The 72,089-nt window shown below is 46.2% G+C and overlaps 1 protein-coding gene across 3 annotated transcripts; it reads right to left on the bottom strand.

The window, feature by feature from the left end:
• Positions 1 to 37,301: 37,301 nt before the first annotated feature.
• Positions 37,302 to 48,017, bottom strand: C1QL2 (complement C1q like 2). 3 transcript variants are annotated; one of them, XM_074967214.1, is made up of 4 exons: positions 47,914 to 48,017; positions 42,452 to 42,869; positions 41,321 to 42,093; positions 37,302 to 37,972 (listed from the first exon to the last, which is right to left on the bottom strand). In XM_074967214.1, exons 3-4 carry the CDS (start codon positions 41,972 to 41,974, stop codon positions 37,793 to 37,795), a joined length of 834 nt encoding a protein of 277 aa, XP_074823315.1. In that variant the 5' UTR covers positions 41,975 to 42,093; positions 42,452 to 42,869; positions 47,914 to 48,017; the 3' UTR covers positions 37,302 to 37,792. The 3 variants fall into 3 exon arrangements, with proteins under 3 accessions (XP_074823315.1, XP_074823316.1, XP_074823313.1); XM_074967215.1 differs by having other exon boundaries at positions 42,452 to 42,866; XM_074967212.1 differs by lacking the exon at positions 47,914 to 48,017 and having other exon boundaries at positions 42,452 to 43,355.
• Between the last annotated feature and the right edge of the window lie 24,072 nt (positions 48,018 to 72,089).

Here is a 72,089-nt window from a genome sequence, read left to right as displayed (position 1 = left end):
GAGCATTTGCACCCACACACCAGGTAGTTAGACATATTATCTAATTTGTTTACTTTATTCTGAAGTATAAAATTTCCCTTTTTCTACATTCTAGACACACCTACAATTCGTGGTCTATTGAAACTGTGTTCAAAATTGTAAACGATCACTCTAAATTTCAGAGGGTTTTCCTGGTCCTGCTTGCAGGCTAGAGGGCTCTGTAGGGAAGCATGAGAGCTGAGCCTAGCAGCAGTCAGTCAGCAGAGCATCAGTCTCTAAATTAAGGTGGGGTGAGTTGTGCTTCCCTGTTTAAGGGAGCAGCCTGCTTTGTCTCCCTCTGATTTGGGGTTCTGGTGTGTTATCATTCTGAATTCTAAGAATAAAAGTAGTACTACACTGCAACCTTCCAGCAAGAGTATTTGATATTTTTATCTAAGTTTTGTGTGCGTGTGTGTATGCGTGCTGTGAACATAACACAATTCACAACACACACAGCCAGCTTCTGTCTGGCCCTTAAGTGAGTTCATGGTGCAGAGGAGTGGACAATAATCTGTTTATTCTCCACAGAATTTATCATGTAACAACCCCTAGCTCCAAGTCCATTTATAATGAAGGATTGATAATTACTACAGCCCTGACCCTAGAATGGACTCTATGCATAGCCCACACACATAGCCCATTTGTTATGTGTAGATGCTGTGAACATACCTTATATAAAAACATAAATATTCTTGCTGGATGACTGCTACATAAATCTACTTTATTTCTTAATATTAAGGATGATAACAAACAAGAACCCGAAAGCTGGCTGCCCCCTAAGGCACACAACTCACCCCACTGTGCTTTTAAATTGGCTCTTTCCAGGCTCACTGTCTGCTGACTCACTCAGATGACCCAGATCACCTGCCCTCCCCCAGAGCCACTAGCCTACAAGTAGGACCAGGAAACCCTCACACCTAAATAGATAGCTGGTCATTTTTAACCAGTTTCCAATATACCACAGCACTGCCTTCAAGGGGGGGTCAGCACGGGCACAGGAGTCTGCCTGTGCAGAGTCAACTGCAGGATCGGGCCCTATGCAAGAACTGGTACAACAAAATGGGACAGATTCTCATTCACACTACGGCCCCTTTCCACCAAACTGGCAGTGGGACCTGATGTGGGTGTAAATGTACTATGCCCTCACTCAACTGTCCATTTATTCTGCCAAAGTGGGGTAAAGACACCTTAGTGTAAATGGGAATTTGGCCCAATCTGTAGTCTGCAAAGTAAAATTTGACCAGATTTTTAAAAAAATCCTTTTTAATACAAGACAGTGAATTCTCTTACGACTGTTCTGGCCTTTCCCAAGTTCCCATATTTACTTTCTTAACAAGTACCTCAGTTAAGCCTTTCTACTCCAGAAGAATATTTGGCCAAATGATAGGTCTGGATAACAAACTGTTCATAGAATGAATTCCCATATCCCTTAAGTATTCTTGTATTTGTTAACTACATGTAAGAGGAGGATGATAAAAGCTTTAAAACATCGCTAACAATAACATTTTTAGAATGGCATGTGACAAACAGCGTATTTAGGAGGTTACTTATCATTTTCCTGTGGCTTTCCAATGTATTTTAATAATATTGCGTTTCTTTGTGTTCAGTGGAGTCAGATCCTGCAGGTAATGTACCTCTGTTAATTGCTTCTTTGTGAATTCAATAGTTTGATCAAAAATTTTACCCATTTAATGCATGGGTGGCTACAACTATACCACAAAGGGCCTGGCTGTGCCCTTCCCAGTCATAGCCGGGAGTAGCGGTGAATAAGCCACATAACTTTAGCAGGCGCTGTGGTTAAAGGAGAGGGAAACAGGAGGGAGATAAATGGAGATAATGAGAATTGTGGGACCCTCCAGTCGAAGAAAAGATTAAAGAAATTGGTGCCCCCTTGGGCAGTTCTCCTACTTCCTCTAAAAATATGTAATGGGGCCGAGGCCTTGAGAATAGCCCTCCTCAGGGTGTTTGGTCACTTCTGCTTCCAGTTTCAGCTGGCAGCCCAAAGGGCGGAGTCCTGTGGAAATGAAATCTGAAGGTTTAAAATCTGCCTGTGCTATGTGGATGCCCAGTGGGAAATGAGCATTAAATCCCTGAGCCGACTTTGAAAAATCACAGCTGAACCGTATTTATTTTGAAGTTCACTGAACTTTATCCAGCTTCGGAGAAGGTGAGCTGCGGGCACTGGGTTACTTAAGCCAACCCACTTTGTTCATCTCCAATCCTGGCAGCACCTGGCTTTGAAGCACCAGCTGTTGCAGAAATGTCAAGGCGGTTGTTCTGAGCGCTCCTGGACTGGAGAGCAGTCAAAACATTTCCCAAACACCTTGATGATGCTAACTAATTTTTCGATAGCATGCATGAAGTACCCACTGTGCTGAGATGTACAGTGCCACAGGATTTAAATATCAGAGTCTGTGCTTTTAAAATGAAAGAAAAAGCCCATTCAAATGTGGAATGAGTTCTTCTTCAAAGTCATGCCAGTCTGTCTATTATTCAAGACAAATTACTTTGACAGTACTATCTACTCTTGACATCTGAGTTGTCTCTATAACCTATTATATATTAGTACAGGCATAAAATATTGTGCAGACAGTATGGTTAGTCTAAAGGAGTAAATCTAACTGCTTTGAAATGGTCTATTAGGGGATGAACTCTCAGTTTAGCTGCCGGCAGAGAATTAATCCAGTGCTTTTCTTAGTTCTTAAACTGCAGTCTTTTCCTCTCTTCCTCTCCTCCCCTGCCCCTCCCAGCTAAATGCTCTTTTGTTCTGGCACATGTAAAATTTCAGTCATCTTCATAAGGAAAGGGGCAAATTAACAGCAATTGGGAGGAAAATGCAATTAAGAAATTAGGAAACATGAGTTAAAGGACAAGCATATTGAGTACCTCATTCATTGTAGAAATATATATAGGGGATACAAATTTGGAGTCAATCCTGCAAACAATTGCACAAATACTTAGGTTTATACACTCACTCCATCAAATGGAGCTTCTATCCATTGCTCAGGGTGCTACTTAATATATTTATAAAATACAATTATCCAGACAGACTCCTCTGGGAAGGCCCCTTTGCATGGTCATTAACATCCATCAGAACCCAGCCTCTGAAAAACAGATGGAAGAGCTTAACAGTCGCTCACCGGAGTTTCCCCAGTTCCTCAGAATGCTGGTGAGAAAATGGGCCTTGCAGTCTTCACTGCGAGAAAGAATTGTCTAGTAGATCGAGCACTAGATGGGGATGCAGGAGACCCAGGTTCAATTCCCAGCTCAGCTCCAAAATTCCTGTGTGACATCGGGCAAGTCACTTAATCTTCTCTGTGCCTCATTTCTCCATCTATGCAACATGGATAATAATTGCCAACATTACAGGAGTGTGGGGAGGATGAAATCCATTAATGACGGTGAGATGCTCAAAGACCAGGGACATATAAGTACAGCGCTAAATGAAAATTATTCACAAGCAGGGGCAGAAATGAGGTCCAAAGCTGAGGCAATGCCCTGCCATCTGCTCTCTCTCCTTTATATGAGTGGGGCTTGTGGTGTTCCCAACGGTGATGCAAACGTGTCAAGCCAGGCTGTTAAAAATCAGGGCACAAACCCCAAACTTGTTATAAATTCTAAACTTAGGTTTCACCAACCAACCACACCAAGTGCAAACTCGTCAGGCACTTTAACAGCCTTAAAACGGAATCACAGACAGTCCCCTTGGGTACTCCAGTCTGTCTTGCCCCACAAGTGAGCATATCTCTGCAACAGATGGCCCCTTACACCAAGAATCACAGCTATATTCAGGTTACTCGTAATCCCCAAGGACCAGATTTACCCCAGCTTGATTGCATTTTAGGTCTCACACCAAAGACTGTGCTTGTAGCCAATCCAATGGTAAACTGTCCAAAGATTTATTAAATAGAAAAAGGAAATTAGGAGGTTAATTAGGAAATTACAAGGTTAAATCAAGCAAACATAGACACGTGAATGAGTTTGTCTTGGGTTTCAACAGGTAACATAGGCATCTATAATTAGTGAGCCCCATTTGTCCCTAGGGCTAACCCAGGCTAAGCAGCCGGGGTCTCTTGCTTATACCTAGAAATACCCTGTCTTCCAGAGTCCAAGCTGCATAGAGATCATTAGTTCTTTTGGTCTGGGGTTTTTATCCCCCTCCTGCCCTGGGCTCTGAGCTGCAAACTCAGCCGACGGGAGGGAAACACTTGCATGTCTCAGCTTCACTGGATGGAGAGCAAAACAACAAGAAGAGTCTTTAGTCCTGTAGTTGACAATTCCTCCGTCCAGATGTAGGGACTCTCCAGTTGTGAGATCTACTCCTAGCCTGTCTGGTATTGATGGATCTCTTTTGGGAAGGGCATCACAATTTCTGTAGAACAGCAGCTCTTCACACTAATTAATGTCCCTCTCTTGTATGGTGATTCCTACAGTCACAGTGGCTCACAATACAACGGCTCAAATATTGCTCTACAATATGGAACACAAATATTACGAGTACGATTAACGCAGGCAGCAAGTGACAAGCATTTGGTAGAGTCCAAACACTAAACTCTTGCTTATAATGCTAATACCTGTTCTATCAATATTAACCCACAAATGAGCCAGACGGAGTCCAACTATGTATCTGTCTGTGTCCATCTGGGACATGGGGACCTTGGCATGTGCTGGCACTTGGCCATCCAACATCACAGACCTATTCAGGTGTGTAAAGTTAAGCATGTGCAGAAATGTTTACCTGATTAGTTTTCACATTACTGTTCAAGATTCCATCTAGGAAACGAACTGACCATAGCAGGTGTTTTACAAGGAGATATTGAGCATTCAGGTATCACGTCCATACAGCTTGTCTCTGTGCGAAAGCACCTCCTACATTGTTCCCAGAGGTCCCAGAGTCAATGTTCAGTTAAACACCCCAAAATCTGAGTGGTTTTGAACCAACTCAAATTTCCTCAACACACGGAGCTGGAAGGCTTACTAGAAAGGGCTTTCACATCTTTCCAGTTCTGGATAAAACCTCACAGCACAGAAAAGTGTCCAAGAAAAATGTCAATTCAATTTTTTCATGCTTTACAAAGCAATAATTAGTTCCAGGTGTGGTGGTTATGCATGAATTGGTTCACTCCTCCATAACAGAGAGTTTAGCGTGACTAAGGACCTCACACTGCCAAGTGCTGAGAACCTTCAACTCCCATTGAACTCTATGGCGAATCCGGGTATGCAGCATAATACAGGTGCAGGCCCATAATCCCCTCTTGCTGGTGCAGGTGAAAGAAAGGGCATGAAACCTGTTGTAGAGGAGCACGAGAAAGGAAGGATGGCCTAGTGGTTCATGCACTTGGACTCAGGTGATCTGGATTCAGTGCCTGTCCCTGCTTCAGCCTTCCTGTGTGATCATGGGCAAGTCACTTATCTCGCTGTGCTTCTGTTCCCCATTTGTAGGAAGAGGGCCATACATGTCCTCTGTCTGGCTTGTCTATTAAGACTGTATGGTCATCAGGGCAGAGACTTTCTCATATTATGTGTGTGTATAGTGCCTAGCACAATGGGGCTCCACTCACAGCAAGAACCTTTCAACAGTACTGAAATACTAATACGCAGTTGATCTCTGCAGTCAGCTGTGGAAAATCCTTCCAAAATCTCTTCTGCTTGTGTGTAGAAATATTACAAGCCGGTGTTCATTTTACAGAGGCTTTGCTTTGGGTTATATTTTAATCTTTAGCTATGGAACTCACGCTAGCTCATGCTTTGAGACTACCCTCTTTTTCTCATCACCATCAAGTACCTTGGTGGCCCCCATGCAATTCATTTGGCTTCTCCCTATGTGTGGCTCATCTCTTTAGCTCCTGGATTTTCATTGCTTTGCTCACACGTTTACCATTTGTCTAGCCAGGACAGTCATTTTCTTTTAATTGGGGCACCCTGGCAGATGGCCCATCAGCCCAGTTAATTGACTGTCCCAATTAAGAGGCTATTTAAAAAAAAAGTCTGAAAAGATTTAATATAAATTATCTTACTGAGTAAAAGTACAAGAATAAAGGTGAGATCCACTGCATTTCATCTTTATTTCTCGTCTAACCTTTATTTTGAGGCTTCGTCTACTGCACATGATAAAATATATTGGCAGCTTCTATATTAGGGGATCAAAAATGAGAGCTTCACACCTATTTACTTAGATTATAAACTCTCTGAGGCAGGAAAAATCTTTTTTGTTCTGTGAGCATACAGCACCTAGCACAATGGAGCCCTGGCCTTGACTAAGAGCTCCCAGGTGCTACAGTAATATGATTAGACACCAGATTAAGCATCTGATTAAACACCACTCAATGGCTTGCCACAGGCCACATCTGTCACAAGGCAGCAGACTTTTTGCCAATGTTATCATGATTAAGCAGCAGCCTTTGCTGTTCATTATGGAGATGTCCTGTCTATATAGATTTCCCCACTAAACACAACTGTTTACATGGAGTATTTCAAATGGGAGTCAAGTCAGCAAGTTTAGATGCCGCAATGAGGCTGGTGCAGGATTATCAAAGAGGGGAATGGGAGGTAACACACGTTCACATGGAATTGGGGTGCTCAAGACCCATTGGGGTGAACAGTGCCGAGCGTGTGGAAGGAGATTGGGATGTCACTGTGACCCTGATCTGACCACTGAAGTCAGTTGAAAGACTTCCGTTAGTTTCAATAGCCTTTAGATCAGATCTGTAAGATAGGCATGCAGAAATGTTGCAAGCATGATGGCTGAGCTAGTCAGTCCAATTATGGGGACCAAAGTGGGAAAGTGAAGGCAGGGTGAGTGTCTCAGGCCCAGATCCTCAAAGGTATTTAGGCACCCAACTCCCATTGAAACCTAAATATCTTTGAGGAGCTGGTCATTAGTGCTGCCAACTCTCGTGATTATTTTTTCTGCCAGTCTCACACTACTTGTTGTTTTAATAAAGCCTCAGCGCCTGGTGTCAAGTGAATGTGTGAGAATCTCAGCTTTCTCTTTTTTTTTTTTTTTTGTTACATTTAGCCCTCCGCAGTGCAAAGATGGCTTGAAAATGTGACTCCACAAGGCTCTCCTAACCAAGAAGGCAAACAAAAAGAACTCAACACTTCTCCTTTTTTAAAATTTCATGATTTTTTTTTAAGCCACTCTCACAACTTTTTTCAGCAACCTGACTGATGACTTCTGAATGTGTGACGTTGGCAACAGGCTTGATTTTCCTGCGCATAATGAATCAATAATCATATCCAACGGCGCTCCCAGCAAGAGCCACCTAAAATGAAAAGAGCTAAAACGCTGCTAGTGACAGAGACTGCAGAACCAAAGGGGTTTGGGTAGGGTTGGATTCTCCACTTCAGTTGCTTTCTGCCAACCTTCCTTCTTCATGTAGTTTGTTGTTTAGAGACATTGTCCACAATATGCAAAATGTTCTACTGTCCACTCCAAGCAGCAGACCAGTGGGATTTCCACTAATTAGTGAGCAAGCGTTGCCAGCAGCATGAAGGAGAGAAGGGAATTCTGGTGTGTCTTAGACAGAGAATTTAATTTTGTCTTCTCAATAGCTTGGAAATGGCCTTGGATCTGTTATCTGGCATCAAGTCCCTTGTAAATCAAGCGATGCATTGGAAAGCCCCCTCTCTCCTGTAACTCTAAGTGCACCAAAGAAACTGCACACATTTTTCCTAGAAAGTAGCACAAAGCCAGGTCCTGCCCTTAGAATCTGCATGCAGATAAGTCCCCACCACCCAGGATCTCTCCTCCACTCCAGATCAAGGAGTCAGCTGCCTCTGTTGCGGTGTCCTCTGCTTTGTAGGGTCCCACAGAGGATGCTTTGTGAGGCTGGAAGCTGGAGGGGAGGGGTCCCACAGGAGCAGGCTGAGCGAACACACATTGGCCCTTCTCTGCCCCAGCAAAGATTCCCCGAGCAAGCAATACAGCCTGGAGCGCTATTATCTCTCCAATGTCCTCATACTGCAAGGAGGGAATGGTGTTCAAAGGGAGTCCCTGGTTATGAAGCCCCATCAAGCTGCTAGTAAGCAGGGGCAGAGAGCTAGTGCAAAGACCCAGCTGGTCTCTGGCCTCCAGCAGATCCCCTAGGATCAATGGGGTTTGAGATTAGGTGCTGCAGAAGGGGGCAGCCTGGATCTTATGGAAAGGATTGAATATTTCCCATGGTGATTTCCCCCCCTGACAGACTCATTCAAACAGTTCAGGGGTAGGTGACCAGATGTCCCAATTTTATACGGACAGTCCCAATTTTTGGGACTTTTTCTTATATAGGCTCCTATTACCCCCCCACACACACACACACACCTCCTATCCTGATTTTTCACATTTGCTGTCTGGTCACCCTAGGGGTAGGAAGGATCCTCTCGATATATTCCTGAACTCTGGATCACATAGTTATGGTTTGTGAACCCTAGATGACACACAAACTAGGCTATGTGAAAAATCAGGTCTGCCCCCTGCTGGTGGCATCAGAATTCTCCAAATGAGAGGTGGCGTCTCCAAACAGCAGCCATGAGATCCCAAATCCTGATGTCACTGACACTGATGTAAATCCACAGAAACTGCCCTGAGTCAGGGGAATTACTCTGGATTTACAACACTGCAACTGAGACCCAGATCTGAAAGAGCCTCTTAAAGAAAACAACCACAGAGTCAAGAAACCAACCAGAATCAGCCTTCTAGTGAGTACTCTTAGGCAGGCAGGGCCTGAAGTCCATGGCTGCCTCTGACAAGGAGACTTTCTGCAAGTGTGTGCAGAGCAACTTTCTCCTAGCCAGAAAGAAAGTGTTTGCAAGAACCACCAGAGTGCTAATCAAGCTCTGAGTCAGCAATCTCTTTCTTTTCCCTGGCTGTCTCTGCTCCATGCAGCTTGAAATGGGATAATGGAAAATACAGATGGCAAGACCTCTGATAGGACATCTAGTGCAGAAACAGTCGTCAATGGCCACGCTAGGAACGTGGGAGGGAATCATGACTCACACTGCTGACTGCCTTCGTTTATTAGTAGAACATAAGGGCTCCAGCCAGGAATCAGGCCATATTGTGCTCGGTGTCATGCTCACCCATGGAGTCAGATATTCAGAAGAGCTCAGGGCCAGTTTTTCAAAGGATCAATACCCAGAACTGGGGCCAGACTTTCAGATGTGCTCAGCTCACATTTAGGCCCCCTAAATAAGAACCCTGGAGACTGATTTTCAAAAGCCTGCAGGATCCAGCAGCTCTTACTGTGACAGTCAGAGCACCGAACAGGCTGCGTTCTTCCGGCCTCAGCGGTGTGTGCTGAGCGTCTTTGGAAATGGAGATTGCTTGCTGGACCCCTTCCCACCATCACCCCGGCCCCTGTTACCGCATGATGCTGTGGTGTGGTGTCGGACTCCCGCCTCGCTTCCTGTAGAATTAACTTTCTTCATTACAACCCGTTCTTGCCATGATGGTCTTTCTTTGGGTAAGTAGCTGTTTGTCAGCCACCAGCCTACCCCTAACAGTGTACTTTATTTTGTTTTTCATCCCACTTGATTAGTCCTGAAGATAAGTGATAACAGATTAAAGGAGCTTCCTAGACCAATCAATCAGCCGTGGAGCTGGAGTCTTAACACTGCTCAGTGATGCCCCCAGGTTCCCACACCCATAGTGATGATTACTACCGGGTCTCCTGGGATTGCGTTTAGACCATGGCTCAGCCATTTGTTTTCTTTTTTAAAGAAAGGCAAAAAAATCTCCTAATTAAATTTCTGGCTATCAGGCTCCAGAGCAGCATTATTCCTTGCTTTCACCATTAAAGAATAACAAATAATTACTCATATACATTAAGACAGGCAGACTCTTGTTAGAACCAAATACAGGAGAGCCTCAGAGCTACGAACATCTCAGGAATGGAGGTTGTTCGTAACTCTGAAATGTTTGTAACTCTGAACAAAAAGTTATGGTTGTTGTTTCAGAAGTTTACAACTGAACATTGACTTAAAGCAGCTTTGAAACTTTACCATGCAGAAGGAAACTGCTGCTTTTAACCATCTTAATTGAAAAGAAACAAGCACAGAAAACATTTCCTTACTTTGTCAAATATCATTTTTAACTTTCCCTTTATTTTTTTAGTAGTTTGTGTTTAAACAAATACAGCACAGTATTGTGTTGGATTTTGTGTGTATGTGTGTGTTTGTTTTTGTTTGTTTTTTGTCTCTGCTGCTGCTGCTGCCTGATTGCATACTTCTGGTTGCAAATGAGGATTGTGGTTGACTGATCTGTGCATAACTCTGAGGTTCTACTGCAGTAGAATCAGGACTCCTAGTAATGTTTCTGACACAGACTTGCTGGGTGACTGGGCAAATTAACCTCTCTGGGCATCTTTTAAATCAGCAAAATAATGCTTGCCTTGTGGGAGCATTGTGTAGCTCAGTGAGGGTTAGATTCGTCCTAGATTTTAAGTAGGGGCACAAGACGGGGAGAGGACTCAAGCCAGTGATAAATCCTGGCTTTGAGGTACCTATGGAAATCTGATGGTTAAGTATGTTGTGTTTCCGTCAGGTGGACAAAGAGAAAAAGAGTCCACTACTACTGCCAGCTGAAGGAGTTTCTCCTTTGGCTGAGGTGGTAGAGTACTGTGCTTCTGGGACTTGATTCTGCTTTCAGTGAAGTCAATAACAGAACTATCATTACCCTCAGCAGTACAAGAGCCGATTCTTGGTGCGGAGTTCCCCAGCAACCGGTGTGTGTATGTATGTATATGTGTATACAGATATAAATAAAATATAGTGTATATACAATATAGGAGTTTAGGTATTATGATGATGGCTGTGGTATAACTGCCTAGATAAAGATATATTGACTGTTATGACAAGGCACCAAGTCAAGAACTTCTACCAAAACTCTTGGTAGTTAAATGGTGCAGCTTATGCTTTGTATTGTACCATTCAGTTAAATCTATTATCTCCTAACACTAAATGAAATGGTGAAGATTTATGTGACGCTCAAGCAACTCAGAGTAAATTTTTGCCAGGCTAAGGCTGAGCTTTTCAAGTGGCCCAAGGGAAAATCTCAGTCTAAATATCTGAGGAGCGTGGGTGAAATCCTGGTCCCATTGAAGTCAGTTGTGGTTTTGCCATTGTCGTCGGGCCAGCCAGGCTTTCACCTACTCTGTGTTTGATGTTTGACTAGAATTCCAGAAGGGAAAGTTAAATTAAAACCTCCATCACTCAAGCAGAGCCGAGCAATACTTTACAGCAAGTGTTTATGCCTGGGTTTTATTATATGTAAGTATCTATGTCTGAATGCATGTGTTAACATAATATGGATTTGTAGCATTTGAAATTTTTGTGCATTAAAGCAACAGAGAAAGGCAACAACAATTTACTCAGCTCTTGCAGATGACAAACTGAATAAATTAGTTCTTCACTTTAGGGAGGAAAGATAGTCTTGGGGCTAAGGCTACTGCCCTGCCACCTGTAAAACTTTCCTTCGATTCCTGGTTCTTGTGTGACCTTGGACAAGTCAAGGCCTGATCCAATGTCCACTGGAGTCTTTCTGCTGGGCTCTTCATCTTTCTGTTCCTCATCTCTACAATGGGGATAATAACAATTCCTTCCTCTTACCCTTGGCCTGTATTTATTGATTGAAACCATAAGCTCTTCTGGCAAGGGGCTGTCTCTTACTATGTGTTTGTACAGTGCCATAATAATTCACTTTGTTTGAGCTGCTTGTTGCTTAAGGCAATGTTCTTTTTGCCTTGTGTTACACTTCCGTGTCAATCCCGGTTCATGTTGATGGCTAGAACCCGCTACCCTGTTACCCACATGTAAGCGCTGCCGACTGAGCCACGCTGACATAACGTCTGAGTTATTGATGCAACTTTCCTAAGGAATGTTCTCCGGTCTAATCACTTTCTTAAACTACACAAACACAATCTCTGCACCTTGATCAATTATTTAAGAGAAAATGATGCATTGAATTAGAAACTAAATATCATTTAATATGCTTCAGGAATTCTAATTAAGAGATATTTCTGTATTGCTAATGAAAACTTCAACTTTGCTGTGTTTTTAAATCTCACTTGAATGTAGATAAGCCAATATCTATATGCTTTCTTTTAATGTCTGGAATTATTTTGCCATTTTAATGTAATCAGTCTTTCTATTTTGCAGAAGTTGTCCTTGTCGGTTATTTGTTTTCTTTCTGTTGTGCAAATTACTCCCTTTCCAAGGTTGTTTGTTTAGTGTCAAGAGGTTACTAAACAAACAGAGCACAATCCTTAAACTAATCAACTCGAAGTGACAATAGAGATCAGGAATAATTCAATATTTAAGAGGTTACTTTTAAAATTGATCTGGAAATATAATGTGTTAGTGTGTTTGTCCCCTATTAAACTGAGAAAGTTACAGGCAGCTATAGAAGGACCGGATGCCTAAACAGTACTGTACTGGGAATCATTTTGTACTGGAAGGGTTGACCTCAGCCACACTGCTTTTGATTTCCATATTAATGCATTTACTCTTCCAACTGAAAGGACTCGAATAAAAACAAACGGCAAGCTTATAAATAGAAGAAGTCGCCTCACGAATCATCAGCCACTGCTCTGGTCCACAGTATTTATCACTCAGCTTCTGGCCCGGTGTCCTTACACACAGTATCATGGTCATGATCTTGACCTCATATTTTTACATTCTCTCTCTTATCTCCCGCGTCCTTCCTCCAGTTGTCTATTTCAAACAAAAATGACAACTCTCCACTAAAGAGACTTTCCGGGTTACTTGCTGGTAAAGTGCTAGCCCTCTAAATAGGAAAGATATGTCAGTGAAGGGCCTAGCATACTTCTGGTACTCCAAAATATTTAATAATTAGCATATTTGGGCCTGATCCTGCATCCTCTGGACTCAGTGACCGAATACCCACTGCTCTCAATGAGCATAGAATCAATTGGTATAGCAAGCCTGTAAGCCATTTTATGGACTGTATGCCCTATTCTCCCCTGCAGCGGAGTGCCAAACTGGGTCCAGTGGAGAGGGGGTATCAGTGAGCCAATCACAGCTTCCTAATTATATGCCAGCCTGGGGCTAAGGGGGGCTGCTCTCTCTTATGTCACTTGCCTAAGGTCCCTAAAGGACCTTATGCCTCTGGAGGATCAGTGTAGCAGAGCCACGCTCCTCCAAAGCACCCCATGTGCTGTTATGGTGGGGATGGCTGGCATAGGGGCTGCCTCTGCTTGGTTTGCACCAGCAGTGTTCCCCTTTCCAAGGGGATTTCTCACTAGCCATTTACAACCTGAATCCAGCCCCTCTGTGGTCAGGCTAGAGAATCTCACCATCTGTCTTTGTATTAGAACAGCCTGCGAGCAGGTATAAATTTTCAGATGGAAAACCAGGTGACAAATTCGGTTCTGAGTTACACTGGCGGAGAACCTCCTCTGAAATCAGTGGCGTTACTCTAGATTTACACTGGCATACCCGAGAGTAGACATTGGCCCCAGAAACTCAGACCCGTCAGGTCTCTTTCCTCTGGACCCCCATTTTGCATTAAGATTTTTCTATCGTACAAAGAAGGAGGCTGGGATTTTCAAAGACGCTCAGTGTTAGCTTACCTCTGCTCCCATTGAATCCAGTAGGCGTGTTACCATTGATTTCTGCCAGGGCAGAGTCAAGACACTACTGAGCACCTATGAAAATCCTTCCCTGAATGTTCTGCTGAGTGCGTGTTGCAATGAGATAATTTCAGTCTCGTTCCTCCACCTTATCCGAGTTATTGCGCTGGGTGGGCGAGGGAGGGTCTCTTGTCACACAACCATATGTCCCTCCCAAGAGTCTCTCTCCCCTCCAGTAGAAACGATCCTTGACACAGGAAGAAATTCTGAGAGGAAAGTAAGGGCTATGTGTGCAGTATTGCCAATGCCAAGAGTTCAAATATCATGCGTCAGCTCTCCAGAATTCATGAGCTCGACTTAAAAAGCCTGAGCTTTCCAGCCTTTTTTCCAGCTTTTCTCCATCGCCGTGAGAGCTAAAAACGTACTTTTCTTTCATAAAAAATGAAAGCTGAAAATTTCACAAGCTCAGGACCTGAAGCTTTCAGAAAAACATCGACTAGCACAAGACTCTTGGTAGAATCACCCAAGTTGGCAACACCCTGGTTCTCAGGCAGCGTACAACCAACAGGACCCAGGGCCTCCGTTTCATCAATAGTTTGACATCTCAGCTTCATAGCTTAAGGTACTAGAAACATTTGACCGAATTCTAGTTCTGTGGAGAAGAAATAACCGTGCTGCATCATCGCATTTATAGAGAGACTGTATTCAAAATGTGTATGCACATTGTGTGTGTGACAAACATACAAATTAGCCTGCGCTCTGACTGAATCATCTGCCACAGGATGGGCCATGATATTCTTGTGAGAATTACAGGCATTAGCCATTGTTCCTTTGCCTTACTCTACTAATAACAGTCCCCTCACATCTTGATAAGCAGCTTAATCAGCCTAGCACTCTTGATCCAGAAGGAGCACGGACAGCTGGGGTTTCTGATCTGAAAGATGGCTTGTAGAAAAGCTGACATGTTGAATTAATGTAAACTCTTCCTCCAATCATCAGTCTGGGAAAAGATCCTGCAGCCAAACTAGTTATACCATGGGCATGCATCACATAACATGTTGAGTTCGTTCTGGCTTTTGGTTTCTCCCTCATGCTGTGGTGCTAATTGTTTTGAAAGTGTCAGCAGGATTGTCACTCTGCTTTTGTGGATATTGAAACTGGGGTAAATTAATTGAAACAGAGCAGCTGATAACAATTCAGTGGCTGTGTTTTCAAATTGCCACTTCTTGTGCTGCCGCACCTCACAGTTGTACTTCTTTATCACACAGTTATGTGACAAACTGTGTCACTGAGTCTTATACCCTGTGGCTTTGTTTTTAAAACTTCTTATTTCATTATAAATACTCGCCGGTAAATGGACACCCAATATATTGCCTTTGCAACTCCGAGGCCAGGATGCAACGGTGTCTATTGTTAGCACCGTTCCCTCTAAGCTGTGTACATGTGCGCGCACCCACAGATCCTAAACCCCGCGCTCACGGTGAAACACCGCGCGCACAAAAAGTTGCACAGAAGCACAACAATTTGCACAGAAGAAATTTTTTGCGCACACGGCCTGTCAAAAATTAGAGGGAACATTGATTGTTAGGTTGCTCTGTTTCGTGTAGCCCAACAAAACTGGCGAAGATCTCTCCAGAGGAAGAGTTGTTAGCTCAGTGCTAGCTGTGAAAATAGATGAGACTTCCTCATGGCCCTCCTCAAGGCTTATTGACCCCAATTCTGGGGCTGAGGCCCATTCACACCAAGCTGGCAGCACAAAGGGGCTAGAATTAGCCCCTCGGAATACACCCTGTTCAGTGAGCCTCACCGACGGACATGGAGCTGGTGTAAAGGTTCTGTCCGCCCCTGGTATAGCAAGCCTGGCTGGAGTGCACTGCACTATAGCTATTCTCTGCTTCCCACAGCTGATGGAAAGCTAGAGGCCACTCTAAATTGCACTTGAATAGCCTTTAAAAGGCAGAGCAGCGAATTAAAGCATCTGTTCCCCCCTGCCCACACACACCCCCAGTTCGTTCCCCAAGCACAGGAATGGAGTAACTGAGAATCAGGCCCCCGGAGCTTAAGTAAAGTCCTGTGCAGGCTCCCCGGACAATGGGGTTAGTACTCAGTGCTGTAAATGCACACAGTGATTTGCAAGCATGTAAAAAGGAGTCAAATCCTGCCTCCCTTGTCCCCAAGCTGCCCCGTTCACTTCAGTGGGCTTACCCAGGTGTAACTAAGGGCAGAATTTGAGCCACGATTCTTTTCCCCAACAAGCTCGCAGTCAAGGCTGCGCTGCTTATATTTTTACAAGACATCTCCTCAAAGACTCTCTCCTTTTAAACTGTGACAAACTCCATGTACCCTGGGTGCTTGTACCTGCAGAGAAGAAGTGGGAGGGCCTGGGGAATCTGGTCCTTTGTAGCACACAGCCATAACCAAGGAGAAAAGCAGCACCATGGAGCAAACACATTTCTGCTAAGTGAATCTGAGGGGATTATCTCTGCTCTGCTCCTGAAAAATGTAACGGTACATTGACAGCCTCGCACAGTGTTTAGCTTGCATAGTGGGAAAGGGGCAGGAGGCTGCAGTAGGCTCCAGGGGTAGCCGGAGTAGAGCAGGATGACAAGAGACCCTCCCTCACCCAGCTGTTTTGGCTGAAAAAGGCAGCTCTTGGTTGACCGCAACATTTTGGTGAATTCATGTGGAATTCACCAAATTGTTTTTGTTGGGGGGGGGGTGGAATTTCAGAAAAAATCAAAATGTTTCGTTTTGATGTTTTGGAAACAACATTTTGACTTTTCAATTCGAAATGACATCTTCTTCTTCTTCCAAAATTGACATCACTTTTATTTTTCACCATTAAAACCAATTCCAAAACTGAATGAAAAGTTTGGGTTTGGGTTGAATAAAATGGTTCATTCAACCCAAATCAAAATGTTTATTCCACGTTTCAGTCTGAAAACTTTGCCATTTGGGTCGGCCCACCATGAATTTTCCAAAATTATTTTGTCAGGACAGCAGTGAACTGATAAATCCAGTTAATCGCACAACTCAATAAAAGGAGGTCAGACTAGATTATCATAATCTGGTCTTAATCTATGAATTTATTAACTTTCCATTTGGTGCGTTCTGAACCATTCCAAAAGAAAAATAAAATAAAGAAATCACTTGAATTATTTTGATTTGCGATTAAGGAGAGTAAGAAAGAATCTGCCCATAAATCTCCATTGGCGAGATAATGAACGAAATGTGCAATTCACTTTGTAGCAGTCAACTTGAATTTACTCACAGCACTGCCCCACAGTGGACAGACTGGGAAACTCTTGGCATTTAATGGTGCAGTACATAGACAACACAACCCTAACCTTTCTTCTATACTAAGGGTTTGTCCACATGGGACAGTATAAACTAAGGTGTGAACTTAAACTAATTTAGCTATAGTGGTGTATAACCCCCTGTGTGGACACTCTTATTCTGGTGTAAAAGTGCCTTTTTCAGTTTAGCTTATGTTGCTTGGGAAGCATTTAAGTTAAACCACAAAAAGCCACTTTTATATGAAAATAAGAGTATCCTCATGGGATTTCATATTGTTTTAACTATAAGGGTACCATTTTAACTGGCAAAGCTTTCCTGTGTAGACAAGCTTTTTTGTACACAGCATGGGAAGGAGGAAAGCAGGAAGAAAGAGCCAGAAGTTTAAGATGACAGTGAGCTTGAGAGATCGGACAACAGCATCGTTATCACAATGGGAGTTTCTTAAAAGTGGAAATTAAATAACCACTGAAGAGTAATCCATGAAGCAGAAAGAGGCTTGCATTTTCTTTTTTACACCTTTGTTGTTTGCTATTGTTGTTTTTTACACAAAGTAAAAAACATGCATCAAGAAATCACGTTCAACCCCAACTGGAGAGCAGGACATTGCAAAGAGAACAAACTGCTATCTGATGCTCATCCTTTGTCACAAAGCTGAAATAAACAACAGTATTTCTTAAATATTAATACTGTTTGTATTTTCTAATCTTTCAGAAATTATTAGGGGAGTGAATCTATATAGACATACACACCCCCAAACTGTTTTGAAGAAGAAGTTAGATAGTACATATGTGTCACCATTAAAATATTCACAAAGGCTGTTGCAAGTAGTTAATTTTAACACAGCATTTGTAGTATTTACCGCACCGATGTATGTAGGGCACTCAGCCTGTGAAAGGTTGAGAGAAGCGGAAGCTCTGTCTGCCCATAGCTCAAGTAAACTGAGGTCATGTCTATACAAGGCAAATTGACCAGCATAGCTATTTAAGTGTAGCTATTCCAGAATAGTTATTCTGATATTTGGGAATAACTCCTCTGTGTGGGCTCTCTATTCGGGAATGAAGTCACTTTTAGTCTGGAATAGAACGTCCACACAGGGGTAGCTATTGTGGAATAGCAATGCTCTGGAATAGCAATGCCAGCCAATTTCCCCATGTAGACAGCCCCCGAGAGCACAGGGCAATTTCCTTGTCAATGTTCCCCTGCTCTAACATGGAGGGACAAATTATAGGGATTAAGGTTAGTTCAGTTTCCTGGCCAGTTTGGTCCCTGGTGTCCCTGCTGAGCCTTCCAACAAAGGTGCCGTTTATGGCTGTGTCTCTTGTGGTGTGGATATCTGTCCATAAAACCTGAGGCCACCAACAATAACATCGGCCTCTTCTAATGGTTTTTCAGTCACTGTGGACCCAGGTTAAACCCAAACTGTTGTCCTCAAAGCGAAGGGCTCCGTATCCAAATACCAGCCCCCTGAAGGCTGATACTGTGATATTTCTGGAGCAGCAATTGTTGTTGTTAATGATTTAAAAACACATCTCACTTGCATAGTGCATGTTTGTATTGTCTCCAACAAAACAAAAAGAAGCTACAGCCCAGCGAGGTTAAGTGAATTGCCCCAAGGCACAGAGCTGAAAAGTGGCAAAATCAGGTCTGCTGGCTCCCAGCCCCTCCTCTAATCACTAGACCACACTGCCTGGCAGCGGAGAGATCGCTTAATAAAATTACTTCTTAAGTAACAACACCAGTCAAATCACATTATAATCGCATTAAAGCCACAATAGTGACAGCAAAGGCACAGTTAATCACCTGCGGGCTTCCCCACGCTACTGACATCAGGAGCCATCCAGCCAGTTATAAATCTAGTCAGCATTTAAAACCGAGACCTCGGGAACAGTATGTTTTCCCTTGTCTCCGTGGGCAAGGACAACACACTACAAGTACCAAGGGTACAACTGTCAGTACAACAGAATGAACTGTCAGGCCGGACTCCAGTTATGGCCAGCGCTTTGATCGTAAAACCTGTTTGATTGAGAAATGAAATGCTGAGGCTGCGTGTCCTTTACAGGGGGTGTTTTTCAGGTTTAAACTAAAGTGACTCAACAGGAACTTGGCGCAAAGGGCAGATGCAGAGTGAGTTGCCCTTTCTATATGGGACCAGTGGATCGTCCCCTCTATTTGTTTTGGATCATCTAGTCAGTCCCCTCTGTAGATTCTTTATCTTCCAGCACACTCAGAAGTCTAATGTCCCTGACTGTGATGGGGTTCTCCAGCTGTTTACTTCCAATAGAAAACATAAGCTCTTTGGGGGCAGAGACTGTCTCTTTGCAATATGTTTGGGCAACCCCTAGTGCAAGGAGGCCTTGGACTATGACTGGGCCTTCTATGTGCTACCGCAATACCAATAATAATTGTCTCTCCCTGTCATGGCTAGCTGATAGTGTAACAGCTCAAGGAAGAGTTAATAGCTGAAGCGTGTAAGGTGTTATGCCATGAACTGGCCCAGCAATCCCAGTAAAGAACTGTATGTTGCTCTTACTGACAAAGCAACCTCCATGCTGCTCCCGCAACAGAGGCATTATCTGAATGAAACTTCCCTATGTGGGGTGGGGGAGGTTCTGTGGTTCAGTTGCTGGAGAATGTGACAAAGTTCAGTCTGATCAAGAACTTTGAGAGTCAGGAATCTCCTGTTTAAAAATATGAAGTTCTGGTAACATCACTGTTTGGAAGGTCCACAGTTTTCTACTCAAACAAGGCTTTGATTCAGCAATACACTTAAGTATAAGCTCAACTTTAAGTGTGTGAATAGTCCCTTTGAAATCAATGGCTCTAATTGTGTACTTGAATTCTTTGCCGGTTGAAGGCCATAAGCCTACTCCAGCTGAAGTCAAGGACAAAACTGCCAATGACAGCAAAATCCAGGCCTTTCCAGGCAAAATCCTCAACTAACTTATAAAAGGTTACTTAACTACATTCTCCCCTTCAGCTTTTTTTGGCTCCTGGCACACAAGTTTGTTTTCTCTGTTAGTCAGCTGATGACACATACCACTAAACCCCTCTGCTAAATGTGCACGTCTCGTTTGAAACTGCCTGGAGGTGTTTAATTAGGGCTCAGTTCTAGCACACACTGCCACAGCTTCCACATCTTATTTTTTAAAAAAATATATCCCCGCTCTGTAAGCATTTAGTGTGACATCAGTGCTCATTTCCCGGATGGCAGCTGGATTAACACAGTGACTCTTCAGCTCCAGCTGCTGTGCTTTGCGAGAGATGTTCTGGCCGACACCTACCTTCCTGTTGTAATTATTGGGTTTACACATTTGCCCCAATCGCAAGTTCAGCGGTGGGAAACCGCCTGGAACATTTTGTAATCGCATATGATGATGGTCATGAAAAACGGTACAAAAGGAAGACAGGAAAACGAGATTAGTCCAAACAAAAAGGTCTTCTTCTATAATTCAACAGCGGTGCTAAAATCATGTCTTGTAAACAAACAAAGTGTAAAACCAAAAATCAATAAACCAGAATTGGTGTGTCAAAAATTAGGCCTAATTGGTATGCATCCCTCCCTCCCTTTTGGAGTACTTAAAAAAAACAGTCAGACTTTCAAGGGAAAATCAGGGAGGGACAAACGCAAACCAAGACTAACTTTAAAAAAAACGAGAAACGGGGAATGCCCAAGCTTCACCATCACAGCTGCCACCCCATCCCCACAGACACACACACTGCTCCTGGGACCCCAAGATCCAGCGTGATGCCATTGGGCCTTTGTCATCCTGATCCCAAGAGATCTCTTGACCAGAGTGAGGGACCCAGATAACATCACCACCTCCACCACTCCTCTAAATCCCAACCATCTTCTGGGATGTGAGACTTTTGTCACACACCCGCTGGTGTGTCCTTTTCCTTCCCCACCTTCTTTTCTTTCCTATCTCTCGCTTTTTTCCTTCTGTCTACTAAGAGTCTGGCTTAGCCTTGCAATGCTGTTGTAAGCCTGTGACCAGAGCAACAGCTGAAAGCAATGCCTTAAACAGCCCAGTCCCGGTACAAGTTTGCCAGGTCTCAGAGTGGCCGATAAGACCATGGGCTGGGCCTGTGTTTCTATAGCAGTGAGTCAACACCAGGGGCAGAAGCTGTATTTTCTATCTTTACTGTTCTAGTCTTTGCCCTTTTGTTTGTGTTTGCCTTGTTTTGTCTTGTAGGAAACAGGACTGGACTTTCACAACAGCTTCAATCCATCAAACTAATTTATTCTCTTTTCCCTAAAAATATAGTTAGTAGCGTCTTTCATAGCAGCAAAGAGCCTGTCAAACAAGAGGGGATTTCTTTCTAACAATTCTTTTCAGCAACAGGGAAAGGGAACAAGGGACGTTGTTACAATAAAACCTTATTTAATACTTTACACTGCAAATGTTTTAACTGTTTTTCTGTAGCTTTAATACAGGATACAATCAATTAATGGTCTGTTTGCCATGGTCTGAAGCCAGCCGAGGTCTCTGTAAACCAAACGCAATCCTTGTTTCAAACGGTTTACTGCTAGCTAGTTACAGGGTGAAGTTAACACCTTTGACACTGTGGGCTCATCTATTCCATCTAAATTAATACAACACTCCCAGCCGGCCAGTCCCACTCATCCGCTGCAGCAAAGTGGCTTGGTTGGTTCCAGGAGGAAGTTCAGACCTTATCATCACTTGAACGTCAGTGCTGGTTGAAAGAGAACTTATTTTGCAGACTTTAAGTGTATAATACTTTAACAGAAGGAAAAAGAGAACTGAACATTAGTTTGGTATGACAGAGCCAAGACTAAATTAATTCCTGAATTCCCGCTCTCCAGCCTCCGTTTGGATCTGTGCTCTTCACCTCTCCTTGGGTATAGATCTTCATTTTGCTGCTTGCAACCCCCGCTGCTCTAATTGCTCCATTTCATTTTGTTGTTTGGCTCTGCCCTGATATGTTTGTTATCTGCCTGGTTTTGGCGCTGTCCACAAATTAGAGCAAGGTTAAATATGCACCAAATACCCAGTATGAAATAGCCATGTAGCATATGGAGACACAGCTGCCGACTCTGTGGGTGCTCTGAGGCTCAAGCACCCACCAGAAAATATAGGGGGTGCTCAGCACCCGCAGGACTGGATGAATCTTTTGTGGGCCCCAGCACCAGGAGCGTGACCCTGCCCCCTCTCAGCCTCTTTACCCCCCACCACAGGCCCTGCCCATGCTCCATCCTGAGGCCCCGCCCCCTCTCAGCCTCTTCCCAGAGGCCCCACTCCCGCTTAGCCCCTTCCCCCCGAGGCTTCGCCCACCATTCTGACCCGCGGCCCTGCCCCCGCTTAACCTCTTCCCCCCTAAGGCCCTGCCCACCGCTCACATGGCGGGGAAAGGCAGAGAGAAACACCCACCAGCAAAAACAAAAGCCAGCACCAGTGTATGGAGATGTACCTGGGCTTTTTTCCTTTTAGTTTAGTTGGCCCAAAATTATCTGGAAACATTAAAAGTGCCCTGTCCTGAGTTTTGCAACAGGTAGGAACGATCATGCTTTGAAGACTGATGTGGTTCATCACTTTGCTCCATGGACCAAAATTTGAGACTCACTGGATTAACCGAACAATGCTTGTCTCATTCTTTCCCGCTCATTCAGTTCTGCCATTGACTTCAGTGGAGCCAGGATTTTACCCATTGTGTTCAAACTACTGCAATCTCTTCGCACATTTCAATACAGTGATTTGCAATTCCCGCAAAGTCTGATGTAAAAGAGTTAAAGGAAATTGTACCTATTTTGCTCCTTTCCAATATGTGAAATTTCACAAGTGACTGCAAAATCCTGTCACACTTATTTTAGGCTGAGAGGTGTTTCTTTCTTTTTTAAACATTCAGCGTGCCTATGTGAACAATGCTATCACTGAAGTGCTTGGAGCTGTACAAGCAAGGTCAATCCCTGCCTCAAAGAGTTTACCGTCCAAAGGCCAGACACAGCTAATCCAAACCTTAACGGCGCACACAGAGGAGGTGTTAGCGAAGATCGTTAAACAGATGCACTGGTGTGGGTTTCACCTTCTGTCCTTTCCTCCTCCTGGGAACACAGCTGATGCTGAGTATCACCACACCTAATTTTTAGGCACCTTGAAAATTGCTAGGATTCACAAAGCCTGAGTTAGGCACCTAGGTGCCCAATGTAAAGAATGGGGAGATATGGGCACCTCAGGATGGACTTCACAAAAGCCAGCATGCCAGGTGGCTCCTCGCCTAAACTAGCCAAATTTGACACGATAAGGGTTGTGTGCTAAGCCCTGCCCCGCTCTCAGAGCGATGCACCCACAGCCAGGCTGCAGGAAAATGCCTCCCTCGGTTTGGAATTCGCAGCTGCAAACATGCAGAGTTAATAACTTTTAGCCCAGTGATTAGGGCACTCTCCTAGGATGCAGGAGATCCCCGGGCTCAAGGCCTCCCTCTGCCTGAAGGAGAGAAGGGAAGTGCACAGGGCTCTGCCATGGCTCAGGTGAGTGCTCTAACCACTAGATACAGGGTATTCTGATGTGGGGCTCCTTCACGCTCTCCGGCTGAAGCTGTTGCACTGTGGATTAAATAATGACCGAATCACTGGGCCCGAGCGAGGAAGCATGAGAATGATGCTGTAGCTTGGTGGTTAGAACACCCGTGTGGGAGCCCCAGAAACCGGGCCCCTGCTGCGATGACTTTTAAAATGACTTGGCTCCAGGAGAACACCTTCAGCAGGAGAGCCTGAGGGAGGCCCACGCCAGACTATCCAATAGCTCAGTGATTAGCACACTCCCCTGAGCTGCCCGCAGCAGCTCTCTATTGAAATCCCTTCGCCCCGTCAGGCAGAGGAAGGATTTGAGGCAGGGTTAGCCACTGGGCTCAAAGCTATCAGGGTCCTCCCCTCCCTGGAGTAAGTTTGCGTACGTTCACCTATAGGAGCCCGAGCTGGTAGGCAGGCTTTGATTCCACCCACCAGATCGGCCCCCACAAACCAGTCAGGCAGGGGAATGCCTGTCGTCACTCAGTCTGTGCATCGCTGTGGGGCTTAGGTGTCCGGACCCCTGGGCGCACTGAGGCAAAACCATAGGTACCAAGAGAACGTTTACTGCCAACGTTTCGGCGCGGAGCATGTTTAGCAGCTCCTGAGCACGGGGGCAGCAACGGAGCGAGGCGCTTGCGATGCCGAGTGGGGTCTGATTCTGGGATTTAGGCAGACGAAGTAGCAGTTAGTCCTTTTGTGGCCGCAGTGCTAAGCACTGACTCTGTGCTCAGCCTGGCTCTAGCTAGCTGTTGCTTACGTGAATGCCACCAACAAAAAAGTTCACAAATTCAATCAGCCACAGAAAGGAAGCACCAAGGATTACAAAACAGACCAGGAGCAGGGGGGAGGAAAGAGTATTTTTTATTTAAGCTCCTCTTTAAAATGAGCCGGCTATACCAGAAATAGATTAACCAGATGTATTGTGCACCTAGCAATGGTCTGCTGCTTCTGGAATAACTCTGCTCGTTTTGTAGGACCTCCATTTCTTATGCAACTGACTTGGATTTCATTTCCCACTGATCTCAACACAGTCACCCTCCGACAATGCACTGCAGCCCTCGTCTGCAGAGTCTGCGAATGCTGCGCAGGTGAATGTCAAGCTGGAGGTAGTGGATGAAGGTAGACGCTCCTCTGTGGGGCTCACCCCTATAAAGTATTGTTCTGTGATTCGTTTATGTCCCGAAAAGATTTAGGCCCAACACCAGGCTGACTGAAGGGTGAGCCAGCAGTTCCATGGTAGCCCCCATTTTGCAGATGTAAAGTCTTTAATACGGGACACTTGGTCTGAGATTAAATTAGAGCTGCTCAAACAATTCTGGATGTAATAGACCAGAAGTTCCCTCCCCCACATTTACCCAACATTTAAAATGAGCCAAAACTTTCATATGGAGATTAAACAATCATGTCTGTGATCCCACCTGAGCCTGGAGGGGCGGAGTCAAACTACCACAACTAGGGTGGCTGAATATAAACCCCATTCTATTGATATTTCGACGCCGCCGTTTCAGCTGGACGTTACGTCGTCTTCTTATGGGGCCTGATCCTGTGTTGTGATGTGCAACTGCAGCTACCAGGGACTCCAGTGGGGTCTGTGGGTGCTCAGCCAGCGGAACAGCCCAGCTGATGACTGCTTGGGCTGGTCAGGATTTAGGGAAACCCTGTGCGTAACTGGGCAGTATGGGTTCTGTTAGTCAGCTTGGGAGCTGGAGAACCCGAGAAAGTTACAGGGTCTGTCTGTATCCAGCAGCCTTCATGAAGATTTCGGAATCCTTTCTCGTCTTTACCACAAGGGGCAGCGCAGGAGGAATGGCACAGCTTGAAGCCCATGTCTCAATGTTCACTTCCCTGAAAGGCACAGGATCTGCCACATCCCTCTCCCCTTACTTTGTAGTGTGAGCTATTTCCATGTCATTGTGCATAGGTGGCGGGTATCGAAGGCCAGGGGAGACTAAACCTCCCCAACCCAGGCCGCGGCCCCACCCACACTCCCCCGAGGCCCAGCCCTCGCTCCCCCGCAAGGCCGGCGGGAGCTTAGTCCAGCCAGTGGCCTGGAGCTCAGGGCCTGGGCCAGCGGCCAGGGGTGGCTTGGGCCAGCTGGCAGCCCGAGGCAACTCGCGCCAGCCAGCCAGCACAGCTGGGTCAGCTCAGGATGGCACAGCTAGGGCAGGCCAACTGGGGCTCCTCCAGCCATGGGCAGGGGGCTCGAGGCTCCTCTGGCCGCGGGGGTGGGGCTCGGGGCTCCGGCCATTGGGAGAGGGGGGCTTGGGGCTCTAGTGGGTGGGGCCTCGGGCAGAAGGGGCCAGGCTGGCAACTAGCCTCCCTGAAGGGGGGATTCAGTCGCTGCCCACATCATTGTGTTCTTGCGTGCAGTATTGGGTCACAGTATCAGCTCTGCATCTGTCAGATGAAAGGAAGCACTCGTTGCAATCCACCCACTGATTTCTGAGCCAAAAGTCCTTCAAAGAATGTTGCACAAATCCACAAATGCTAGAGATTACATTTAGATCTCTGACTGAGATGAAAAAAGCTCGTGCAGCCCAGAGAATGCCCTACTGGCCATCCACACAGAAGCTCAAAAGTCTTCCTAAAGCCAAGTGCCATTTGATTTGCATTGTCTTAGGGGTCTGTTTTCCTCTGTAGATGTGTGTAACTTTCAGTAAGGTCAACGGGAGTTATGTGCAGAGGAAAACTTGCAATTATCTCTAGATCCAACTTTTCCAGGTGGTAAAACTTACACGTTTGGCAAAAGCCTCCCATTTTGGGCCAAAGCTCCCCCCCCTTTCAGATAATGACCATCACAAACACAGAGCATAAAGATCTGGAAGGCCAGCAAGATACAAGCAGCTTCAACAACTTGGTAGAGAGGTTGCCATCAGCTGCTAAAACGCTTAACCTGTTCCAAATTTCAGACACCCACTGTGTCAATCTAAGAGAAGACTATGGCCCCTCATAGGCATTTCCCTATGTTCCTTTGCAATCTCTAATGTGCACAGGGACTGCTTTACCTTATGTTCATTATTTTGTTTATTTACATTTTTGCAGGGAAGCTATTTCAATATCTCCCTGGGCTAGGTGGTCAACAGTCCTTATAATTACCAAACTGGTTTGCACATCGCTCCCCACAAAGCCAGGCCAATATAGGCAGCGTACTTTTTAAATATTATTTTTATTATTTTTTCAAACAGTAAAAGAGAGAAGCTGGCAACGTTAAGCGTGTGTTTTTCCTTAAAATTACATTAAAGTGCTAAGTGAAGTGAGAAGAACACCCTTAATGCTGCATTTGGTTATATGCTGGAAATCATGACCATAAAGTCAGTAATGATGACACTGACCCTGGTGCTTTCTTGAGCAATGGTTTCTAAAGGGGAAGCAAACACACTGTGGTGAAATCAGCATACCGCCCACTTTAAAACTAACGTGTGCATATGATGCAGGCATGTCAAGGATTCAGGCACTTGAAAATATCAGCCAGTGTCCTGTGGCATAACTGTGAGGGTCCAAGTTATACTTCTGCCATTGATGAAGCTTAGCATCTAATTTTGGAGGTGTACTACTTGTGCTAAAGGACAATTTCAAAAGTAAGTCACTCCCCACAAACACAGTCCTTTTCATCTGGCCCACTCAATCCGTTATAAAGTAGTGAAGATGGGAAACTAAGATGGACTAAAAGAAAAGGAGTACTTGTGGCACCTTAGAAACTAACCAATTTATTTGAGCATGAGCTTTCGTGAGCTACAGCTCACTTCATCGGATGCTGTAGCTCACAAAAGCTCATGCTCAAATAAATTGGTTAGTCTCTAAGGTGCCACAAGTACTCCTTTTCTTTTTGCGAATACAGACTAACACGGCTGTTACTCTGAAACCTAAGATGGACTAGTTAAATAACTGGCCCCAAATTACAGTGAGTGTCAGAGATTAGCACTCAGGAGGCCTGACTCCCAGCCCTGTGCTTGTACTGCTGACCATGCAGCCCACCCTCTGTATTGTTCGTGCAAACCAGCAGCTGTCCCGTGATATATCATAAATAACAGAGCCAGCCGTACTACAGTTTAAGTTGACTGTGCAAACAAATCAACCAGAGTTCAGCAGCACCGTTCATAGATTTTAACACCAGAAGGAATCATTGCAATAATCCAGTCTGGCTTCCCGTATAACACAGGCCATCGTAGTTCACCCAAGAGTGAGTGAGGTGACAAATACGTAGCCAGATAGCTAAGAAAACCTGCTATTGCAAAACATAAACTGGCATCCATGTTACCAGGCAACTTTACTTTTCCATTGCCTAGGCAGCTAGGCAGAGAAATCAAATCTGAAGAGCAATTTAAACTATCCGTTTAAAGGCTGATGCTCATGGACTTTAAGGTCAGAAAGGGACCACCATAATCATCTAGTCTGTCCTCCGGCGCATTGGAGGCCACAGAACCTCACCCACCCCCCACTCCTGTAATAGACCTCTAACTCTGGCTGAGTTACTGAAGTCCTCAATGCATGATTTAAAGACTTCAAGTTACAGAGAATCCACCATTTACATTAGTTTAAACCTGCAAGTAACATGTGCCCCAAGTTGCAGAGGAAGGCAAAAAAAAAAAAAAAAAAAACCCAGGGTCTCTGCCTAAGTTCCCTCTAAACTGCACGACCGCACAGCTGGCTGTTAAGCCCCGCACAGGGGCTCAGGGCTGCAGTGGGGAGAGACGCCCCTCCCTCAGCCCAGCTCAGCCCCACCAGAGCTGCCGCTGGGGAGAGGCGCCTCTCCCCCAGCCCCGAGCTGCTGCGGTGAGAGAGGGCTGAGGTGGGGAGTCCTCTCTCCCCGCCCCAGCCCCGGGACAACCTGCACCCCCAAACCCCTCATCCCTGGCCCCACCCCAGAGCCTGCACCCCCTGCTCCCCAACCCTCTGCCCCAGCCCTGAGCCCCCTCCAGCACCCCAAAAACCTCATCCCCAGCTCCACCCCAAAGCCCACACACCTAGCCAGAGCCCTCATTCCCCCACACCCCAAACCTGTGCCCCATTCCTGAGTCCCCTCCCGCACCCCAAACACCTCATCCCCAGCTCCGCCCCAAAGCCCACACACCTAGCCAGAGCCCTCATCCCCCCACACCCCAACCCTCTGCCCTACCCCTGATCCCCCTCCCACACTCTGAACCCCTTGGCCCCACCCCCACCCCATGAATTTTGTTATGTGCACCAATATGAAGGTGATGTGTCTGTATTCTCTGTAGTAACTCAGAGCCTGCCCCACCTAGTGTCCCATCACTGGCTGTTGGAAATATTTGCTGGATGACTTCTGCTTAAGAGGGCTATAAACCAAGATGAATTCATCCTTCTACTTCCTTGCAGCAATTACTTGCCATTTAAGGCCCACATAAGAAAGGAAAACTTGGCAGTCCTAGTAATCTAGTAATAGGGAAAGACAGACAGCTTTTAGGTAGCTATTGCACTAACTCAAAAGGAAATTAGTCTAGACACCTATCAAGAGTTCTGTTTTGTCATTAGACTTGAAAGAGAAGGTAGTATTTTGGACTTCTGCCCCCCATTCCTCAATAAATATATATAAAATCAAGGTGATCTTTTGCACCCTGGGTTTATGTAGGGCTCACAGTAGTTCATCAGTTTGTTTTCACACCATTCACTTTTTTTTTTTTTTTTTTTTTTTGGTGGTATTGTGATTCTCAGAAAATGACACTCACCAATGAATTCAGGGGTCTTTATTTGGATTTGGGCTATTCTGTGAAAAAAGAACAGCCACCCAATGCTCAGGGCAGCCCCACGCTTGCTTTCAAAAAGCACTCATGTAAATTCACAGGCTTACCAGCTACCCAAGAGCCAATCAAAGGTTCAGGGACAATATAACAAAAATTAATTAACCACCCGTCAAAACCTCCACTGGAGTCACACGCTTACAGGCCCTGAACCCTGCACCATTCGCGTCAGTGAGAGCTTTGCCATTGACTCCAATGAGGGTAAGCCCATGGCACGTTAGCCAGCAATGCTCTCCTTATATCTTAGAGAGAGAAAAATGACCCTCACAGCAGGCCCTGAAGGCTAACATACTTGGGCTGTGACAGAGCAAACGAGGCTGAACAAGCAAAACACCGGAAGGAAAGAATCTCATGGAAATCAACTCATGTACATCTCATGGAAATCAATCCGCCTAGGGGAGGGAGGGGTATCAAAAGTGGAGCCACATGACCAGCGATTCCCCTTCCAGCCTCTCCTCCCTAAGTGGAGGGTTTCACAATGGGAGGCGGACGGCGCCTAAGTGGACGCTGCATCCGGCAACACTAGGCTGGGAATCTCCACAGGTGTTAGTGGTGCTGGAGGGCTCTCATCCCTCCTCGCAGCCTAAGCTGCAGATCCAGATTTCCCCACAAAAAGGCGTCCCCAAGATGTGCAGAAGGGGGAGATCCATGACGCCGAGGCAGCAGTTCCCCTCTTCCAGCCTCCCCCAAAAGAGCTCCCAGGAGGTCAGTAGCCCTGTTGTCCTGCATTGGGAGTGAATTAAAGACAGAGTGATAACTGTAAATCCCAGGGAGGTCCCTTGCGTTAGGCTGATTGCGTTTAGCCCTTTTTTGACGTAGATGTTTGTTTTTTCGTTTCATCCGGAATTCTGCCTGATAATATTTTTTAAAAGCAACCCAATAAAAAGTTGACACAGGACGGACTTCTGTGGGTACTAGCGTGCAGCAGATCCGCCGGCTTTTGCACAGTACACTGATTGCACATTGACAGCGGATGCTTTGTTCGAGCTGGATGCAGCACTGTGATTCACTCAACCTGGAAAGGTTTAACTGGGATTAGTGTAGTAGTCTTACTATGCATAACGATGTCTTCCGGCGACATTACAGTGTATGCTGTCAATATGTAATAAGAATGCTATGCATTGTGCATTATGGAGTTTTGGGAATCAAGGGGATTTTTGTATATTAATTGCACCCACAAGAAAGACATAGGAAGTGATTGGCTTAATTAGCTCTATTATTTCTCACACAAATAGTTAAATTACATTGCTATCACTCTCTTACATGATGCTCGCTTTTCAAAGGGACACACTGCAGTCTACAGCCCAAACCCCTCACAGGGGCAACGCAATGGTACGCCAACTCCCTGGAAGAAATCGAGGCCTGTTGTGCCTCAAGGACATACGGGGCTCCTAGGGAGGTTGCTAGCTGGCTGGTGAGAGGAGCCTATGCTACCCTCTTTGCAAATGTGGCGTTATCGTATCCTTTGAGTGCAAAGACTCTCATTATCAGGGTGGGGCATAGGGGGATCAGAACTTCCTTGAACCTTCTTCCTTTCTTCTGCACCTGGGAAGGGACTGGGTACAATATGGCCCTAAAGATCTATTGCTTCTTATGCCTACACAGCACAATGTGGCTCCCAATTGTCAAATGTGGGTGTCGGACATCAGCTGCATTTAGTGCACCTACGGACAGATTCTGATTTCAATGACGTTGGTGTAAATTCCAAGTAACACGATTCAACAGGAGTTTTGCTGAATGTACACCAGCATAGCTGGGAGTAGAATTTGGCCACATAAATTCCCATTACAGGCAGCTAAATGCCAAAGTAGTTTATTTCCAAACCTAAAAACGCAATGTACAATTTTTAAAAAGTAAACCCCAGGTGGATCTGATCTCCTCTACCTTATGCATTCACAGCCTGTAACAATTCACTGTGAACAGGAAGCTTAAGAAACAGACTCAAACTTTATAATGGAAACGCAAGACACAAAATAAAAAGCAAAGAAGTGCATCTCCAAATCTCAAGATCCTCCCCAAGGAACTAAACAACCTCTACATTATCATAACATTTAAATAGAGTCTTAAAACAAAACAGGATGAAGCTGATTCTCAAACTTTTTCATAGCATGGGCCACATCTTCATAGAAAGATGATCTCAGGGACTCCTCCCCTCCCATTCTCACACACAAGTCCCCTCCATTTAAGCTCAATGGGTATAACCTCATTTCTCTCTCATAATCAAGTAACTAGCAATTGGTTACGTGGAGCAACATTAAGAAAACATTTAATCTGTTTTTAGCTTCTTTTAATGAGATTCAGCAGCTGCAAACAAAAAGGAGAGCTGGGACCATGCGAATGATCAGTCCCTGTGGACCACAAGCAGATGTCCACAGATCACTGTACTAAAAATGTACTGTCAGAAATAATCATGCACTAGCAGGGATGTGGATTGGGTCAGCGCATTGCTCCTTTCTGTTTCTAACCTGAATCATTCCATAAAACGAAGTGAGAGAGACATCGTCACAGGTTCATAAAGGGAAACGGCAGCTGTTGTATTAGAAGCTAAAATGTGCAGTGCACTTCAATTGGAGGAGCCCAAAGAAGGACTGGAAACCAGACATTTATAGTCCTCTTCTTGGCAAACAAATGTTGTCATAATTCACAGTACCAAACCCCCTACTCCTGCAGGTTTAGACTGCACCAGCTTTGTGCATTTCAGTTTGGCTGTAATCAGTAAGAGCCAGCTCTTGAGAGGCACTGAGCCATGGACTACAATGGGATTTGCAGCTGCTCAGTAACTCTCAGGATTTGGCCCTCAAAAACTTGGGGCCAAATTTTTAAAGGAATTTAGGTGCTTAACTTCCACTGAAATAAAAATCTCCCCCCACGCCCATTCTCAGTGTCTCCATTCCTGCACTTGACACAGGACCTGAGGGGAGCAAAGGTAATTCTAATGTATGTTTGCACCTCACCTAGGGGCCTTGGTAAGTGAAGAATAGCCAAACCAATGTGTGCTGCAGCCCCACCCCACCCCCCTTCACTCACCCAACAGGTGATGTCCCTGCCCTCAGGAGACCCTCTGTGCCAAGGGCTGCAAGAGAAGATGGGAAAGAGCTTCTGCACCAGCTGGGGAACCCCCTTACACTGGGGATACTCCCTAGGGACCACTTCTGCCCTCTTTATGGCCTCACCACATGGCCAGAGTAGCATCACAGTCTTAGTGCTACTGAGAATCTGGCCCTAGATTGGCATATTTGTAAGAACAGAGGGGTATGTTGGAGTCCAAAGGCGAAGGCGAATGATTCTGCTTTGTGTGTTAGACACATTGTCCTTCCCCGTTCCTTAGAACCTGAACCCCTCCATACTAACAAAGAGACTGGAACCATCCGGGTAGCATCCCTGGGCTGGCCTAATATTGACTGGGTTCCTGAGCTAATTTTGATCATGTTTTGTTCAAAGTTGTTCCCGGGCTTAGTTGCAGATCATGCTCCAGCACAAACTGCCATTTCAAAGCCCCAGCGAGTTTGAAATGTAAGTGTGGGGTATTGGCGTAGATCCCCATGCCTCACTGAGAAAAGAGACCCCCATATTAGAAATTCCTCCAAAATTGTGCAACAACATCCTGACATACCCACCCCACAAATGCTCTGCTGGATATCTACATATTTCATGTTATTAACTGAGTCCTGGGAGTGACCTTCAGAGGCTAGGTTTGGAGAAACATGCTAAAGTTGGCAGGTTTATTCAACTGTATTATTAGATGAGCCTTGTTTTGTCATCAGGTGTGAAATCTCCTAAGACCAGGCTCTCTCATGTGAATTCCTGTGCATCAGCTGGATGGGAAATTCCTAATTTATCTTGCCCTATTCTGTTATTTACATTTCCAGTACCAGCTCCAGCTAGGTAATGCAAAAGCTCACCAAAAACAAAACAAAATAAAGTAACCAAACTGTTTTGAATCGCAGAGGTTTGGGTCTGGTTTGGTTCAAGTTTGGGATGAAGATTCAAGTCAATCTTTATTTTAGCCTAACTGGCTCAAGCATTGCAGCTAATGAGAAGAGACAGAGACAGTCCTGAGACACAAGGTCTAGATCCGGATCAGAACTTTCCCAGAGTTCAGTCCGATCAGAATAAGGTAACCATCACCCTCTGTTACAAAAGTTATGAAAAATATATGGCGTAAACTTAAAAACAGACCTACGTGCTATTCTCCCTGTCTTCAAAGGGTGCCTAAATGTGTGGGGACGTTTTTATTCTATGGAATAAACAGGAAGCCACAGAATGAATATTCACCAAAACCAACCTCCCTGATTTGTTTTTATTGCACTTCACAGATAAACCCATCTTGGACATTGGGGTCCGCTCCTGTGTACAAGGGGACAAAGAAGCATTAAAATCACCATGTAAATTGTTAAAAGTGAGATTCAAAAATGCAAGGGGTTCTCAGCAGCGGTCGGATCAATAAAACATGTGTAAAGCTAGTCAGCGTAATAGCTAAAGGCAAAAGGAGAAGTAGGACCATCTTACACACTCCCTTCCCTGCAAAGCCAATATGACCAGAGCCAGCCAAGGCAGTAATCATGGGCCTGATCCTGAGAGGGGCTGAGCACTCCACAGTCAGGACACAGGCCAAATGTTTTGAACTTGAGGATTTGAAGTTAGGCATTTGACTAAAAGAGATGCGATGTTTCTGAAGTGCTGAGCACCCACAGCTCCCACCTCTCTTAGGTACTTACAGGGCCACCATTCCCATAGAACCTCACAATCTGAAATGTATTTATCCTCACAAACATCACTGTGAAGTAGGGAAGGGCTGTTATCCCCTTTTTACAGATGGGGAACTGAGGCACACAGACAAGACGTGAGTTGCCCAAGGCCACATAGGAAATCTGTGGCAGAGTGGGGAACTGAACCCCACTGAGTATCCTAACCACTGGCCCATCCTTCCTCTCTTCCTCCTCAAACTCATGGATTTGGGTGCCTACCGTACCAAGTGTATTGACCATATGTGACAGCTTGGAGTTTCCCAGGTTCTGAGCTGAGTAGGAAACTCATGGGCCTGCCAGACCAGTTACAGGACCACAGAGGTTGTGAACTGACTGCTTTGCCTTCCCCCTCCCCCCTGGAACTGGCAGTTCTGCTCGTGCTGCAAGCCACACAAATCAGAAGATCCACCAAGCAGCCAGAAGCTTGCCTGGCTCTGCCATTCCTGTTGTCATTTAGGCAGTGGTACTATCTGCAAGCAAGCACCAAGCTAACTTTTTCAACTCTAGATTACTTTCCCGGTCTCAGTGCAGTTACTTAGGAGGCATAAAGCCCAGGGCTTGGATACCACAGGGATGGTCTCAGAACTGAATAGACTAGAATGCTGTGCACAATTGCCACGACAGCAGATGTCAAGCAATTGCCATGCAGGTCCTTCCGAAAGCAATCGCAGAGGGCTTTCCAACGAAGAGAGGAAAATAAAACGGCCGAGAGGAACAGAGGGAGACATTCATTGTATCGATTGTGTAAACTGTCACTGGAATGGCAATAAGCATTTTCGATGCCATGCCAGGGAGTAATCCAGCCTGATAATTAGTACATGGGAGATAAGTGGAAAATCAGATGTCTGGTGAGGGTGGTTCAAGCCTTCTCCTGACATTGATAATGTGCAGATACATAGATCACTGTCGGGGCAGCATGCCACTGCGAGCCGGTGTCTTTCTATTGCCTCATCAATCCATCATCCTCTTAGTTGCTGACACCTTGGCAGGCACTCACCGCCAGCTCTGCATTTGAATTGCAAGGAGCAAGCTCCACCAGGGAATACAGATTTTAGAATCTAAGATTCAAATTTGTTTAAGTATTGTGAACAGCAATTCCCTTGCAAGGCATCTTCATTGCCCTTTAGCCAAGGGGGAACAGTTGGGTCTTTGTTAGAAGTACAAATTGCTTCTTAATGCAAAGGATAAAGCAGAGCCCCGGCACCTCCTTAGAATTCCTCTTGGCACCTGGTAATGCTGCTGAATGTCAATTTTAATTTTTGAAATTTAAACCGAGGGCTTTGTGTCTAAGCTCCATCACATCAGAGGGAAGGGAGGAATAGTCAAAAAGGATTAAGGATCCAGTGGGGATTGAGGATCCATAGCAATTATACTTCATTTGGGTCTCAGACATTGGTTTAAATCATATTCTAGATGATACAATCGACAAGGCATTAGAGATTGGTAAGAGTATAACACATGTACCTGGTTATGAACTCTTCCTCCCTCCTCAGCAGGAGGGGTATTTTGAGGTGCAATGAGGGGAGAAACACTCTGTCTTACACCAGGGCTGCATTTCCTCCTTCTCCCCCAGTCAGTAAAGAGGCAATATACACTGCGGACCAAACAGGGGACAGAATAGCCTTTAAGAGCCTGATAATCTTTGTGCAACCTCAAACTGTTGCTGGAACAAATTCATACTAGCGGTGATTCCATTAGCTTCAGTGGAGTTAGAGCTGGGATGAACTTGATCACAATGGGCGCCTCAGAGACTGATTCTTCTCTCGCTTTAGTGTAAACTGGGAGTAAATCAATGGAAGTCCAGGGAACTCTGCTGTATAAAATCATCATAAAGTAAGGGGAGAATCAGGCCCTGACACAATGGAATGTGAGTCAATAAAAGAAAGAGAGAGGGCCAGAAACCCAGCTGCTGCAAAACAACCTACTTCCCTTGGCTTCAAGAGAACAACCCCAATTTACACCAGTTGAGCATCTGTCATGAGTCACACCCACAAGAAAGGCCAGGATTGTATGTGAGATTCTATCCGTGTGTTTAGTTTTCAATGGAGAATGTACAGTCACTCAGATGTAACAGGGAGAGAAGGAGAAGCAAAAAAGAGCACACAATAGATTTTTACATGGATTATGGGCCTGATCTAAAGCCCACGGAAGTCAGTGGAAAGATTGCCATTGACTTCAGCGGGGCTTGGATCTGCCTTATTTCAATGTACGCCTGAAATTTTGTGTGTATGTGTTTACGTACAATGGTGGTTCTCTCAAGCAGGGGTACATGTATCCCTGGGGGTACATCAACGCATCGAGGTATTTGCCTAGTTCTACTACAGGCTACATACAAAGCACTAGTGAAGTCAGTACAAACTAAAATTTCATACAGACATTTACTTATTTATACTGTTCTGCATACTATATCAGCTGTTCTCTAACTGTGGGCAAGGTCATTTTAATGGGGTAGCCAGGGCCAGTGTTAGGTTTGCTAGGGCCCAGGGCAGAAAGCTGAAGCTGAGTTTTTAAGTGAGGTGAAACTTGGGGCACACAAGACAAATCAAACTGTTGAAAGGGCTACAGTAGTCTGGAAAGGTTGAGAGCCACTGCTTTTCAAGATGTGCTAACTAATTATGCTAAACAATCTGTTCCACTTGCATTTTGTCGTGACACTGGGAGTTCCTTTTCCCAGAGCTGAACTCGTCTCTCTCACCAACAGAAGTTGGTCCAATAAAAGATATTACCTCACCCACCATGTATCTCTTTATAATATAAACACAATTCTTCCTTTAATGCTTTATTACTTGGGTCAATCATACTATAAATAGACAATTTCATGCAGTCATTGATATAGAGTCTGATCCAAAGCATACTGAAGTCAATGGGAGCTTTTCCACTTACTTTAACGGGCTTTGGATTAAGCCCATAAACCATCGTAAAGTCTATTGTGAATGGATTCCATTCCCTTTAGAATCATAGAATATCAGGGTTAGAAGGGACCTCCGGATGTCATCTAGTCCAACCCCCTGCTCAAAGCAGGACCAATCCCCAATTTTTGCCCCCGATCCCTAAATGGCCCCCTCAAGGATTGAACTCACAACCCTGGGTTTAGCAGGCCAATGCTCAAACCACTGAGCTATCCGAAGATATAACATTTGGATGATGGTGTGTACTTTCTCCTTTTAAAACTACACAAAAGGAGAGACACCCCCCCCCCCATTAACAATAACTGAGGCTGGAGTAGGGGCTCTTTTACTAACTTTCAATTCTGCTGCAGACCTGAAAGGTTAAAGTGCCCACAACTGCCCCCACCACCTATCGCCCTTTGCAACTTTGGAACAGACACACAGCGAGAAACCATTGTCTAAAAACATAATTTAATATGATTTTTTTGGTGGTGGTGGTGGTGGTTAGATTGTTTGCCAGACAGGAACAGAGACTTGACGTTCATTACATCATCATTCACACGAGTATTGCATTGCATGGAAAAGGAAAGAAGAAAGTTACACTTGACCCCATACAAACAAACAAACCGCGTACGAAGAACCAATGCGTGTTATAATTCAGTCCCACTCTTCAGATCAATCAATCAATCAATCAAGATGATAATAATAAAGCAAAATGTGCCAAGACTGAGCAGTTCTAACTTAGTGTGAGTGACAGGTTTACCCTGGAATCTTTTATACACTCATGGAACCAAGGTGCTGGTCAGTTTCAAGCAGCTGATCTCATTGTGTAACGAACACAAGGACAGAGATACACCAAGGGCTGGGGTGGGGGCTCGCTTGGTTTGTTTCCACCTATCAAATGTACAAAGGGAGAACGACGCGAAACTGACCCGTAGAGACAGTGGCGGGGCAGGTGGGTACAATGCAGTCGGCCACCCTTTTAATCGGGGTATAAAAGAAAGCCAGAGAAAGTGCTGTACTTATTGTTGTTGCCGCCGTGTGCTTTGCCTCCGTCCAGCTTGACGTACACCTCGTCCCCCGACTCCAGGTGCAGCACCGCGCTGTTGCTGGCATAGTCGTAGTTCTGATCGGCGTCCTGCGCAATGGCACTGGCCCGCACCTGCGAACCAGCCAACCGGGGGGGGGGCCTCAGGCGCTGCCCCCGCTCGCCCCCCACATCGCCCCCCTGCCCCCAAATCCTCCACCCCTGCCTCTCTCCTTCCCCCTCTCGCTCGCACTCTTTCAAGCCCAGCTAACCCCTTCCCCTCTTTGCCCCTTTCCCTCTCTAGCCACCAACAGCCTCCTTACCTCTTTGTACCTATTTCCCCTCTAACCTACCTCCTTCCCCCACTTCGCCTCTTTAACCCACCGTCAGCCTTCGTCACCTTTTTTCCTCCTCCCCCTCTTTAACCGTCCCACCAGCCTCTCCTCATTTAAAACCCCCATCTTCTCCTTTCCCTCCTTCACCCCCTTTAGCCCCCAACTACTCTGTCCCTCTTCATCTTCCCTTTCCTCTGGGGCCCTTCTCCTTGACACATATTTATTTCCTCCTCCTCTTCCACTTCCCAGACCACTTCCCCCCCCCCCCCACACACACACACACACTTTCCTTTCACTCACTTCTGCACATTCACCCCCCTCCCCCACGGCAGGCACACCGAGAGCTCGCCTTGGCACAGCCTGCCTGCCAGACAGGCCATTCACTAGACAGCGTGCAGCTGGGAAAAGTTTCCTGCACGTCTCAATCTCATTCCCCCTTGTTGCAGGTAGCGGAGTTTCTAAAGTGTACGGTAACTGTCCCCCGTAAGGTAACTTGTCACCTGGAGGATCCTGGAGGGTGGGGAGGGGCGGCCCTGTCCAGGCTGACACAGAGGAAAGTCAGGGCAGGAAAGAAAAGTCTGTTCTCAGAAGTGGAAGATCACTACATTTAAGGAAGGGAGGGGGTAATAAAAAGGTCCGGTCCCCTGTACCCCAGATCCCAGAAGCCAGTGTGGAAGGCTCTCTGAAACTGTCCTGGAGCCAGTGGGGTTCCAGGCAAAGAGGGAGGGACCCAGGGCAGGGAAAAGAGTCACACACACAAGAGGGAAGGATCCAGGAGAGAGGGAGTCCTAGAGCCAGGAGAGGCCACGAGATAGCGTGATGGGGCAATCTGTCAACATGCCCTGAGCAGAGAGCAGAGGTTCCCAAACACACAGGCGGGAACAGAAATGCCGGGGCACAGGGAGCCAGGGACAGGATGGCAGACTCACAGGTTTCTGCCCATATGGTGATGCCATCCCCTTAGGAGGATGTCGTGAGCACAGGGTACAGGATCGGGGCAGGGTGTCCTGCACTGGGAGGGTGGGAGTAGGGTCCTGGGCACAGTGAGGCTGGCTGTCCTTGAAAAAGTGGCACAGGAAAGGGGTATCCAACTCTCAGCACTTATAAAGATCACATTCAGGAGGGCATCGCAGGCACAATGGGGAGACAAGTAGCCCGGGAGTAAGGTACCAGGGCACAAGAATGTTCCTAAGTGATATAGGTACCCAGGTGGGGGGGTGAGGATACCAGGCCCAGTGGGTCAGGGTGCTGGTGTCCAGGGCTCGGGGGGGGGGGAGGGTCCCAGGAACGGGGGGATGAGGGTGCTGGTGTTCCAGCCACAGGAGGGTGACGGACCCTGGCACAGACTGAGGTTCCCAGACACAGGATATGACTGGTCCAGTGTCCCAGGCATGAGGTGAGAGTCCAGGGCTCAGGTGCTGAGAGTCCCAGGCACAGACGGGTCAGAGTCCTGGGAATAGGGGGTGTGAAGATGCCATTGTCACAGGCATGGGCTGAGGGCCACGGGAACAGGGGTGAGGTTAGAGTCCCAGCCCAGGGAGTGAAGGGCCTGGGCACAAGGGAGGAGGGTCCCAGCACAGGGGGAAGGAGAGGATCCTGGGCATACAAGGGTGCTGGTATCCCAGGCACATGGGGTGAGGCGCATGGGGTAGGTGAGGAGCATGCGGGGAGGGTCCCAGCCCAACCCAAGGCAGAGGGTCCCAGGCACAGGGCTGAGAGTCCTGGGTATGGAGGGGTAGGGGACGGGGTGGGGAGAGGTGAGGGTACCAGGAACATGGGGTTGCAGTGTCCTGGGCTCAGAGGGTGAGGGGCACAAGGGAGTGAGGGTCCAGAGCATGAGTTGGGGGGAATAAGGGTCCCAGCTCAGGGCTGAGGGTCCTGGTAAATGCTGAGGGTCCCAGCACATGGCGGTGGGGGGCGGGAGGGGAGGTTCCAGGAAAGGCTGAGGGTGCTGGCCCCAGGCGGAGGGGGAAGGGATGAGGGTCCCAGAGTGGCGTGGGGGGGAAGGGTCACAGGCACATGGGGTAGTGGTGTCCTGGGCCTAGAGGACAAGGGGCACTGGAGTGAGGGCATAGGTCTGGCACTAGGGTGCTGCCGCACTCCCTGGCTTAAAGTAGTTTCCCTCAGATACAGGGTTTTTCCAGTTTGAATCAGGAGGGTGCCTGTAAAGGCAGAAGGTCCCAGGCAGGGGACAGGGCTGAAGGTCCCAGCTCGGGGTGATGGAAGGGAGGGTCCCGATCCAGGGCAGTGGAAGGAGGGATCCCGAGGATTCCCGGGCGGTGGAAGGGGCGTCCTGGCCCGGGACAGTGCAAGGGGGGCCCCGCCGGGTCCCGAGGGCCCCAGGGCAGTGGAAGGGGGGTCCCGGCTGGGGAGCGGTGGAAGGGGGGATCCCGGCCCGGGGCGGTGGAAGGAGGGATCCCGAGGGGCCCGGGGCGGTGGAAGGGGGGTCCCGGCTCTGGGTGCTGGAAGGAGGGATCCCGAGGGGCCCGGGCGATGGAAGCGGGGGGTCCCGGCCCGAGGCGGTGGAAGGAGGGATCCCGAGGGGCCAGGGGCAGTGGAAGGGGGGTCCCCAGGGGCCCGGGCGATGGAAGGGGGGGTCCTGGCCCGGGGCGGTGGAAGGGGGGTCCCGGTTCTGGGTGCTGGAAGGAGGGATCCCGAGGGGCCCGGGGCAGTGGAAGGGGGGTCCCCAGGGGCCCGGGCGATGGAAGGTGGGTCCCCAGGGGCCCGGGCGGTGGAAGGGGGTCCCGGCTCGCTGGAAGGAGGGATCCCGAGGGGCCCGGGGCGGTGGAAGGAGGGATCTCGAGGGGCCCGGGGCGGTGGAAGGGGGGTCCCGGCCCGGGGCGGTGGAAGGAGGGGTTCCGAGGGGCCCGGGGCGGTGGAAGGGGGGTCCCCAGGGGCCCGGGTGATGGAAGGAGGGGTCCCGGCGCGGGGTGCTGGAAGGAGGGATCCCGAGGGGCCCGGGGCGGTGGAAGGGGGGGGGGGGGTCCCGGCCCGGGGCGGTGGAAGGAGGGGTTCCGAGGGGCCCGGGGCAGTGGAAGGGGGGTCCCCAGGGGCCAGGGTGATGGAAGGGGGGTCCCGGGCCGGGGCGGTGGAAGGGGGGGGTCCCGGCCCGGGGTGGGGGGGATCCGGGCCAGCCCCCAGGACCCACCTGGCCGTTCTTGCAGAGATCCGCCCACATGCTGGTGCCGTCCCCGCCGCGCATGAGGATGTGGTAGGTGAAGAAGTAGATGCCCCGCACCTGGCAGCTGAACTTGCCCGTGGCCGGCTCGTAGTGGTTGCCCAGGTTGGTCACCACGTCGTCGAACTTGAGCACCTCGTAGCCCTCGTGGGGGCTCTTCAGCCCCACGTAGAAGGCGATCCGGGGGCCGCTGAAGGCCGCGCTCAGCGCCCCGCTCACCTCCCCGACGGCGCCCGCCCCGGGGCCGCCGCCCCCTGCCGCCCCGGGGGCGCCCGCCCCGGCCACCGCCAGCCCCGGCAGCCCCGGCTTGCCCGAGTCTCCCCGCTCTCCGGGGGGCCCTCTGGGACCGGGGGGGCCCGGCTCCCCTGGCGGGCCCCGGGGCCCCGGCTTACCCGGCCGGCCGGGCTCCCCCTTGGGTCCCGGGAGGAAGGGCGGCGGGGGGTTGGCGCTCAGGTCCTGCAGCGCCTCCACGGCGGCCGCGCTGCTGGGGCCGCCGGCCCGGGCGCTGGCGCTGCTATAGGGGTCGCAGATCATGCGGCAGGTGCCCATCATCTCGTAGTGCGCCGCGCTCTCGGGGGCCGCCTGCAGCAGCAGCGGGAGGGCGATGAGCAGCGCGAGTCCCATGGCGAGGGCCAGCCCGGCCGCGGCCAGCAGCCGCTTCCTCCGGTGCCAGAGCCGGGCAGCGAGCGCGACCAGCTCCTCCTTGCTGGGCGAGGTAATGGTGACTCAGTGGCGAAGCCTCCCTGCGGGGAGGGCAGAGAAGCGGATCAGCCCCCGGCCTGGGGCAAAGCGGCTGCGGCCCCCCACCCTCCCGCCCCCGGCTCCCCTCTAGCGGGGCCCCACTCAGCCTCACTCGGGCTCCGCTTCCCCAGGCTGCCACCGCGCCTCTTGGCATCGCCCGGCCGGAGCCTGCTGCGGGGCACCTGCCAGCCCGCCCCGGGCTCTCCCACTGGACGGGGCCACCCAGCCTTGCACCGGGCAGGCGCGGGGGGGGGGGGTCACTAGCTCCCATCCCCCTCCCTCCTATGCCCCCGACAGCAGCCTCCGCCCTCGGGGATCCCCCCTCCCAGCGGGCAGTGCCAGGCGCCAGCTGTAACTCACGAGCGAGCGGAGCGGCGGAGCAGCTCCCAGGGCACAGGCGAACAGGTCGGGTAACTTTCCCCCAAGTGCTCAGCTCAGCCCGGCCGGGAACAAGGGCCCCCGGGCCCGCTCAGCGGGCAGCCAGCATGGCCACGAGCCCCCCAGCCGGTCTGCACCAGGAGGTTTTATCCGATCCGGCGCGGTCCCCAGGAAGGGACGGGGAGAGGCTTTTCAAGCCGGCGACTCCATCCTCCCTGCCGAATGAGCAGCGGGCGACGATCCACAGCGGGGATGGGAAGCCACCTTACACAAGAAGCCTGCCCGCTGCGTGGTGATGCTCACACCTGCTTGCTGAGCCCATAATGTCCCGGCCAAGGTGACTTGCGCTCAGTGTTTGCTACGCTGTGATTTCTCTCCCCGCCGAGACAGAGTTGAGCTGCTGAGTTCAGAATGAAGACTGAAATCAATTATACTCTCTAGTGGTGAAGTCGGGCTCCCCTTAGACTAAATCCTGTGTTTGCTTGGATATGAACTGGATCACTGAATAGGGCTTTTTCCGTCATTAACTTAAATTACGATCTTATATTCAATACCTTTATGCATCCCAGTGATCTCTTTCCTTGGTTCTTTCCTTTGCGGCTATTGACCAGGATTTTAGAGTTTTCTATAAATGTTTTCCCCAGATCTTTCTAATGTTTTGTTAGCCATTCTCCCCCACATCACAGCCCTAGATGCTCCTCACTACCAGAATTAAGTATCTGGAACTCAATATATTCAGCAGCTAATAAAATATGATAAGTTTGGTATGACAAAGTGTTCAAACTGCCTGCTGAATGCTGATTCAAAACTGTTGACATTCATGGGAGATATAACACTGTTTCCATTCACAAAATATCAAAGACAATAGTACTGATTATTTTCTACTTAATAGAGCTACTAGAAACGGTTGAGCTATTACATTAACTACTCTCATTCCCCACAACTTCTAGGCACCTGGTTCTGTTCTCACACAGATTTTGTCTTCCAGAGTTACATCTTTTTTTCACACCATGTGAGATCAGAAACAGCCCTAATATGTATATTTGATTTTGCCCAGCAGGAAAACAAAAAAATATAAAACTCAAACACTGGCCTTGATTCTGACCTTATTTACACTGGTGTAAAACAGGTGTAACTCCAGTCAATGGATTTACAATGATGGGGGATCAGAATCAGGTGTAACATTATTTATATATTTCCTTTGAGACATGAAGGACCAGAACTTCAGCTAGGCTCAATCAATGCTGACTTCAAGGGAGGTATGTCAATTTACATCCTCTGAGGATCTTGCCCATAATTTGAATTGATGAAATTTTCAAATATATTCCAATTTTTTTTAAATGTCAACTAAACACATAATTATAACCACAGAACAAAAGATATTAAGTCATGGCTGTAACTGCATTCTACCCCATTCATTTGTCAAACCTGAAAAACAAACCACTTGGTTTTATAAAGAGTTGCTACAAAAAAGACAATATTAATGGATCCACCAAGACAATGCTCCTGTCCAGAAGATGAGACTAAAGACCTGTTCACATTAAAGGAAATTCACTATAGTAATTACATTGGAGTGAACAGCTGTTGGATGCACTGTACAGGTCAGTGCAGTGGCTCTCAACCTTTCCAGACTTCTGTATCCCTTTCAGGAGTCTGATTTCTCTTGCGTACCCCCAAGTCTCACCTCTCTTAAAAACTACTTGCTTACAAAATCAGACATAAAAATACAAAACTGTCACAGCACACTATTGCTGAAAAATCGCTTACTTTCTCATTTTTACCACATAATTATAAAATAAATCAATTGGAATATAACTATTGTACTTACATTTCCGTGTATAGTATATAGCACAGTATAAACAAGTCATTGTAGGAAATTTTAGTTTGTACTGACTTTGCTAGTGCTTTTTATGTAGCCTGTTTTAAAACTAAGCAAATACCTAGATGTGTTGATGTGCCCCCTGGAAGACCTCTGTGTATCCCCAGGGCTATGCATGCATCTGGTTGAGAACCACTGGATCAATGCAAAGTGGAGTTCACTGAGCTTAATTCAGCAACAATACATTTACATTAAGGGTTTGCCCCAGTGTAACTATACTGATGTAGCTACCCCCATATCAATTTCCTTAAGGGTCTATAAGGTGACAGAAGTGCCCAGTGAAGAAACAAATGACACAGAGACAATTTTATGGTAAATATGGTAGTAATTTCCCAAATTACGATTTCAGTGCAGAAAGGCATCAGGGAAGATGCCTAAATTGACCCAATGCCTATCACCTGGGTCATCCCCCTTTCTACAAATTGCCATTATTTCCTTTTGCTTTTCTGACTGAATGACAGTGTTGTCCTGAGAGCTCTTGCATCATTAAAAGTCTATGGGGCTCTTGCCTCTGGGCAATAAGTTATGATGCTATCCACGTATCTAATGTGAGTCTGTTGGGCACCCATCCCGCAGCTGGAAGAGAAAGTAAGGGGGTTGTTTTATTGTTACATAGATTTCCTAAGGGCTAGATTTCAGCCTGTCCCAATTTCTCGGTGCTGAAAAAAATCAATTTGCTTTGGTTTCAGCACAGTTAAGGGCAGACTCTTTTGTTCTGAAAGAATAGTAAAACTTGTAGGTCAAAGGAAGCGAGTCATTTAGGGCTTAAAGTCAATAGCCCTTAGGCATCATGTGCAGATGATGGCATGTACACTTATTACAGTTGCCCCCAAAAGAACTCAGAGTCCTTCTAGGAGCTTTTATTGCAATTTAAAGAGAGGGGGAATTAAGACCTTTCAAACTGGAATGCATATGCTTATGGCCCAGATTCTTATCCCCATTACACCAGTAGGAATCCTGAATAAACCTAGTGTCTTCACTGGAGTTACTCTGGATTTACAGTGCTATATCTGAGATCAGTATCGGGGCCCTTGCTTTCAGAGTATCCCCTTATCTCTCCACATCTCAGTATGTAAAGCTGCCAGGGATATAGGTTTAACAGAAAACCTGTAAAAAAAAATTGTACAGATAATTAAAGAGGGACACAAAATTACAGGAACCAGGTCCATTATCTAGGAATGTCCACAAAAACATTTTAAGAAAGGAGATCACCAAGTTCATCTAGGTTCCTTTCCCCTCCTTTGAGTTAATAGTTGTATCTCACAATATTATTTTAACTCCACATACTCGTCTGAAGCCTGGTAAAATCTATTTCCAATAGTTGTTCCCATTGCTGTCCCAGTAGTTTTATCCAAATATTAAGTAACTAAATACATTCTGCTTAAATTGCTTTGCTGATCAGCCCTTCCTAAGTTTCAGTTAATTTCTCTTTTCTTTTGGTATTTGTCACTAGCTCAGATCCCCTTGTATATATGAATCCCCTGTATTCCCTTCAGCGTTGTGTATACCTCGCTAAAATGGCCCTTTAATCTCCTGTTTTCCAAACCCTGCAGCTACACAGTAACTTTTCGAATCCTTCCTGAATAATTAAGTTCCTGTATCATTTGGGCTGTCCTCTCTATTTGCATCCTATCATTTTTATAATAAGGTGACTGGGACTGTGAACAATATTCCAAATGTGGCCTCACTTAGTCCCTTATACAATGCTAGGATAATTTTCTATGACAAGGGATCAATTATTTCCACAAGTCAACAAGGACAGAACAAGTAGGAACAGGCTTACAGCTGCAGCAGGGAAAAAGCTAGGTGAACTCTTAGCAAAATGTTTATAAAGGACAGTTAAGCAATCAAAGAAGCAGACAAGACGGGTGGCAGACATGCCAATAGTTAGATTAGACACGCTTCTGCCAGGGATTTTTAATTAATAGTTTCATTCTTCTTCTATGATGCACGGAGATGGGCTAAATTACCCACCAGAAGTTCCTTCCAAACCAAATTGTTCTAAGACCAGCATAGTATCAGTTTAAGGTCTGATATATTTAACCCAGGGGGGTTAAATCCTGCACTTTATGGGATGTGGCCTGGATGATTTAATACATCTTTTGCATGTAACTACCACTGTGATCCTGTCAGATTCTGCCATAGGTAAATTAAGTAGTAGCTTATTCTGGGAGTAGCCTCATTGCAGCCAATGAGACCAGTCATGGAGTAAGATACTACTTATTGTCAATAAAGGTGGCAGACTCTGGTCTGATACATTTACATATGCCAGTGATTTGTTTGCTTTTCTTTCCTTTACTGCAATAGAGAAATGTTTTGGACAATATTTACCCACCAATCTTCCTAGCGCTTCATTTGCCCCTCACCCCCATTCCAGCCCTAGATCCTTCTCGCTACTAGAATTAACTATCTGGAACTCAATATATTCAGCAGCTAGTAAAATGATACATTTAGTCCCTATCTTAAAGTGTTCAAATTTCTTGGTGAATGCTGATTCAAATCTGTTAATGTGCCATTCACCAAGTATAAAAGACAATGGCTCTGATTATTTTTGCTTAATTAAGGTACCAGAAACAGTTGGGCTATTACATTTAATTAACTCATTACTGACAAATCCTATGCACCTAGTTCTGATCTCATTCACACAGGTTTACTGACACCGTTGGCTTAATAGAGTCATTTCCAATTTACACCACTATGTAAACCCAACAGGGACATGTGGCTTTGCACAGTAGGAAAGGCACAGGTTTTCATTAAACAGTACAAACAGCCTCATGATTCGCATCTTACTGTCTGCAGGGGAGACCTGGAATAATTGGGGTGGTACTGGCTTAAAGCCAGTGTGTGAGGTCAGAATCAGGCCCACTGTTTTTAAACATAATTTCTATTACAGATCTAATTTGAAATGAAAATATTTTCACATATATTCCAAACATCTGAGTTATTATAGTTACAATTGCACACATTATTGTATTTACAAACACGTTAGCTACCACAACTATTCTCTACCACATTCATTTGCCGTATTTAAAAGACAAAAGGCCAGAGCGCCTTAAAGGGATCCCTTCCCCTGTAGGGTGTGTTTGGGGAGTTAACGGTACAGAAGGGAGCCATGCCTGGTGCTGCATGTCTTGATGAGGGCAGTGGGCATAACATAGTCATAACCTTTAGGAGCTCCATTGACTTCAATTGGAGAAGGCTGGACTTACAGTGAAAAGGTGTATTAGAAGACAGGTGAAATGATTTATCATCACAGAGACAGCAGCTATTCAGAAAAGCGAAACAAACTCAGCCTACAGTCTATTAAACCAATGAGAGTTTTGCCATTGCCTTTAATCAGAGCAGGCTCGGACCCTTTGATGTTACTTCATCAGTGTCTATAATGTATATCAATGTACACAAAACTCTAAAGAGAACAGATACTACAAAATTGTTAAAGCTTGTGCCAAATGAAATAACTACAGGGCATGAAATACAGCTTAAGAGCAGTCAGGCCCTAAAGGAATGTAGATAGAATTTCTTTACATAGACACTAGTTGTTAATAATTGATCCAAAATATTTCACCTGGGAAAAAGAACAGTTCAGCTACCGACGCTGCCCCAGATCCTCAGCTGCTGCAGGTGAAACACGCTCAGAACGACTCAGCTCTCACAGGCACAGCTCGGGGTAAGGGGAGAGTGTGCAAACGTGGCTTTAAGTCACTTCTTTGGTCCTCTGAGCCTAGGGGTGTCCTGGCATTGGCTGGATCCCTGGCATAAATTTACTCTGGATGCCCACAGAGCCACGGGATTGGAAGGGATCCCTGGCCATGCCTCCTAAACTGGTAACTGGGGGGAAGTGAAGGAGCTGCTATAGCAGCTCTATGCTTCCTGGGGAATTCTCATATGCAAAAGGAATCTTCAGTGCCCAGTTTCAGTGCTTTAGTGCCACTAGAGTGGTACAAAGCTGCCTTAATAGAGGGCAGGATCTGGGCCAGGATCGCTGTGGCAACCTCTGAGAGAAGGTTTGGTGCTTAAATGGTAAATTAAAGCAAGACACAGGACAAAATTCTGCAGTTGTTAAAAGGCAAGATTGAAGAATTTGGGCCACAGTTAGGGTCCTCTTTCCCAATTCAATGCTCCAACGTCTGCATTTATAAACCATTGGAGGGGAACCAGGTTAGCGCTATATTTGTCTTGTTCAATTTGCTTATTTAAACAACGACCCCTTTTCTAATGTGTCTGCTCTGCAACGCTTATATGATTGAATAACTGTTTTTCTAACTGGGGAGGGGAGAACTTGCTACAAAAATGGTCCAAGTTAACGCAACTGCATTTATGGAAAAGATAACAGTGATTTCAAAATGAATAACCATCTAAAAGTCTGAGCTCACTTTCAGTATAAGACAAAAACCCTAGCTACTAAATTACATAGCACAATAGTTGGTTTTGAGCTAAAGGAATTTTCAGGCATGGAGATAAAGTAGGCCTCACCTATAACCATCAGAATAAACTAGATATATATTTGGCCATAGTGTGGTTGGCATTGTGTATATGTGTGTGCTAGAAAACCCATGACAGAAACTGGAAATTGGCGACCTTTCTTCCAATCCCTCTGAAATGTCCTTGAGAACCCACTTCTCAGGATCATCAGAAAGCAGTCCTGGGATGTGGTTTTGGGGTCAAGACACATAACCAGTGTATTTATTCACATTCCCCCTCCGTCCCCCAGCCCCGGGTTTAATCAAACTCCTACTCACAATTCCTCGGCAGATTCTTTCTGCTATGCATAGGGATACGTTGCCGCAGGGGGATGCAGTGCATGAATGGCTGGTTTTAGCCAGAATTCAAACATACATAATAACTCTTTCTGTAGTGTGTATCCGCTTCCATCTGGGAGTCCTCTACACCTGTGTTCATGTGCCAACCAGAATTTGTCCTCTTGAATCTCGCAAAGTTACTTTAAAAAAAAAAATCAAATCTGCAGGGGTGACAGATGGCTTATCTGGACCTCTGATGTACTATTTTCTGTTACATTGCTGAACTTTACCTAACTTTTATGTGAATAAATATTCTCCTTATTATCATTAACCATACAGCACCATAGTTGTGCATGGTACTTGACAAATAAAAGACTTGGCCCTGTCCCAGAGAGATAGTGTGCTGGAAAAAAACAGTTCACCAGAGTGTGGGGTGCTGAGAAACCTGTCTATACATAACCCAAGACAGATGTTTATTGGGTGGAACAGAAGCAGTAGTACCTTTATATCAGAGCCTTGCAACCCGATGGAACCCAACGGGACCTGACTACAAGTGTCCAGTTAGGGTCAGATATGAAAAGGCCTCAACTCACTCGACTCAGCTCAGACAGGCGTCAGTCATGGGGCCCTGGACGCGATGGCAGGGCTGGGATTATTTCCATGGGCTGGTGGCAGCAGTGCCACCAGGTGAGGGAGCGCTGAGCTTACACCAGCTGTTTCCCACCTTGAGACACACACAAGATGCGGCCAGATGGGCTCTTACTCCAGACATTCCTTGCCCATACCCTATCTTGTGCTCCGAGTAGGGAGTACTTCATGGTGCTGTGCAAAAGGTGCCCTCACTTCAGTACTTCAGGAAATCAAAGAAGAAGATGATTGGGGCTCTGCATTTGGGTACTGACCCTGGGCCGGGGCTCCCACCCACCCTCTGCCCACACCCAGGGTCTGGTGGAAGGTGGCAGTGAACGGGAGGAGGAGGATGGCTGCCCCGTGCCTGCACAACAGTGGAGCTGTCCTGACACCTGACTGCCCCAACTATGCATTGGAATTCCAGGGGGCTGTGGCCCTGCTGGGGTGGCTGCGGGGTGGGGAGAGGGTGCGGGCAGGTTTGTGACTGGCAGAAGCACATAGGTCTGTTTGCAATGCCCCATGGTGCTCCAGAGGCCCCAGCTCCTGACACTCCTTGTAATCCAACAAGACCCAACTACAAGTGTCAGGGTCAGTCGGGTATGAAAACGGCCCAACAGTTGGGCTCAGATCGGGTTCAGGGCAGCTGTGGTCTAGTCGGGTTCAGGCTGGGCTTTAAAATTAGGGACAAGCAGACCTCTGCTCTGTAGGCAAGCTTCACCAAAAGACTGTCAGAACAGATGCCCGTATCGGTAAAAATAACTTCCAATCCCTATTAATAAAGGATGGGTAAGTGCATGGTAATATTCTCCTGGGCCACATGTTCATGTCCCTGGGCCCCGTTTCAAGGCTTTAGCCAAAGGTTGGGTCAGGTGACCATGCATCACCTAACAGAGACATGGCAGAGGAAGCCAGTCAAGACAGAGAAAGGAGACTCCGAGTCAGGGGAACGAGCCAGGAAGGGCCTCTCTGCACCAGCCAGGTAGGGACCAGGAGCAGAAGCCTCAGCTTGGAAAGGTGTTCAGGAAAGGTCAGGCAGGAAGCCTGGTTTTGAGTGGGCTGTAAAGGACCGCGAAAGCTCATTTGGAAAGAACAGATCACCTGGGAGAAGAGGGCTGGAAGACTTGTATGGAGTTGAGCTGACCTGTTCATTTTTTTATGTTCCAGTAAACAGCTCCATCAAAGGGGAATCTTAATTACAACATATGGAATAGGTGTACTTTATGGTACTGACACAGGGGAAACTGAGGCATAGAGCCACATTAAGCCAATCCTAGCACAGGAGCATTGAATATAATCAGATGGTCCAGATAACATGCACTCCCCACTCCTCACCCGGCTATCCGGGGAATTATCTAACAAACTTATTGGATCACTGCCAATTATTTTTGAAAAATCATGGCTTGCCAGGGAGAGAAATGGATGGAAGCTTTAAACTGATAGAAAAAATGCAGGTTCCAGTGAAAAGCGGAAAAAGACATGCGTGTAGTAGCCACCTCTTGTTGCATGCATGTAATGCTAGTCAAGAGACAAACATACCTCTAAGTGTTCACAGATCACAGGAGAGAGAGCTCCTTCTTCAATCTGCCCTAAGGGCCTTGTTCAATAGATGACCCCTGATTTTAATCCCCTTAGCTTGCACCTCATCGCATGATGGACCTGTGATTGATTAATCCATAATTTGTTACTTATTTATTAAATTATTGTTTATTTAATAAATAATTAACACACTGTTAATCTTCCAAAAATAGATAGCCACAGATGATAAGCTAAACAATATAAAACTAAATTAAAAGCATGACAAAGACCTTCACTTAGTAACTCCGTAAACTCTCTCTCATAACCCGCCCCCTCCCTTCCCATTCCTTGTCACTGCATCTTGTTCAAAATGCAGAATATAAGCTCTTCAGGGAATGTAAACGTTTTTTTTAAATCTCTTCTGTACAGCACCTAGCCCACTTTTGGAAGTGGTATAAACATAAAAATTGCAATTTAGATCCCTATAATGAGCATTTGATGGGTAGCCCCCTGCACCTGCGTTTAGCCCTATGGACTTCCGTTGTAGGAGCATGTCTATGGGGTGGTACAAGGGGGTAGAACTAAGGAAGGAAGGGAAGGAAAGGAAAGTTTAGGCTAAATAATATCAGGGAAAACTTCCTGGCAGTGAGATTTTTCAGGCTGGGGAATGGAATCTCAAGGGAAACAGTGGAAGCCCCATTGCTTTGGAGATTTAAACTATGTTGAGCAAAGCGCTAGAGAGTTTACTGCAGGGATCAATCCCACCCTGGCATGAAGATAGACCTAACAAGTCTTTTCTATTTCTTTCTTCTAGGAGTCTTATAAGCAAGATTGATACTGACAGCAGCCAGGTGGCGTGTCTGTGACTCAGCCTTCACCTCACCGCTTACAGTGTAAAGGTAGTGAGCAGCAGAGTCAGGGGATGAAAAAGTGAAAGGAAGATGAGAGGCAGGTCAGTGTTCCCCTCCAGCAATCCCTTTCCAGATGCATAGAGCCAGTTGCAGAGCACAGGAATAAGGGGCTGGTAAAGACAACAAACATAAGGAATGGCTGGTCACTTCACTCTGTGTGCAGCAGAGTAGCAACGCTTCACCCATGCTTTAAATACTATTCTGTTGTGCCAGCATTTTGGAAGTTTGGAAGTAACTACTGATGTAAGACATGGCCCAGGTGAGCTAACCTTCAAAGGCTGCCTGTCAGAGCAGAGAATGGCCATCGCTGGAGGTAGCACTGAGTGCTGCTCATATCTTTCAATGTTTTCAGTGTGAGGAGCTGAGGTTGAAGAAATAACTGGTAACACAAGTGGGGTTTGCAAACTAGGGGAAAACAGCCAAACAATGGGGTTTGATCCTGTTATCCAAGTGTGGGCCTGATCCAAAGCTCACTGAAAACAACAGAAGTCTTTCCACTGACTTCAGTGGACTTTGGATCCGGCCCCATCAGATTTGCAGTGATCCAGAAGATGAGTGCAGGAGATGTAACATTTCAAACCCGGAGACGTACACATTAAACCAGCGGTTTGCAGTCTTGTTTCATTTGTGGACTCCTAAAAAATTTCAAATGGAGGTGCGGACGCCTTTGGAAATCTTAGACATAGCCTGCAGACTCCCAGGGATCCGCAGACCACATTAAACAGGAGGATTCTGAACAGGTGGCTGGTAAGAATAGAGGTTGGCCTTGAAATTTGCAAACAGATAATTCTGAAATAATCTGGAAGCCAAAATTAATTGAGAATTTGAGTTTGATTCCTCACTGCTTTATTTCAGCTTTACACCAGTGTGATTTCATTGAAATCAATGGAGTGGCACTGGTGTAAAACTGGAGCAGACGTGGTGAACTAGACCCTCCTATTTAAAACAATGGTTAAAAATTGCAACATTATATATATCCTTAAAAATATCCAATCTGCCTCCCTCGTTACTCATTAGTAAGTAGTACTTAAACATATGTATGTAAGTCTTCAAAATAGGATGTAAGCAGTGAACATGACTTGCACTGTCTTTACAGAGAGGCGAATTTTACCCAAAATTAGTAGTTCTCCTATGTGCCCTATGTTCACGTCCCTGGTAAATATACAGATATAAACTAGGGGCATCATCTGTAGTCAGGACTCAGGACTAAAGCGTCCAATATTGAACAGATAAGCTCAAACATTTCTTTCCTCCATACTTAGGCAAAAGCTAACTTCCTCATTTTTGGTTCCTGTCTGTGTCACAGTATTTACAATAATGATGTGTATTTAAAAAGGGACTTCTCTCCCCTCCACCAAAAGACATTTCATCCAAGGGGAGATGACCAAAAATCTCATTAGATTGTTGACTGTCTTATCACATAAACAAGTATAGCCCCTTTTTTCAGGTTGTCATCTATCAAAACTTTCTGAGTATAATATTAAATCCCCCACATCCCATTCATATTGGACAGAAAAGACATTGTTACAGAACCTTGACCACATTCTTTCATTATTATGATAATCTTTATTATTTACTTGAATTAATGTAGCACGTAGCATCCCACACTGAGATTGCAGCCTCATTGTGCTAGTCACTGTACATAGTAAAGAGACAGTCCCTGCCTTGAAGACCTAATAATCTAAATAGTCCAAATTTTTCCTCTAATGAAATACCAACTCCCACTGGACTAGATTCAATACCAGCCATCCAGAAAGGGCAAAGTATTCACTGAAAAAGCTTTGGCATTACAAAACTTGGATGACACCTCTTCTCAAACAGGTAGGAGACAAAACCATGCGTCATGTCACAGGCACCTTTTAAAGTTATCTGTAATTCCTGATTTTCTCCACATTAAGCCTTGCTGAAGACAAGGAGATTTCATTTCTCTATATAAGCTTTATTGTCTGCTCACTGTCTGTTCCTCCTAAGATGCAAGTCATCTAGCTCCCAAATTTCCAAGCCTGACTGTTTCCTTATGAGTGACACGTCTCGTGGTGACATAAACACTGCAGGGGCTGCTGGGAACAGCCTGAATGCTGAGAACTCTGTCCAAAAGAGGGAAAAATGGCAAGAATATAGTTATGTGAAGTGAATGAGAAAGGAGTATCATCAAATATGAGACTGCAAGGCACAGCAATTGAGAACTTGGAAGCTTGCACTGTCCCTTTTGTAAACCAATTTCAAAAGGCGCTAAATCATGGCAGCAGTAGTGATGAGTTATGAAACTTGATCATCGTTTACTTAGGTTCGATCTTCACAGACACAAGGGAGAATGTCTTTAGATTGTAAACACTTCTGGCCAGAAGCCGTCTCTTACTGTGGGCTTGTCTACACAGTGCTGGCAAAAGCACCCTAGAAGGGTGTAAAGTACTGTATGGTGTTTTGCTCTAACAGCCCCATGTAGACCCTGCTGGCGTGCTCTAAAAGGTACCTAGTGCACATTAAACAAAGTGGAATTGCCAGGAAGTACTGTACTTGGGAGTACAGGAAGTACTGTACTTGCCCACCTATGGACTCAGCCTCGGAAGCTTCACCCTAAGAGGGGGATCTTTTGTCTGCTGTTACATGAGGACAGTTCAAAGACAAACTACCTAATGGAGTAACTGACTTACTCATGAGGGGGCTTGTTCTGAGCAAAAGCTGCTATGAACTTGCGACCACAGAAAAACTCATTGAGTGGGGTCTGAAGGACTGTTCACCAGCCAGAGCCCTTGATGAAGTTGGGATGATCTCTGGTAAGCTTGTTAGCATGGACATAGGTTCTTTTATTGTTTTAATAGATTTTCTCTGTAGTGCTTTTACCTTAAGAATAAATGTGCTTGCTTAGAAAGAGCCACGTGGTAGCTTAACTATAGGCAATTTCACTGGGTTCCATCTCTGAGGAGAGAAGCAAAGCCGGCCTGCATAGGCAGTCTGTCTTTTGCTGGGGAATTCATAGTATAGTCAGAGAACTGTGCTGCCTGGAAATAGTGTGGTCAAGAAGGAGAGAGATGCTGCTCTCAACCAAAGAGAGGTGATGGCTGAGGAGCCTGGAGTTAATGCAAACTAGGTACCTTTTAGAATCTGCCTGCAGGGTCTACACTGGGCATCTAGAAAGCAGCACATAGTGCACATTACAAATCACACCCTTCTGCCAATGCTTAGCCATACTGTGTAAACAAGCCCTATATGTTTGCAGAGCACCTAGAACAAGGTGCCTGGTCTTGGTTGGGGCCCTCTGGGTGCTACTACAATGCAAATAATTAATAAAAACCAACAATAATACAAATAGCTAAGGGTATGTCTACACTGCAGTGTAACACCCACGGCTGACCTGGGTCAGCCGACTTGGGCTTGTGAGACTCGGGCTACAGGGCTGTTCAAGTGCAGTGTAGATGTGCAGGCTTGGGCAGGGTCTCGGAGGCTAGGCTTCAGCCCAAGCCCAAATGTCTACACCGCAATTAAACAGCCCGGTAGCCCAAGCCCAGTGAGCCCAAGTCAGCTGACACAGGCCAGCCACAGATGTTTAATTGCAGTGTAGACAACCCCTAAATGACCTGTTGAAGATGCCAGCTTCCAAAACACTAACCTGAGAATTATCCTAATCCAGTGATAGAGACTGAGATGCCTCCTAGAGCCAGGACTGGAAAGACAGGGAGATAGTGGGAGTGTTTGACAGCATCTACACACGGTGCCTGATTTGGGTGGAAAGGAAGCTGGAACACACAGGTTAGATATCATGGGAATGAGTGTGTTATAGCTGAGGACAGAATTAGCAATAGGCTCCAGTAGCATCTGCTTTAGTCCCCTTCTTGGAACCTGGGTTAATCTAATCTGTCTAACCTAATCTATGTCGTCAGCTGTGCGGGTCAGGGAGAGGCTGTGCCAAGCATGCCTGGGATGCCAGATACAATGAACCAAAGTATCTAAGTCAGAGGTTCTCAAACTGTGGTCCGTGGACCAAGAGCTCCATTCAGGTGGTCCGCGGAGAGTTCCCTCTAAGGTGCACACCTGGGCATCCGCACACAAGAGAATGAAGGGCCACCCACCTAATTATGTGCCTGGACCCTGGAGAAGATGCACATGTAAGGTGAGGTGGTGGCCTTGGGGGGGAATAGGGGGTAGGTGGGAGGGGGCAGTGGGGTGAGAAGAGGGCGTGGGGGGAATTTGGGACGTGCAGGGCTGCGGTGGCTAGAGAAAAAGAGGTGACTTTCCCCAGCTCCAGGGCTGTGGCTGTGGTGGAGAGACGGCCCTCCTTCCTAGCCTCAGCTCTGTGGCTGCTGTGGCAGGGGAGAGACCCCCCTCCTTCCCAGCCCCACCTCGGGGGCTGCCGTGGCAGGGGAGAGAGGGAGAGAACCCCCTGGTCCTTCCCAGCCCCAGCTCGGGGGCTGCCGCAGCGGGAGAGAAAGGACACATCCGTCACATTAGAAAGATAAGACTACTGATATTAAAATATGAGTTGTGCGCTTTTATTTGTAGAACAAAAACCGTTAATTATTTTTAAGGTTTTTATATAAAGTGCTTTTATCCAAAGCGCTTTACAATAGTTAGCTAATGGTACAAACAACATTTGGAAAGATCATTAAATGGTCCGCCGAGACCCTCAGCAATTTTCAAGTAGTCCACACCAAAAAAAGTTTGAGAACCACTGATCTAAGTGATTTAGGAGCCACTGATCTTAGGCTCTGAAATGGCTTGGGTGCTTTTGATATTTTTACCTGATAGCACTATCGTTTTTTCACTGCCTCCTTTTAGAGGAATGCCTAAATCAGACAGGCAGGGGCTGTTCTTTTGGACTTACACAGAAGCACTTGCCTCTCATATGAACATGCTGCTTGTTTGGTGGATCAGAAAACTTCCAAGTAAAGTTGGATGGTTCTAGCCAATAGAACCTCTGAGTTGGCACATTAGGCCCAATTTTCAAACTTAAGCACTGAGGTTAGGCCAGCCAGTTCCATGTTTGTGCATTCAGGTACACACTTAGGTGCCCATTTTAGGTGCTTAAGTGCAAATCTGGGTGCCAAACTGTGGAACTGGGGGCCCGGGCGTACATACAGAAATTTGAAAACTGGGTTCCTGGTCTTATTTTTTTAAAACGCATTTTGCCTTTTCTCACACAAGCAACTTTCTGAATATGTCTCTGTGTGTGTGTGTGTGTTTCACATGACAATAGCACCTACAGGCTCCATTGTGCTAGTGGCTGTACACAGTCATGATAAGAGATCATTCCTCTGGGTATGGATAAAGATCATCCACCACTGAAATAAACCCACAACTGGAGTGAAACTGGATTGTTGGCTCTGATAGCTGCTGCTCTGGGGTCCCTCCATTGGTAGCACTCCTGCACAGGACTTTGTGTGTGGGGGAGCAAGGGTGGGCTCACTCCAGCCATCCCATCACAGCTCTGCTGGGGTCTCTACACACAGAATCCTCTGCTGATTTGGATGGGGGCTGAGACCTCCCTCCTCTGGGATGGATCCCAAGCTGCCTGAAGACTGGGATCAGTGATCTAGGGCATGGGTGGTAGCTCAGCAGATGGCACATATAGGTTGGCTACATCCACTGCCACCCCAGGGAGGGTTGAGACCACAGCATGGGGGCAGGCCCATAGCCCATACCCTGTCTGAGTTGTGTTTAGGGCCCTATATTGTCTTAATCCTAAAGGGCATCACATTCAAGACCATGAAGATCACTCTTCTCATCGTCACATAACATCCCTGTGGCAACTGCAGCCATTACTTCTATGGAAAAACAACATTAGGAAAGTATTGAATGTAATTGTATCTGTCTTCTTAGTAGCTAGAAATGAGGAGCAGCCACCAGCACCACATGACTCGACCATTCTCCATGGAGCAAGAGCAAGTGCTTGGCAGACAATACTCTGAGAACCACTGTGTTACCCAGGATGCAATGACCATACCCAGGGTAGATCTGAGCTTTCCATCGTATCTGACAGATGGATCAGTGCAGGGCCTCCTAGCACCACGTTGGGTTATTGGTTCAATACTGACTGGAGTCAGGAAGTGGACATGTGTGTCTATGATTTACCAGAATAGAAGAGGTTACTCATTTTAAGTATACTGCACATATGGCATGAGAGTGGCAATGAAATTTCTGGTGTAAAAAATATTGTCTTCATACAAGGTATGTAATTACTTTGGAGGATTTACTCAACAGACGTACAAAATCCAGTGGAAGCAGTCTAACCTTTCTGAGGTTTACTAAGCTTTCTTTTTATTTATGGAAATGTCTCAACTCATGCAGGGAAAATGCCAGAAAAATACTAGAGATGCTGTCTGATCCAATTTTCATGTTATTTACAGACTCACATGGCCTGAGTCTCCTCTCACTTACATTGGTGTTAATCAGGAGTAATTTCATTGAAGTCAAAGTCAACTAACACCAGCGTTAGTTAGGGGAGAACCAAGGATCTGATCCAAAGTCTACTGAAGTCAATGTGAGTCTTTCCACTGACTTCAGTGAGGTTTGGATCAGGTCCTAGGTCTGGAGTCTCATACTGTACTTCCTACAGTTTACCGCAAAATGGTGATAACAACTTAGAAAAAAAAAACACGTGTTTTTATGCAATAGTGTAGATAGGCAAAAAAGACCTCGCTATGCAACAAGACTATTCTTAATAGATATCACAGCCAATAAAACCCCAGCTACATTAAAAGAACATTAAGGATGCCTCCCCCGGCCCCATGTGTACGCTTTATGACACTGTTTTTAATTACATGGTCACATACTATTTTTGCACAGGAGCTCTTCCTCACTCAGTGCACAGAATGGATGACACTCACTTATGCAATATTTATTTTATCCTCACCATTCAGTGTGTGGCTCCATGCTATATTTACTGAACACCATCCGAACCCTTCACTGATTACAGAATTATTCATTTTCTCATGGGCATCGTCAACCTGTGGAACTCATTGCCAGGGGATGTTGTGAAGGTGGAAACTGTAACTGTAACTGTAATTCTTCAGAAAAGAATTAGATAAGTTCATGGAGGACAGGTGCATTAGCGGCTATTAGCCAAGATGGTCAGGGATGCAACCCCATTCTCTGAGTGTCCCTAAGCTTGTGACTGCCAGATGCAGAACTGGATGACAGGGGATGGACCACTTGATAACTGCCCTGTTCTGTTCATTCCCATTGATGTATCTGGCGCTGGTCATTTTTGGAAGACAGTATACTGGGCTAGATGGACCATTGGTCTGACCCAGTGTGGCCGTTCTGATGGTACGTTCGATGTTGCTCTCATCACAGCATCTTAGTGCTTTACAAACGTCAGTGACTTTATCTTCACCGTATCCCTAGGAGGTGGTGGTATTACCTCCATTTTACCTGTGGGGAAGCCAGGCCTAATTTTTCAAAGCACCTTCCATATTATACCATGTTATAGGCTCAGAGCAGAGCTTCTTTTGACCTCAGTTGCATTGGTGAGTGCTCAGCACTTCTGCAAATCTGACACTAGGTTTTTTAAGTTGGGTACCCAGAAAACAAGGAACACACCTGTGAAAATTTTGGTTGATGTGAGTTGTCTGGCAGCACACAGGAACTCTGTGGCAGATCCAGGGATCAAATCCAGTTATGTAGGATGGCATTCAACTGCCTTAAGCACAAGACGCTCCTTTCTCTTCCTGCAGTTCCTTGTTTCATCCACTACACACCTTCCAACTTCCTACGGAGAACAGCACAATTGGCCCTGTGCACTGAATGAGGCAGGGGTCCAGTGGGAAAAAAATAGGCAGTGTCATGTAATTAAAGATGTTATCTTAACGCATATGCACAAGGGGGCCAAATTAAGGTTGTGCTGGCAACCTTAATTCTGGCATTTCCTAAATTATGCTCTTTTGCTTTGCAGAGTTAACACTCTTCTAATGTAGTTTTTGTGTGTGTAATTTCCTAAGCTTAAAACAAAAAGTAGAAGAAGAGAAATTAAATGATGTGGAACTGTACTGACTCCGAATGGTTCATCAGCAGGGTTTGGACCTATAGCTCTTGAACTTCCAGAATTACTGGTAGCAACAGAAGAACCTCTCAGTGTGACTCACAGCTATTTGCTAGACAGCAGAGGAATGTTGAGGCTCAAGATTAATGGGTTCAATTCCAGATTTGTAGGCGAGAAAGCTCCTGGCTCCTGCCCCCACCCCCATGCTCAGATCCTGGCCCTTCTCCCCATCTTTTTCCTCTCCCCCTCTCTTCTTCCCTCCTCTGCTCCTGACCCTTTCCCTTCCCAATTCCTGCTCCTATCACCCTCTCCCCACATCTCTTCCCCTCCCCCTGTCTTCCCAGTCCCCCATTCCTCATCCTCTGCATTCAAGTCAGGCTGTTCCTCCTTCTCCTTCATGCTAACTGGGTACCTGAAGTGCGGGCACTGAGAGCAGAGAGGAGACAGTCACCGTCCTCTCAGTTCCAGTGCCTGGCAACACAGCAGCCCTGGTGGCATCCAGCAAGAGCGATCGCAGGGAAATTCGCATGCAGCCCCTGTATCTCTGGGCTGGAGCATGCTCAGTGCTCTGTGAGAATGGCACCTGGGAGAGGCTGGATGATGGTCAGTGCAGGTGGAATCTTTGGAGAATTTAGCTGCAAAGCTCTAACAAGACTCTACAGGGCAACTGCGAACTGAGATTTTTCAGAGGCTTATAACTTGGGCAATTTTTTACAGGAACAGCAAAATGCACATCCTGAGAACAGGGCAAATCTGCCATCCACCAAATTTCACATACTTGCTCCAAAGCCTGGAGGTGCTACAGTTTGTCTACAAAACAGCAGTAAGTTGTTGGGTTGTTTTTTTTAATATGGGCAAAACAACTTATTTTTCCCTAAGCTGATTCTTGGAAATGGCTGAGCCATTTTAGTGAAACTTCTCCCTCCAACAAAATCAGCCTTAGGCAGACTCCCAGCATGGAGAAATGTTGGCAAAGCAAATGTCTGTCAAAGTTATAATCAACTGAAAACAGGGTCTTATAATGGAAAGAGTTGGGAAACCTTAATTGTAGGCACCACTATCTCCACCGCCTATAATAATAGATGGGGCCATTGATCTATCATTCAGAAATATGGAAATGATTCTCAATTTATATTCAATCTTCACTCCAGGAAAACTCCCATTACAATCAAGAAATCAGTACTAGCTGAAATCAAGGAGTTTTGCCTGAAGAAGGACTTTAGAATTTGTCATATCTAGGTTATGCTTTGTCATAATGGTGTTATTGCTAGTTATTTTTAATGATGCCCTGCCGATTTTCCTTTCCACCTATGATAACATTTCAGCAACCTCTATCTTTTTAAATACAGACATTCATTTCTTTTGTTGCTGTAGTTTCAAGCTATGCAACATATTCCTCTCTGTCTGTGCTAGGATGCACTGCTAGCTGGAGTAAAAGAAAAAAACAGTAACCGATAAACTTCATTCTTTGAACAAGGATTTTATGTGTGTTTTCTCAACAATGTTTGATGTGATGCGTATGTGTATCCGTTTTTGAAAGTGTCCCTTAGTGGAAGTTGTCTAGAGGATTCCCATCCAAACATGAGGTACTAGAGGCAGATTCGCTACAAACCCAGCTAGACAGATGTGCAGGCAGGAGGGCTTTTTAAAACCTCCCGTAAAAGGACTTCTGGAAACTGTGCTTTCGCCTACTTCCCAGTCATAAAAACGGAAGCGGAGAAGGTGGTGGGAAACACAATCAGCAATCCAGCGGTATTACTGGGGAGATTTAATTGTTTGCACATCACATCTGGTGGCTGCCGTGCAGCACAGCACAGAGACGGTAAGTTTTCGTTACTGCAGAAGCCAAGTCAGTGAGCTCCACGGAGCCTTTGTGAAATCCATTTTGAATCCCTGTCCCCATTAAAAGAGAGACCTGTGTAACAGAATACAGAAAGGATAGACCAAGCTTTTCCTGAGAAACAATCGGAGGGTTTACTTACTAAATGCTGTAAAAACTAAGGGTCCAGTTCTGTGTCTACTGAATTTTCCCTTTGATTTCAACGGGAGCAGGATTGGACCCTTACATAGGCCCTGATCCTGTAGTCCTAACCCAGCCGGTACTGCCGCTGACTCCAATGGCTGTTTTGTCTGCACTGTGACTGCAGGATCAGGCCCACCAGAGACATCTTGGCCAGTTTCCAGTATCATAATTATTATTATTATGAACCACTTGTAAAGCTCTTTAAATGTAGACAGCACTTTAGCCATTACCGTGTCCTATACTTGAGATCTGGTACTGGCTGCACCATAATAAGCAATGCTGGGATTTGATAAGGATATGCTGCTAAAAATGATGTTCCAAGCAAGATGGTTTTCTTCCCTTTAAATCTCTCCACTGATTCTTCCTTCCAGCAAAACAGTCAAGCTATTTTCCCTTGGCTACAAGGCCCTACATACCTCTCTTCTCTCATTCGCCCCACATCCTTCTTGGTTCCTACTTCCCATCCCCACACATTATTCCCCCACCCCCTTTGCCTCTTTCTGCCATTCTCGTGGTCCTCATATGCCAAGCTCCTTCCCTCTCCTCCTGTCCTCCCACCTCTTCAGGAAATTCCTCATCCTTCCTTCTCACTGGGCCAAATGCTGAGGTCCTTACTCCATTTTCATTCAGGGGAACTTCCATTGACTTACTTCTCTAGGAGTTTGCCTTCCAAAGGCTATGTCTACATTACAGCCGGGATCGACACTCTGAGATCGATCCACCAGCGATCGATTTAGCGGGTCTAGTGAAGACCCACCAAATCGACAGCAGATCGCTCTCCAGTTGACCCCTGTACTCTACCCCCGATGAGAAGAGTAAGGTAACTCGATGGGAGTCTCCCGTTCACCTCCCGCGGCGTAGACCCCGTGGTAACTCGACCTAAGGTACGTCAACTCCAGCTATATTATTCACGTAGCTGGAGTTGCGTAGCGTAGGTCAACTTACTGCAGTAGTGTAGACATAGCGTTAGTTAAAACTGAGGGCCTGATTATACAACCCCTTGCTCACATTGTTGATGCCACTTGTCCTAGTGACTACAGTGAGGCTACGTGGGGGGAGAAGGAGCTTGACAGCTGCACAACTGAGCTTTGTGTCAGGATCTGACCTCTCATTTACAACCCTAAGATTCTCCCTGCGCTGTATTCTTGGACCTAGGTTTTATGGTTGCTTGTCTGCTTTTATTTAGACTGTTACTCTCTGCAGAGCAGGGAACATATCTTGCCCATGTTCTGTTATGCACTGGGCAAATGTAAATATTTTAGAATAATAATGGGTCAAATCCTGAAGACATCACTCAGGGCTGCTCTACACTAACGCTGTAAATCGATCTAAGTTATGCTACTTCCGTTATGTAAATTACATAACGGAAGTCGGCATAACGTAGGTCAATTTACAGTGGTGTCTACACTGCATTATGTCAACTGGAGATGCTCTCCCATCAACATAGCTTCCGCCTCTCGGGGAGGTGGAGTACAGACATTGACGAAAGAGCACTCTCCCATCAACTTAGCATGTCTTCACCAGACCTGCTAGATCGATCTGCATCGATCACAGCAGTACCCATTTAGCCAGTAGTGTAGACATTGCCTCAGTTCTTACTCAAGCCTGAGTCTGCCAACTTGGCTGAGAAAGGATTACAAAAAACAAGTGAGGACCCAGGATTTGTCCCAGTAGTTATAATCCCATTGGAGGGCACAAACCAATAACAACTGAGTGGAACAGTATGAATGATAAAGTGTAATACATCGCTACAATGAAAAGAACAACATTTTACAAAGCGTTTTTAAATGATGCCTTTGGCCACCACCAGATTATTCAGACAGGCTTCTACTAATCTACATGTTTTGCCCTGCATCTTACTGTAATATTCAAATGCTCTGTTGTTCAGCTTCCCTTTCGCCAAGCCCCTGTCTACTGGATTTCATTATGATCACACTGTTTGGGTTTGCTGTCAAACTCCTGCCTGTGATTTCTTATGCACCAGCTGATCATGTCCTGCAGGCACTCCATGTTTGCCAGTTGTTGCAAACACATGTTTATTTCCGAAGTGACAGTGATCCCTTTCTTTGGACTCATGGGCTTCTTAAATACTGGTGCTTCTCTAGCAAGAGAAAAGACTAGAAGGAAACAAACTGCCCAGGAACACACTCACAATGAAAGAGAAATGCTGAACTAAATCTCAGTAATATGTTCTGCAATACATACTGCTCGCGGATTTAAAGCTGAATAGGATACTAAGGATGAAATTCACCCCTGTGCACAGGGCAAGCAAATAGCCTATGCATTATTAAACATCTCAAAATAGGGCTTACGTGGGACTTGTGCAGTGCACAGAGCTTTCTTTAGCTCACTGCACAGCATGAATTTCACCTGACAGCTCAAAAAGTGAGGAACAGCTTTATTTATTCACGTTTGTGAGAGAGGAAAAAGCAGAGAAAACTGAAGCTCAATAATGATTATTTCCAAAACGGTATTTTTAAACAGTGATTTGCCTATTTAAAAAAAAATCTCCTGGCCTCTTTAAATATCCATTTTATTATGTAAATCTCTTTATGGCAAGAAAATAAAAATGGGGAGGAAGAAAATAAATAAATACAACCACACTGCCAAGAACCTTCAGCATTTTTTCCCCATTAACTTTAGAGCAGCACCATATTTGGATAGCCGGACAAGAAATAGTATTGGCAATTCAAGCAATATAAGGACTTTAATGAAGAGACAAAAGACAGTTTCATGGCGAAGGTTCAGAGAAGAGCCACAAGAATGATGAAAGGATTCTAAAACATGCCTTACAGTGAAAGATTCAAGGCATTCAATCTGCTTAGTTTAACAAAAGAAGGTTATGGAGTGACTTGATCACAGTCTATACTTATCTACGTAGGGAACAGAAATTTGATAATAGAGGGCTCTTCCTTCTAGCAGACAAAGGTATACAAGATCCAATGGCTAGAAGTTGACCTAGACAATTTCAGACTAGAAATAAGTCACATATTTTTGACAGTGAAGTTAGTTAACTTTTGGAACAATTTACCAAGGGTTTTGGTGGATTCTCCATCACTGGCAGTTTTTAAATCAAGATTGGCTGTTTTTCTAAAACATACACTCCAGTCCAAACAGGAATTAATTTAGAGAGCTCCTGTAATCTGAGCTTTAAAGGATGTCAGACTAGATTATCCCAATTGTCCTGTGATAGGGTATCTGCCACACACTGGCAGAAAAGGGGTTAAAAGCAGCACAGGGGAGGCTGTGCAGGAGGCAGCCAATCACAGAAGGGCTTATAGGAGCAGCCAATCAGTGCCGGACTGGCACATATAAGAAGGGCTGCGGAACAGAGCTGGGGTAGTCACTCCCTGGAGCTTGAGAAGGGAGGAGCACAGGCTGCCTTGCAGGTGGAGAGCAGCAAGCAGCCTAGACAGAGCAGTGCTGCAGGCAGAGACCTAGAGAGCTAAAGGCAGCTTCTGGCGGGCTGCAGGGATCTGCAGATTGAGGCCCTGAGGCAAGGGCAAAGAGGGTGCTGGAGCCACTGACAGGAATGGCTAGACAGTGGGCTGCAGTCCTCCCAGAATGGGGGGAACAGAGTGTGGCACAGATGGAGGGCTGTGTCACTGAAGAGGATGCTGTGGTCCTGGGAGCGATGTGAGTCCAGGAACAGAGGTGACAGCATGTGAGACACCACCAGAAGAGAGTGCAGCTCTAATTCCCTGGACTGCCAGCAGGAGGTGCCACAGTGGTGAGTCGTGCCCCGTCACAGGTCACTTATAATGTGTGAATTATTGTTGTTTTTTGTTGTAGTGTCTAGGAGCATCAATCATGGACCAGGCCCCAATTGTGGTAGGCACTGTACAAACACAGAACAAATATATGATTCCTGCCCCCAAAGAGCTTGCAATCTAAGTGTATAAGACAAGAGACTACAGATGGATCACAGCCTTCCTGTGCAACCTGGAATTTGTCACTTAACTGCTCTGTACCTTAGTCTTCCCATATGTAAATTGCAGATAATACTGACTCATGGAACTGTTATGAGGCATCAATTAATATTGGTAAGAACCCTCTGAGATATTCAGATGGAAGGTACAATAGAAACTAAAAATATTATTATTTATTAATAAGCCAGATCTGAAGAATTTGCATTGGACTTAAAGCGACTTTTCAGGAAGGCTTTATGTCCCAAAGCTATGTGCAAGCCACTGCTGCTTGTGTCAGCTACCCTGTATAAAAAGTGATGCAAGGAATCCTAGGTTTGTTTTTCGAGTGACAGGCCTACAATGAAGAAATAACTTGCAGGAGGCATTGTCAACACCGGAAAAGATAAACAGTGCTTCGGCTTTGTCATTTTCTGTTTGTCACAGGCGGGTGAAATCTTAAAGACAAGGTGGGCTCAGACCTGCAATTACCCCTCAGCCTTGCCCCTGATATAGCCACATAGGGTCAATTAGCAATCAGTTAGGTGTAAGGGAATTAGAGTGACTGACCACAGTGGCAGAGGACTACATAAACAGAACTGAGCTCAGTTGAGAGGGAGAAGAGGAAGTAAGGAGTTCTCTCTCTCTTTGGAAAGGGTCTGGGGTAGGCAGACTGAGGAAGGCTGCAGGGACAGAATTGATCCCTGCAGTGGTCCTTGGAAGGGGGCAACATCTGGGGAGAGACTATAGAGAAGGCAGGACTCTCCTGCAGAAAGGCAAACCCACCAGGAGCAGGATAGGCTAAGATAGGGATCTCCCTCATCTTTGTAGGCCCTAAGGGGTGCTGCCAGGGTCTCTGGGGAAGGGAGGCAATAGGGGAAGCCGACTGGGAAAGAAGCCAGATGAGAGAAGCTCTGAAGGGGCCAAGAAGCAAGGGACTTCAGTGGTGCTTGAGGGGGCAGAACTACTAGTTTGGGCATTTGATTTGGCCTTTCAGCTGGACAGTTCATTATGCCAACAGGGGACTAAACTTTGTGACTTGGTCAGAGGGGTGAGCCAGGGCAGAGTTGGTGAAAGGCAGATGGCCAGCAGGAGGCACTGGAGATAAGGACCCTGACACCAAAGGATGCTGCGGGTGGTGAGTGCACCACCTTATGTTGTTTGAACGTGTGATACAGTGTGTCCTTTGCAATTGTACTCACAGTGGTATAGCCACTGCCTGCAGCCCAGAGAGCATTTATGAAACCTGTCTAGGTAGATGTGCCATTACATACAGTCTGATCTCCAAGGGCCAGACTCCCCTCACCTACTCACCCTGAGTGGTACCTTCCCCCAGCAATAGTCCCATTGAAGAAAATGAGACTATACTTCACTTTTCTCTGAGTATTACTCAATGTGAGGAAAGATGGTAGCATCTGGCCCTTACACAGGGCTAGATGGTGGTACCCTTACTCTGGATAGTTCTTACACCCTGAGTACCTTACCCGATGCTTTACACAATAGTACCTTACTCTGAAGTCAATGGGACTATTTATGGAGTAAGCTATTATTGAATGTGACTAAGAGTATCACAGTCTGTTCCATGGTTCCTGTGAACATCCATACGTTTGTCTCATTATCCACCCCCAAATTCCCCCTCAGAACTCTACTTTGCTGCTGCCTACAAAAAAACCTTGACAAGGGCTAGGCTGCTGATGTACTGAGACCACTGCCTATCGTTCTGACCAATATTGTCTCATTGTGTTTCCCCCTCCTGTCTTCTACCTGGGGCTCGAACTGTCTTTTTGTTCTGTCTGTACAGCGCCTAGCACAATGGGGTCCTGGTCCATGACTAGGGCTCCTAGGCACTATGGCAATGCAAATAAATTAATAATAACAAAGAACTATGATTGTGACTTTGCCACAAGCCCTGTCAATTGAGAAGAGCTTAGCTGCACTGTCCCAGGATCCAACTAGCAAGGTGCAATTCCCTCCCTGCTCCAGGGGCATAGCTGTTTGCCACCAGTAGCTATTTGCTATAACACCCTCTCCCTGCCCCAGCCCAGTGGCCTGGCTGTTACATTCATGGCATACAAAGAGAGTAGATAGAGAAGTACTCTTTCTGGGAAGTTGCAGCATAACACTACTTTATTTCTTAGTAGTCAGAATCTTAACAAACAAGAACCAAAAACAGAGAAAGCAGGCGGCTCCCTCAGGCAGACCAGTACCACTCAGCCCATCTTGCTCTAGGCTGGCTCTTTGCAGACTGACTGCTGAGGACCCAGATCTCACCCTTCCCTACAGAGCTGCTAGCCTGCAAGCAGGACCAGGAAAACCCCTGAGAGTTTAAAATGATAGCTCCTAATCTGAACACAGTTTTCAACATACCACACTGGCCAACACTCTGCCCCTGTTCCTCATGCACCAGCTCCTGGTGAGGAGTAGCAGGATCACCACACCTGCTTGCTCCTGACACCCAGACTCAAGATCCAGGGAGGCCATGCAGGAACATAGTCTTGCATCGTTTTGTGCCCACTCAGTTCTAGGCACAATCTAGACCCAAAAGTAGAACAATCAGAGTTCCAGTTGCCATAAGAAAAGTTTCCCCAGGGAAATAAAGAAGTGTGCTTCATTGCCTACATGGTAATGTGCCTTCCTACATCCAGGAGTCCATTTTCAGTGGAATCCCTGCCGGAGTTGTATCCAGAACAGCAGCTGTAAAACTTGCTTCCCCTTCCTCAGTTGGTTATAAGAGGGGATGGTTTCCTTAACTCTACCTTGCTTTAAAACATCTAAATCACTAGCACTGAGTCGCACCCACAGTTTTACTGAGCCAGTGAGAATTTATAGACTCCCAGATATTGGCATCTTTCAACCTGTGTAATCCCAAAACCAGATTTTTAAGCAGTTCGTTCCTGAATGTATCAAAGGTTGCTCCATGTAATCCTTTTCCAAGTTAATTGGCCACGGAGTACTGTACATACAGTCAGATAAAGCGCTGGTTTTACTTTGCAGTCATTCAGAACCACAAGCTGGCTTTGCTCTTAGCCTAATGCTCTGTTATGTCAAATGAAATGGGTGTCGGACAGTCAGGTGAGGCGAACACTGCTTACTTACAAAGTTGGCTTCTCTGAGACAAAGGGTCCTTGCACGCACAAACAACCTGGTGGATCAGAGTTCAGCACCTTTTCCATTTAACATTGGACCTTGGCAGACATGTCCTTCCTGCTGTCTTGGGGCAGGACCTTTGGCAAGACTAGGCAGCTGAGGAGTTCAGCATCCATCTTGCTAACCCCTGGTAGCCATTTCTGCACAGAGCTATGCCCTGGATTGTTCACTGGAACGCATTGTCTCAGAGCATCTTATCCATTGCAAATGTGGATGTTTTTTTTCAGATCAAGCCTTGCCTCTGCCCTGGTGTTAGGCCTGAGCACAGTTTACCTTGCATTGCCTCTCCAATGCATTGCACTTTCCATTCACTAGGTGCCTTTTGGAACATATTTCAGCCAAACGCTTTCCTCTCTGAAAATGTCTCTATTCGCACTGAGCACGTACCCCTTCACCACAGATGCTGTGGAAATGTGAAACGTGGCTGGAGATGACCCCTGTGTGAGATAGCCACACAGACAGTATTAACAAGGCAAGTTTTTCTAAACACAAAGCTGGAGGGTTCCTGATTGACTACAGCCCCCACATCAGTCCAACCTCCCCTCTAAGTAACACCCAGCATCTGTGTCCACACCATTCACCCCCACCTTGCATGAGTCAGCAGCTGAAGTTGTCGCTATGGTTCCTCCAACAAGACCCCACAGAGATCCCATAAACCTGGATCTGCCCCATCTCTGCCACTTCCACCCATGCCCATGGATTCCTCATTAGACTTCACACAACTCTCCTCACTCACTGACCATGCCATGCCCTCCCATGCCATCCCTCCTGATCCTTGGGAACTGGAGTCAATCTCCTCAGTCTGCCTACATACCTCACTCTGCAACTTTGAAATTAGCACCCTGGGGACAGTGATCCTTCCATTGCTCCAGCCAATACCCACCCCCCCCCCCCAGAATGTTCTCTCTCATCAGGTCTCAGACATGTCAGCCAGACTCTATGACCCACAGAGACCCTTTCCTGACACCACTACTCTAAGAATCCCCATCCTCATTGGCAACAGGGAATACATGCTGGAGAGGGCTCTGGGAGAAGTTGTCAACCTGCATGTGCACCTTATGGAGATTGACTGGGAGAGTGTGTGTTTAGAGTGGGACACTCTCAGTCAGTGGCTCACCCCCCATACACACACACACACCCCTATTCTTCTGCTCATGCTCCTGTATCTGGCCTGGAACCTGCTCCTGGAAGTGTATCTATCCCACCACAAAAAGACCCCACACTTCACTAGCTGCTGGGGGAAGGAACATACCACGGATTTGTCAAAAGCAAATCATGCCAAACCAACCTAATTTTGATGAAGTGAACTGTAGCTCACGAAAGCTTATGCTCAAATACATTTGTTAGTCTCTAAGGTGCCACAAGTCCTCCTTTTCTTCTTTGACAGGGTTACTGGTCTAGTATGGGAGTGGGGAGTAGCAGCAAACATGATATCTCTTGATTTTTAGTAAGGCTTTTGACACAATCCCAGATGACATTCTCATGAGCAAATTAGAGAAATGCAGTCTAGATTAAATTGTTATAAAGTGGATGCACAACTGGTTGAAAAATCATACTCAAAAAGTAGTTATCAATGATTCACTGTCAAACTAGGAGGACATATCCAACTGGGTGCCAAAGGGGTCTGGCTGGTACTTGTCAATATTTTCATTAATGACTTAGATAATGAAGTCGGGAGAGTGCATCCGATGAAGTGAGCTGTAGCTCACGAAAGCTCATGCTCAAATAAATTGGTTAGTCTCTAAGGTGCCACAAGTCCTCCTTTTCTTTTTGCGAATACAGACTAACACGGCTGTTACTCTGAAACTTATAAAACTTGCAGCTGACACCAAGCTGGGAGGGGTCACAAACACTTTGGAGAACAGGATTAGAATTCAAAAGGGCCTTGATAAATTGGAGAATTGGTCTGAAATCAACAAGATGAAATTCAATAAAGACATGTGCAAAGTACTACACTTTGGAAGGAAAAAAATCAAATCCACAACTACAAAATGAGGACTAACTGGCTAGGTAGTAGTACTGCAGAAAAAGATCTGGTGGATCACAAATTGAATATGAGCCAACAATGTGATGCAGTTACATTCCAGAATGATATTAGCCTTTTGTATTATTGGGAATCTCACATGTAAGACACAGGAGATGATTGTTTCACTCTACTCAGCACTGGTGAAACTTCAGCTGGAGCACAGAGTCCAGTTTTGGGTGCCACACTTTAAGAAAGATGTGGACAAATTGGAGAGAGTCCAGAGGAGAGCAACAAAAATGATAAAAGGTTTAGAAACCCTGAACTATGAGGAAAAGTTAAAAAAACCTGGGCATGTATAGTCTTGGGGGAAAAGAAGACTGAGGGGACATGATAGTCCTCTTCAAATATGTTACCAGCTGTTATAAAGAGGACAGTGATCAATTCTACTCCAAGTCCACTGGAGGTAGGACAAGAAGTAATTGACTTAATATGCAGCAAGGGAAATTTAGGTTGGAAATTAGGAAAACTTTCTATCTATAACAGTTAAGTACTGGAATAGGTTACCAAGGGAGACTGGGGAATCCCCATCACTGGAAGTTTTGAAGAACAGGTTAGACGAACACCTGTCAGGGATGGGTCTAGGTTTACTTGGTCCTGCCTCGGCTCAGGTAGCTAACCTCTTGAGGTTTTTTCCAGACCTATGATTCTATGAGCAGCTAAAGAAGCCTCTTCAAGAACAGATGCTGCACAATATGCAGGGGATGAAGTAGGATGTTGGTAGAATAAGCCAAGAGCTGTGGTCATTGATGGACTCTGTAAGAACCTTGACTGAATACTGTGGTCCGATAGCATGATCCCCAGCAGCACCTAGAGGCTCCCACATGAACCAAATAACTACATAGGTTTCTATGGCTATACCAGTCTTGC

This window comes from Natator depressus, chromosome 11 (genome assembly GCF_965152275.1).
Source record: "Natator depressus isolate rNatDep1 chromosome 11, rNatDep2.hap1, whole genome shotgun sequence".
NCBI lineage: Eukaryota > Metazoa > Chordata > Testudines > Cheloniidae > Natator > Natator depressus.
Note: the sequence above shows the minus strand (reverse complement) of the source record. Positions and strands in the feature narration are given on the sequence as shown.

What these genes read in the sequence shown, in the direction of transcription:
- C1QL2 (XM_074967214.1), bottom strand. Translation starts at nt 41,974, where the DNA reads ATGGGACTCGCGCTGCTCATCGCCCTCCCGCTGCTGCTGCAGGCGGCC. An exon ending in ATCTCTGCAAGAACGGCCAG is followed by an intron (nt 37,973 to 41,320) that starts GTGGGTCCTGGG and finishes GCTGGTTCGCAG; the next exon opens with GTGCGGGCCAGTGCCATTGC.